General features: G+C 35.4%; 1 protein-coding gene, 1 long non-coding RNA gene and 1 other non-coding gene across 4 annotated transcripts; 1 reads left to right on the top strand and 2 right to left on the bottom strand.

Moving 5' to 3' along the window:
• Window positions 1–47,396: 47,396 nt before the first annotated feature.
• On the bottom strand, window positions 47,397–58,861 carry NFKBIZ (NFKB inhibitor zeta). 2 transcript variants are annotated; one of them, XM_051985216.1, is made up of 12 exons: window positions 58,036–58,861; window positions 55,239–55,378; window positions 54,556–54,586; window positions 54,345–54,454; window positions 53,431–54,254; window positions 52,328–52,433; window positions 51,750–51,896; window positions 51,413–51,476; window positions 50,503–50,672; window positions 49,775–49,885; window positions 49,472–49,639; window positions 47,397–48,951 (listed from the first exon to the last, which is right to left on the bottom strand). In XM_051985216.1, exons 1-12 carry the CDS (start codon window positions 58,337–58,339, stop codon window positions 48,898–48,900), a joined length of 2,229 nt encoding a protein of 742 aa, XP_051841176.1. In that variant the 5' UTR covers window positions 58,340–58,861; the 3' UTR covers window positions 47,397–48,897. The 2 variants fall into 2 exon arrangements, with proteins under 2 accessions (XP_051841176.1, XP_051841177.1); XM_051985217.1 differs by having other exon boundaries at window positions 54,345–54,451.
• Window positions 55,545–55,679, bottom strand: LOC127558513 (small nucleolar RNA SNORA2/SNORA34 family). The gene has a single exon (XR_007952892.1). It is a non-coding gene; the product is annotated as a small nucleolar RNA SNORA2/SNORA34 family (small nucleolar RNA).
• LOC127554022 (uncharacterized) lies at window positions 58,272–59,359 on the top strand. The gene is made up of 2 exons (XR_007951874.1): window positions 58,272–58,368; window positions 58,855–59,359. It is a non-coding gene; the product is annotated as an uncharacterized LOC127554022 (long non-coding RNA).
• Window positions 59,360–72,089: the final 12,730 nt, after the last annotated feature.

Raw genomic sequence — 72,089 nt, 5'->3', positions numbered from 1 at the left:
AAATAGTATAAAATAATACCACAAAACCCTAATTATTGGCAATCAGGCTTTCCAGTATCCTCAAGCTTTTAGAATAGCACTGGATAAGAACCATAACTGACAGACATATTGGACAAGACTTTGCATGTGTTTCAATGAATCTGTCATCTTTTATGAATGAACATTCCCTCCAATGATACCTATTGTAATTCATTTATAATTTCCCAATTTGCTTGACTCTTTTCAATGAGTCTTTATAAATTCTCCAACATGATTTAGTGTTCAGTGAAGAGAATTTTCTATATATTTCTTAACATTTATATGGATACCAGCATTATATTCAGGATGTCAATCCATTTTCCCTAACTCTAGCAAACAACCCACTTCCTTTTTTTTTCATAAACTTCTTTCATGATATCTTTTAAACTTCTGCTTGAACACAATTCATCATAGCTAAGATGCAGCAGACTTTTTACACTTACCATACATTCCTCCCTTGCCTTAATTTTTGTTCCCAAGAGATTGTGATATCCCATGATTTGTAGCTTTCTAACATCACCTAATGGATGATTATCTTTAGGAAAGAGGCTTTTATTTTAGTGAGAAGTTTGATGTCTTTGAAAGCAGTCCTAGCTTCCCAAATGCAATCTAGCCCTCTATCTTCTTATTACTAGATTTCAGGCCCAGATCATTGTCTATCTGCATTATCTGTCCCAGAGAACTACACTAATAGAAGACTAACTCAACTGATTGGTCAAGCAACTTCATATCACATCCAGGACAACAGAAAAGCAAAGTAGGCTGATTATATAATTACATAACTACATAAAAGAGATTTTTTACTCAGGTACCCTTTAGATTATATCTTGGTTTTTCTAATTCTGAGATCCTATGATTCTTCAATTGTGAGTCCTGTGTGAAATGTTAGACCAAAATCCTTTGAATTTGTGATCCTCCCTTAAAGGCATCATGATATTCTAGGGCATGATGTAAACAAAATATTTTCTCTTCATAGGAACATACAAAAGAGTTCCTCTTTTGTAGGAATGCCCTTTTCTATTTTGCACTGGTCATCCACCATCTTTATTGGTGAAGGAGCCTCAGAGCCATATTTTCCATAAATATTGGATCTGGGATATGCAGAAGGCCTTGAATGTGTCAAAGATGAAATGTGCAGCTGACATAATTTATTGTTTGCATCCCAACCTGGACTCCTTGTGTGTTCTTGAGAGCTGAGAAGCTACAAGAGAAGCACCAGCCTGCAACAGACTGATAAAACTGCTTGTGCAAATGGGAGCCTTGCAGATAAGCAGGCCATAGGAGACTACTCCTTTTTCCTTCTTCTATTGCTCCCTTCCTTCTCCCATGCTACTTCCCTTTGGTAAAGGATTGCCCTCCATTCCTCCCATTAGTCCTCCCCCTTTTGCAACCCATAAATATTCAAATTTCTACCTGTAATTGTACATGGCATTATCATCATTGCAGCTAGCATTTATATACTTTAAAAGTTTGCAAAACACTGCACATTTCTTACATCATTTCATCTTCTCAACAACTGTGACGGCTGTGATGCATTAACATTCTCACACATTTCCATGATTGTGATAAATCCTTTTCCTGAGAGTACATTTCTTTATTGCTGCTTCCAACAAGTTTTTTGATCCTAACATGGCCATAGAAGTCATGTGCCTAGATCTAAGTCTTTGAGGCTCTATCAAATTTTTTTTTCATCTTCTTCACTTTTTAGTCAATTATGTGATTTTAAAGATATGGTCACTTGTAGACTATCATTTGCAAAAACACTGCCTGCTTCCTTCTCATTTTTATAAAGAATGCCTTAACACATATGTTGAATTTTTTATTACCTTAGATATATTTAATTTATTACTCACATATAGGAAAGAAGGATATTTTTGATTTAGCTTGCTAAATCATAATGTTCACTTTTCAGTATCATAAATCAATTTTACAAAATTTTTATTAAAATTCAACTAGTAAATGTCTATCTTTCCTGATATCGGCAAATTAGTCAGAAAGTTTCACATTTTTACATTTTTTACAAATGGGTTCAAAATCCACTAAAACTCTTCTTTTGAAAGACTCAAGTATTCTCTTGTTTCTGTTTCTATGTTATTGATGTATGGGAGTTTTATAGGTGATACACTCACACCATTTTTGGCAACAAAATCTTGGTTTACTAAAAAAAAAAAAAAAAAAAAAAAAAAAAAGAAAATTGAGGCATTGTGTTAAGAAAATTTGGGGATACTTTAAGTGGAATAGGCCATTCCTAATTGGAGTTGTTCAAGCAAACTTCAAATATCAGGTTTCTTATATTGTTGAATGAATGATGAAAAATTTCAGCTTTATATTCTAGAAAAATATGGATCCTTAGAGCCCAGCATAGAACTAACACCAAAGGGGAAATTCATAAGAATTCTACAAAGAGAGGAAAAAAGACTCCCAGCACCACAATTTGTCATATACTCTGATGCTATAAGTGTTCCTTACTCATGTGCCACAGTAAAATTGATTTTAGATCAATCACAAAAAAAAAAAAAAAAAGGGTTCATATGCACCAAAATATTTACAACAAAATTTTTGTAGTTACAAATAACTGGCCATAAAATAAGATGTCCATCAGTTACAAATAGTTAAACAAATTGTGGTGCATGAATGAAATGGAATATTACTGGGGTGTAAGAAATTATGAAAAAGATGAATACAGAATAGTGTGGGAAGACTTGTTATGAATTGGGATACAAAGTGAACTAAAACAGAATCAGGAAAACAATATATATAATGACTTCCAACAGTCTAAACAACTACAACAAAACAATTGAAATACTGGATACTTTGAAATCATAAGGATCAAGTTTGTCAATAAAGAAAAGATGTGAAACCTGCTTCTTTGTAGACAGAACATAGCATATAATACCTTTGCCCCGCCACCTTTTTTTTTTTCTATTCCTTATTATAAGTTTTCCTCTGGGAAGAAATGTAAAAGGACATGGAAAAACCTTAGGTAACATAAATGATATTTAAAATAAAAAATCAAAATTCATTTGTAAATAAATGTTTGAATGATTCAGTTTTTTCACCTTTTAGCAATCATTATTGATGCCAATACTAGCTTTCAAGTTATTCTCAAACTTTTCTCATTTGACTTCTCCCTTTCCTTGCCCATTATCCTTAATAACTTGCTTTCCTGTTGATGATCCTTCTAACTCCCTAGTTTCTTGACCTCCTAAACTCTTGTGTCCTCTAATTCCGAATTAGAATAGTCAAAATCTTCCACTTTAACATCACTCAAAACTGTTCAATCTCCATCATCTTGAACTCTGAAGTTCCCCTTCCTGACCACATCTTCAGTCAGTTCACCTACCCCAATCCCTCATTCCTATTCAAATTGATTTTTATCCTCATTATTATCATCATCTGCTCTTTCAGCCACATTGTATAATCCCTAACCTGCTTTCCTAAACTGTGTAGTTCCCAAGATCAGTGCTTAAAAATATTTTCCACTACTAGCCTGGAATGAATACTGCCTAAAACTCATCTACTGTTCAGTAAAGCCTTTAATCAATTTTACTTGATTCCTTATCATATTTCTTCAAAATACCATTACAAACTTTTTTTTTTTGCTTTAAGTCCTCAGCTTCCTCCGATTTCACCACACCAGATTCTCTAATGGTGGTCTTGCCTTCTCTCCAAAGAGAAGAGAGATGCCATTAGAGAGGATCTCCCTTGATTCCTTTCTTCCATCTCTCAAAATGTACCCTTTATTTCATTCTTTTAATCTCACATAAAGTAGCCTAACATTTTCACCTCTGATATTTATTCTATCTTTTCTTGTCTCTTTCTGGAACTTGTTCCATCTATCATATCTTTTCTTTCAAGTATCTTCAGCCTCTTCCTTTAATTATTCCTTCTTCCCTGCTAAAGATCATGTTCAAGTCTCTTCTATCTTACTTTAGATCTTTACTTTAAATCTTACTTTAGATCTCATCAATATGGCTATTCCTTTGGTTTTATGGATATCAGTGAAGCAGTTGGGCTATTCTTCTGTTATTCCTTACATATGTCACATGATTGATTTGCCTTCTTTTCCAATCATTCACTTATTTCTGATAACTCTTATACTACTTCTTCAGTATCATCAGTTTACCTCAATAATCATTTTGGGTTATCTCCCGTGTGAATTCCTAGAGATTATGGTATTCCAAGATTTTCAATCATAGAGTAATTTTTGGAGTACATTTCTCTGACAGTTTTATTAAGTAGTAACTTTTTACTTTAGTAGTTGGAGTCTTTGGGTTTATTGAATAATAGGTACCATGTTTCTTTGCTTTTATTTATTGTGTATCTAATCTAATATACTGACTGACCACCTTATTAGCCAGTTGTTTCAATGATTACTACTCCAATTTAGAACTGATCTCAAAGGTTATTAAACTGTACATTGGACTTAGTAATTATTATATTATGTTATATCAGATCATATCATATTTTGGAGGCTTACAAACCCAAAGAGAGCAAAAAAAAAAAAAAAAAAGAGGAAAAGAATCTAGGTGTACAAAAATATTTATAACAATTCTTTTTGTTTTGGAAAAAATTGGAAACTGAAGGAATACCCACCAAATAGGAAATAGCTAGACTAAATATGACATTTAAATGTAATGGAATAGTATTGTATATATTTTTCTTTTTTTATGCTGAGGCAATTGGAGTTAAGTGACTTGACCAGGGTCACACAGGTAGGAGGTGTTAAGTGTTTGAGATCACATTTGAACTCAGGTCCTCCTTACTTCAGGGCTGGTGCTTCATCCACTGTGCCACCTAGCTGCCCCCATCATATTGTATAATTAAAAAATAATGCAAGGGACAGTTTCAGAGAAAGCTGAGAAGAATTTGATGAAATAATGTAGAGTGAAGTGAGCAAAACAGTTTATACAATGACAATAACAAATAACTTTCAATAATTTAAAATCACTGTCCCTCTGTGGTTCATAGCACTAATCATGAAATATGCTGCCAACCTTCTGACAGAAAGGTGATAAATTCAGGGTGCAAAATAAGACATTATTTTTAGATCTGACCAACACAAAAATGTATTTTTCTTACCTATGCATATTTGTTATAAGGATTTCATTTCTTTTTTTTAACTGAGAGGAGAGATGAGAGGAAGAGAAAACAAATGTTAATTTTTTTTTAAATAAAATAAATTTTATTTTAAAAAAACAACTGTTTTTGAGGGATTCAAAGTCACTAGCAAATGAGACATGATTGATCTTTGAAAGATCATAATCTCAGACATACACAGGAGGATGAACCTTGTCTTCATTATCAATAAAAGAAAGAATAATGGAGTTTGAAAGCTCTAGGCCAATGAGATTGATATGTAGAAAAGTTCTAAAACATGTTATTAAAGAGAAAACTGTATACATAGAAAGAGAAGTAGTAGTCACTAAGCAACAACCATAAGTTTGTCAAGAATAGGTTATGTTAGACTAACAACATTTCCTTTTTTTGATATCATTACTAGATTGATAGATTAAGATAATCCCATAGGTAAATTTTTTCTTTATTTTAGCTGTGTGTGTGTGTGTGTGTGTGTGTGTGTGTGTGTATATATATATAAAGAGAATAAAGTTAAGTGTTGTTGGAGTGTTGATAAAACTTTCCTGACCATTATCTAATACTTAGCAGAAAATGATCCCTAAAGAAATAGTTATCTGATAAATGTTATTGCTATGACCTCAAAAGCAAAGTCCAAATTACAACTTTCATAGTTTACTCAAGGATATTGTACAGCCAACTAAATCTCATATGAGCAGCAAATACAGAAACACAAATGCTACCATGGTCCCCTAAGGCTTTCAAGTAATGGGTTTGCTTCTTGGAGGCTGTAGAGTTCCTGGTTCTATGCTAGCCATTGACATGCCAATACAAACGTTAACATCCTGGCCAATGTACGTATGATGGAATTTTTAAACTGTCTTTCCTGGATTTATGGCTGAACTTTGGATAATTCAACCTTGGAATCCATTCAGCACCATTAGCAATGCAGATTGCTGTAGCCTGAATGACAAAGACCTATACTAAACAATTTCTAGCAATTAGCCTAAGCATAACATACATTCAGAAACCTTGGGAGGCAACAGTTATCTGAATAGATAACATATCCACTGCAAATGCTAATAATTTTCTGTGATTTACTTTAGGAGAAACTCACATTATCTTAGAGCAGAGAAGAAAAGCCTAGACAAACATCCAGCAAAAGTTACTAAGTGGGGGGGGGGGGGGGGGGAAGGCCATTGAGCTTAACAATATACAAAGAATGAGGATACAAGTGACCACACTTTAAAGAAAATTATTAACTCTAGACATGCAAATAAAAAAAAATTACAATAAATTATACTTAATAAAAATATACTTTAAAAAGTAGTCCCAAAACTAAAGGATGCAATTGTGCTTTCATTATACAATAAATGATAAATGGATCCAATTCTACTAGAAAGCTTGAATTATTAATTAGGTTTACTTCTAGAGGTAGAAATTCATATTGGTAGCCTCAAGAACCATGAGCAGTCTTAAATAAGACACTTTATGCTCATGGATAAAATGAGAGTGATCTAGCATTAATTAAAGGATCATCAAGGATGCTTCCCTTCTTGGAGATAAAAAAGAGAAATAGACTAGATAATAATATGACTAGATGACTTTACAACTTATTGAAAAACCCAAAATGTGCAAAACCCAACTTGGAGAATACTGTTTAGTAAAAGTATGTGTCTTAGCTCTCTTTAGCCCTGTTTTCTTTGACATTTTTATCAGTGATTTAGATGAAAACATAGACTGCAGGCTTAACAAATTTGAAGATAATACTAAGCTAGAAGGGATAGCTAATGGGCTCAATATGAAAATTAAGATATCAAGAGACTAGAACAATGGCCCAAATCAATAAGATGAATTTTAAAAGTGATAAACATGAAGCCCTGTACTTGTACAACTTGGTAAATACAAGTTGGGGGAAGTATTCAGGCTTAGATATAGTTTGTCTTTAAAAAGATCTCCAAATATTCACAAGCTTCAGACTTAGGAAATCCTAATGAGGAATTCCAGTGAGTCTCGCTTCTGCCTTTGTGTAAATTTGTTTGCTGAGAACTTTGAGATGCACTCCTAGCTATCTGACAAATTTCAGGGAGCATTAGGAGAATTGGCCATCTTCTTGGTATCTTAATTAATGAACATCCTTTATGATAGGCCTGTGTTTAACTCGGAAACCTGGCCGGTTCCTGGACTAAACATAATCCTCCTAAAGGAATAAACAAATGGACTTCTTGCAATACAGCATCCTTATACCTGAGGAGGGCTGTTTTGTCTCAAGGGTCATGTATAAACCAAGAATATTTAGTGTAGTGCCTTATTTTTCTCAGGCTCTAACAACCACTTAGTGGAAAGAGTCTTTGAGAACTCAGGAAGTTTGGTATCACCTGCCTAACAAAGTCTCAAGACTCTGGATAGCTGTGACCCTGGTTCTCCCAGCTGTTGGAATTCAGATATTGACTCTTCCTCATACTGGTGATATGTTCCTGATAATTAAAATTGTCAAAAGTAATTGAGTTGCTCCAAGAAGATAGTTGATTTCCTTTCACTGGAAGTTGTCGAGAAAAGCTATGCATTTATTTGGAGGAAATTTTGTAGAAAATATTCTTGGTCAGGTGCTTTGGACTAAGTAACCTCTGAGGTTTTCTACAACTCTTAAATTCTATCATTCTGCTCTTTCCTGGGTTCTGCTTAAACTTCTCTGGACAATTCCTTAACTTTCCTCTCTGGTTCTTCTTCCTACTTCTAATACTCATAGTGTAGGCATTTCCCCAAATTGTGCTCTCAGCCAGCTTTTCTCATTTCTTTTTTCTTTCTCCTTTAGCAATCAATCCCATCTACCTAATTGACTTAAACTATCACCTCTAAACAAATGTCTCTCAAATTTCTATCTCCAACCCAAAACTGAAATCCTGACCTTCTAGCTGCCTATAAGATCTAGAGGTCCCACTCAAATTGAGTCAAATTCAATAAGGCTAAAACTAGAATCACCTTCCTGAAAAATATCTCAGCCTTTCCCAAAAAAACTTTCCCTCTCCTGTTACCAATACTATCACACTTAAAACTTTGGAGTCATTCTTGACATTTCTTTCTTCCTCAAAAACCATACATAGGACCTAGTTTGTTGGGGTCTTACATTTCAGGCTAAAGAGTATATTTTATTTGTTAAGCAAAATCTGAAGATTCTTTGTTTGTTTTATCAATGTATATTTCTATATTTACTTTGACAGCTGTAGAAAATGGATGAGAAAGAAGAAAAATGGGAAACACAAGTGAACCAGTTTGGAGCCATTACAAAAGTTCAGGTAAAAATTGTCAAATCCTTTTGCTTCTGTCTTCAAAATATTCTCTCCTATCTGTCCCCACCTTTCACTTTCATCCATTCACATCTGAATTTTTGTAATATAATCCTAATTGTTTCATGGGACTCCAGTTTCTCTCCTATCCCATCCATTTTATGCACAGTTGCTGAAGTCATGTTCCAAATGTAGAGCACTTCAAAAATGAAAAAATAAAAACAAAACAAAATAAAAAACTTCAAGGCTTTCCCTAAAAATGAAAATTCCTTAGTCTGACCTAAAAGGGCCATGTGAATTGACTCCAATTTCTTTGTACAGCCTTATATCATGGCATTCCCTTTTGCTCACTTTATTATCCAGCCAAATTATTCTGTTTTCTATTCCTTAATTTTAATCTTCATGCTTCTAGATCTGTGATTTTATTTATGTTGCTCTTCTCCCCCATACCTGGAATAGATGTCTTTCTTGCCTCTTAACAACCTTCTCCTTCTGTCAAAGCCTATGCTGTAGCCATCTCCTATTTTAATGTTTCCAGACTCTCTTGCTCTCTTTCCCCCAGACAGATTTAATCCCTTTTGTCTTGATTTTAACACAACCATTTGACCTGTCCCATTTATGTCATGATTTTCTTTTTTTAACAAACTATTTTTTCTCAATTACAAGTAAAAATAATTTTAACTTTTTTTTTTTGTATTGTGAATTCCAAATTCCCTCTTTTTCTCATTCCCCTTCTCCTCCTTGAGAAGGCAAGCACTTTCAGATAAATTATATGTGTGAAGTCATGAAAACCATATTTCCATGTTAGTCATGCTGAAAAAGAGAACACAGAAAAAAAAAGGAAAATTTTAAAAAGCTTTAAAATATACTTCAATCTGCATTCAGACTCCACTAGTTTATCCTCTGGAGGTAGATAGAATTTTTTTATCCTAAATCCTTTGGAATTGTCTTGTTTCGTTGTATTGCTGAGAATAGCTAAGTTATTCACAGTTAATCACCACATAATATTGTTACTATGTACAATGATCCCTTAGCTCTACTCACTTCATTTTTCATCACTGCATGTAAGTCTTTGCAGGTTTTTCTGAAAGCATCCTACTTGTTATTTTTTAAAGCATAGAAATATTTCATCATAATATATATCACAGCTTGTTCAGTCATTTCCCATTTGATAGACATCCCCTCAATTTCCAATTGTTTATTGCCACAAAAAGAGCTGCTATAAATATTTTTGTACCTATAAGATCTTTGCCTTTTTTTTAAAAAAATCTCAAAAAAAGAAAAAATAAATAAAATAATCTTTTTGGGATACAGACCTAGTAGAGTATTGCTGAGTCAAAGGGTATGCACAGATTTTTAGCCCTTTGAACAAAATTCTAATTTGCTCTTCAAAATAGTAGGATTAGTTCACAACTCCACTAGGAGTGCCTTAGAGTTCCAATTTTTTCTACATCCTCTCCACCTTTGTTGTTTCCTTTTCTGTCATATTAGCCAATCTGATAGATATGAGATGGCACCTCAGAGTTGTTTTAATTAATATTTCTTACATCATCATTTTCTACTTATTTGCATACTTATCTTCTCACCTAAAGGCAGGAATTATGTCACTTTTTTTTATCTCCATCCCCAGAATCTAGTATAGTGTCTTGAACACAAATATTTGTTAAATTGAATTGTGACAATAATTCACAGTTAAAACAGCTTGCTAAAATATAAAAAGTTCTTTCTTCAGCAATCCTCTAAGGCAGGTAATGCTAGTATCATAATCTCCAAGGTTTTTTATATGAAGAAATTGAGCCTCAGAAAGTAACTTGCACTGAAATTTGAACCTAGGTTTCTTTACTCCAATTAAATTAAAGAATTAAAAGATGTGATAATGAGTTCTCAAAGTTAGGAAATTTTATTCCCTGAACTGGTTTAGTTTGATCAGCTATTCTGAATTGTTTTAATGGGGTCCTGCCCAAAATGACATCCTGAGAGCTACCTCACACTATAAGCCAGGCCAGGAGTACAAGGGAAAAACCAAGTCCCAAGCATTTTCTCTCTCCTATGAAAACTTCTTATCCCTCTCATAGGTGACCCTGAAAATATGGGGGTGGGGAGATTTATATTCTTTTCCCCTCTCCATCTGCCAGGATTCTTGGGCGTTTCCCCCACCACCCTGCCTTCCAAGAACAAACAGGCCCAAACTCTTTGTGAAAGATCTGCCCTACCCACTCATGCCTTAGGGGTGTAATGTCTCTTCTGTACCAGCTACACTGGGGCAATCTCATCTGCCATTCTTTGCCAGGGAGATAGATGTACTAGCATGACCTGTGAAAAATCAATGGATTCCTATAGGGCAGCATTGGGATATTGTTTTTTCCCACAGACAATAGAAGGAGTGAAGGAGAATACAAAATCAATATTAAAATTGTTGAGTTCTAGGAAAATGAAGATATGATTTCATCCAGTTTTGGGGTTTTTATTTCATTATTCTCATCTCACTTGGCTGAGATTCCTTCTGGACTGAGAAAGACGAGTATCTCAAGAATAAGAGCTAAGAAAGAAACTATGAAAAAGTCACAACTTGAAAAATATTTTTCTTTTTTGTCAGCAGAAAGGAAAGATGTAAATAGCTAATGTTTCAGTGATAATAGCTGGAGAAGAGGTCTGAAGAGGAATATGAAGTAAAAGGGAAGAGCCTGTTACTGCTCTCTTCTCCTGACCTTCCTCAGTAGAGCAGAGATATCTCAGAGAAATGGATCCTGACAAGAATACAAGTGGTGTGCATGCCATCTTCAATTCTATAATTTTACATATATATATATATATATATATATATATATATATATATACATATATATATAATTCTATAATTAATCATGGCATTTGCCTCAGTAATAACTACACCAGTGTGGGTGCTTCCTCCATTGATGTAGTTCCTACTAAAGTTTATGAATTACTGTGCCCCCAAAACATCAATATCAATGAATACCTTCAAATTTCTGCTAAGCTGGTCCTCAAATCTAATATTGTTCTCTAAAATGTATTGTTCTCTGGAAGCAGGTTTCTTGGGGGGCTTCTGGAAGTAGTTTTCATTTTAGTTCAGTGTAATCACCCCAAATGCAGCCAGGAGTTTTAAGTCCAAATCCTTTATTTTCTCCTTCAAAGTCTTGTCTCTTTTCCTGGGGCTCTGTTAGTTCATCTCTCAACTTGGTTCAGAGAGCTTAAGCTGCCTTCTTTGGTTTGTGAATCTCCTCAACTGAATCCTGGCTGAAGCTCAGAGCTTCTAGTGGGCTTCTGTTCTAGTGGGCTTGTCTTTTAATGGGCTTGTCCTCCTTGGCTTTGACAGCTCCTCCTTATATATGCTCTCCTAAAGATGTGAATCTTGTGGAATTATAGTAAGTACTAAGTACATGTAAATTAGAGAATCATTTTCTCATCAATTCCACTGACTTAGTACCTTGTAAGAATCCTAACACTCAAACAATAAACAAATAATTCCCATTGGGACCCCTATACAAAACTTTTCCATTTTGGAAAGATCTGCTAAAGTTTATGTCTTAATGGATTTTGAAAACCTTAAGACTTGGGTAAGTTATTTAATCTCAATGGGCCTCAGTTGGCTTGTCTATTAAAATAGGAATGAAAATTACATTACAATTCACATTTTGTTTGTATTGTCTCATTTGATCTTCACAATGATACTGTGAGATTGGTGGTATCAGATGTTTATGTCCATTTTATAGATGAAGCACTCAGCTAGTAAGTGACTTTGGTAGGATTCTTACTCTGTTCCTCTTTACTCCAAGTTCAATACCCATCCACTATGCTTGGCACTACCCATTGCACAGTGTTGTGAGGGGACCCAATTATAAAACACCACTTAAATGTAAATTATTTTTAAGAAGTATTATAGTCTTTATAATATTGGAAAGCAACATAAGAAAGAAGGGTTATGTTGGGGAAGAAATAGTAGACTCCACTTTGGCACAGATTAGCAAAAATGAACCATCTACATTTCAAAAGGTGGTATCAATCCTAATTGTTGAACATGTAAAAGGGAGCTCTACTTATGTCTTGACTGGTCTTCCTTATTCCTTTTTCTTGCAACATAGATTATTGGCACTATAATCACCCCTCAGCTGGTCAGAATCTTCACTACCCTGGAAACCTGCTCTCTAATAATAATAATTGTTGCTCAGTCATGTCCAACTCTTTGTAACTCAGTAGACTATATAGCACATCAGTACTGTCAATGGAGTTTCCTTTTCAAAGATACTAGAGTGGCTTGCCATTTCCTTCTACAAGGGATATTAAGGGACTTGCCCAGGATCACATCACAATCAGTATCTGAGGTTAGATTTGAATTCAAAGACTTCCTCACACCAGACCCAGAATTCTATCCACAGAGCTACAGTCTACCTCTAATAATAATAATAATAATAATAATAATAATAATAATAATAGCTAACCTTTAAATTGCCTAAGGCACTATGCTAAACACTTCACAAATATTATTTCATTTAATCCTCACAACAATCCTGGAGATAGGTTAATACCATAATATTAGCATATTATGTCCATTATGCAGATGAGAAAACTATGCCCAAAAATTAAGTGACTTGCCCAGAGTCACAAAACTATTAAATGTCTGATACTGTATTTGAATTCAGGTCTTCCTGAATCTGAGCCAAGCACTCTATCCACTGAGCCACCTAGTTTTCCCTTATCCAGGGAATGTGTTGATAAATGTTTAATAATTGGGTTCTGGAGAGGAAAATCAAGTGCACATACACTTTTAATTTTAATCCACATTATTAACAAACATACCAAATCTACACCATCAACAAAACAATAAATTCAGCCCTGATTTGCAATGGTTGCTGATTTCCAAGATGTACATACCCATACTGAAAACTAAACAAATCCCTCTCAGATGGCTTTAGCACCCTTACCCTTATCTCCCCTCCTTCATCTTATCAAAATAAATCAGAAGACAAGGATGACTACAAATAAATCTGTACTAGGGGCTTTAGGGAATAAAGATGAGGTTGGGAAAAGGGAAGAACTGAAATACAAAATGTTGACCAAGTCAAAGAGAACAGCAGACAGAACTTGGCAAGAGAGAATTAAAGGGAATCAAGGCTATGAGCAACTCAACTTTATATGTACTATGGAGTACTCCAGCCTCCCTCACTATGAGTTTTCTGCCTAAATCCTCTCAGCTGTGACTCATCCTCACCTGAGGGTAGGGAGAGTCAAATCAGATCCAGGTGTTGGACTTTAGCCTCTTCATATGTTTTATGAGTAGGTGCCTCATGCTTACAATTAACACAGTCCAGTTCTGCAGAAATCTCCTATTCTATCTCTTCCTCCACACTTGGTGCACAAAAATGATGGTTTTCAGGCAAGGAATAAGAAATGGGGATCAAAATGGCTTATATGAAAGGTGACTAATGAAACAGAGATGACTTATTTAGATTAATAATTTCATCAGTTTACATGAGAATCATTGAGATGGATTCTTCAGGACTCAGCAGCTAGAATGACATATGGATGAGCTAATTATTCTTTTGGGATTTTACTGTCAGTTAAAAAAAGTCACCATTGTATAATTCAGTGACACTGTTCTCTACTGATTCTCTCCATATTTTATGAATTTTATGAATTGAAACTCAATCTCTTTCTTTTCCTTGTTCCAGTCCCTCTTTGTTAGCATTTCCCAGAGCTGCACCAACTTTCTTCTCTTTCTGTTCTCCCTCTCTCTTTTGGCAATATTATTATGTTTTAGGGCAACATTATACTTCTGTGTCTTCAGAAATGTGTCTCTGGGAAGGATTTTAGACTAGGAGAGGACATAGAAACACAGGCTATCCTAACTTCAACTATCTGATTCAACCAGTCTCATTTTATGACAAGCACAGATACTGATTATGATATTCTGGCAAAAACTTAAAAACCAGCTTTCCAAAAAGATACAACACACTTTTTTTGTTGTTCTTTTATTTTCATTTAGAATGTTATTATATTTGTTTTTTTAATAACTTTTTATTGATAGAACGCATGCCAGGGTAATTTTTTACAGCATTATCCCTTGCATTCACTTCTGTTCCAATTTTTCCCCTCCCTCCCTCCACCCCTTCCCCCAGATGGCAAGAGTCCTTTACATGTTGAATGGGTTGCAGTATATCCTAGATACAATATATGTGTGCAGAACCAAACAGTTTTCTTGTTGCACAGGGAGAATTGAATTCAGAAGGTATAAATAACCCGGGAGGAAAAACATAAATGCAAGCAGTTTATATTCATTTCCAGTGTTCTTTCTCTGGGTGTAGCTGCTTCTGTCCATCTTTGATCAATTAAGGCTCTCTTTATCAAAGAGGTCCACTTCCATCAGAATACATCCTCAAACAGTATCGTTGTTGAGGTATATAATGATCTCCTGGTTCTGCTCATTTCACTCAGCATCAGTTCATGTAAGTCTCACCAGTCATCTCTGTATTCATCCTGCTGGTCATTCCTTACAGAACAATAATATTCCATAACATTCATATACCACAATTTACTCAACCATTCTCCAATTGATGGACATCCATTCATTTTCCAGCTTCTAGCCACTACAAACTGGGCTGCCACAAACATTTTGGCACATACAGGTCCCTTTCCTTTCTTTAGTATCTCTTTGGGGTATAAGACCAGTAGAAACACTGCTGGATCAAAGGGCATGCACAGTTTGATAACTTTTTGAGCATAGTTCCAAATGATACAACACACTTTTAAGTTTAATTTTAATTATTAAAATTTTCCTCATCACTTTCTTGAGTCTAGACAATCAAGGAAAAAAAAAACTATTCAGGCAAGCCCTGATTTACAGCAATTTCTGAGACATAAATACTCACAATGAACATTTAATAATTGCTCCCAAACAAAGCTAGTCTCAGCACATCCCTGCTTAAACTCCTCTCAAACCCGATTCTATGTAATGATGGGATTGCCTGTTTCCCTAGCAAGTAACTACTACAGACTTAAAGGAGTTTCTTTTCCCATATCAACCAACTTAAAGGAGTTTCTTTTCCCATATCAACCAACCATCAATTAACAAGTATATATTAAACTTCTTGGTGACATGTGATGTTCTGTATATTGGTAATAACAAAGACAAAAATGAAACAATCCCTGGGGCAATGCATACATAATGGGGAAGTGGGAGAAAGAACAAGAAGAAGGGAGGAAAGGATAACAACCACAGACTTTGGGTAAAACTGAATAATACCCTTGCAGAAGAGTCAGCATATAAACAGATGGAATGAGAATGCTGGTCTTAAATTTGCTGCTAACTTTGTTTCCATTGAAGATGCCAAACTAACCCTAAGTCCAGTGTTATAGGGCCAGCACTAAAATGTGGCAATTTGAGGAAATTTGAAGTGGCCTAATTTTCATTTCTTTTATATTTTTCCATAAAACCATGAAAATTTTTCTGGCATATCTCTAGAAAATAAATCGCTGACAGGATAAAACTATTTGATTTTTTTCCCAAAGTTTCACTTAGAAATCATACATCATGTATTTAGGATTACAAAATACCTATAATGATGTTAAATTAGTTTTTCCTTGGCCAAAGCACTTCACTTTTCTGATGTTCAGTTTTTTCATTTGCAACATGAGGGAATTAATTTATATTATTCTCACTCACACTATTATTCCCTATGAGGTATAACTATAAAGTAATGAGATATTATTTTTAAAGCTTTTTATTTTCAAAACATATGCATAGTTTTCAACATTTACCCTTACAAAACTTTGTGTTCTAAATTTTTTTCTCCTGTCTTTCTCCTCACCCTTCCCTTAGAGGGCAAATAATCCAATATATGTTAAGCATGTGCAATCGTTCTACATATATTTCCACAATTATGCTGCACAAGAAAAATCAGATCAAAAAGACAAGGGGGAGAGGGGGAGGGAAATGAGAAAGAAAACAAAATACAAGCAAACAACAAGCAATAAAAAGTGAAAATACTATGCTATGATCCAGTCAGTTTCCATAGTCTTCCCTCTGGGTACAGATGGCTCTGAAATAATATTTTTAATAAAACTTATCCAATTGCTTCAAAGTAGTTCCCTTGGTAAGCACTTATTATAGCCATTTCTGAAAAAATATTTCTGGAATCTTAGAGCTGTCTTTAGAACCAATCAATTTACAAGCCATACAAAGCCACACTTAGTCTTAGTACTTCTTAGTCAGGCCTTGGGTTTTACCAAAAGAGGAACATTCGGCTTGATCACCATTTTACTGGCCAAATTTGTCTCTGAAATGCTGTTGACTCTTTCCAAAAACCAAGTTGCTCCTTAAAGTACAAAGATTAAAAATATTCAAAAGAAGGTGGCAATAAGATCAGATAATTCTGGTTTCAAAAAGACTTCAATCAATGGCCACACCATTAGAGTAAGTGTGGAGTCACCCAAAGTGACTGCCTTGATGGAAACAATACTCATGTGGAGGTGTAAACTTTAGTATGTTATTAAAAAAAGAAAGAAAGAAAACAATACTCATGCAATGCCCTCAGCACACCTTGCTGATAGATACTCTGTTTACCTGAGTCTGCACGCCTGGTTGAAAGGGTGTGTGTATATGTTAAACAGGGATAAAAGTATAACTCAACTTGTCAGAAAAATAGGAGTTGAAACCTAGAACTGTCATTAACTTTTGTTTTGCAACTCTCACCCTCTAATTCTACTTGAGATAAAATACTCTATCCCATTCATTATTCTTCCATTAATAAAAAATATTAGAGTATTTACACATAACTCATCACTCCTTAAATCTAAATAAAAATGTTCTCTCAGCACAATACAAAAACATATTAATAAAAAAAGATATCATTTTCCACTCAATTTCTCAGTACTCTAGTATATATAAACACCCAGACACACATACACACACATATATGTGATATATGTTACATATATGTGTGTACTTCCAGTATACATAGATATACATATATACACATGTATGTACTCTCAACATATATATATTTATGCCTTCAACATTTATAAAACCTTAATTTATAACTTAACTAAAATAAGATGAAGAAGGTACAACCCCATGTGCTTTGGAAGAGAGATGCAGATTCTAGATTTATAGACTATACATCCCTAAAAATCAAGAGTTGTGATCTCTCTATTGTTGATATCCTTTCATGTTATGGAGAATCCCAAATACTCACTAAGTTAACTAAAGTAAATGTATTGATTTGAAAAGAGAAAATTGTTAAAATCTAGAATATTCTTCAACAAAATGACTACTTCATTTTATTTAACGGTTTATTCATTTATTTAAGGTTTACCCTTTTGGGGGGAGAGGGGGCGCTCTGCTGTCTTCCCAGAACCTGTCCTTGTGCTTTGAAAATAATGTTACCGAGGAGGGGGAAAGTTGGAAGAGAAGGTTTTGCAAGAGTCAATGTTGAAAAATTACCCATGCATATGTTTTGTAAATAAAAAGCTATAATAAAAAAAAAGAAAGAAAGAAAGAAAATAATGTTACCTTCGAGTTAAAGAAACTGGTTTTAAAGCCTACTTGGTGAAAAACCTGGAGACAGTTTCTTAAGTATTCTGGACCTCAACTTCCTCACCTCCAAATTGGAGGAAGAAGGGATATGGGAGGTGGATTAAAAGATTTCCAAACTATCTTCCAGCTCTGAATCTATGACACTAAGTCACATAGTAATCTGAAAATTAGGAAATATTATAATTTATGTTATGTACTTAACAGAAAGAGGACAGACTGGCTATGAAAACAAACTTGGCCTGGCAGAAGTTGGTTACTTATTTGAAAACCTGCTCTCTACAAGGTATATGCAATCTCCATTTTTCTTTCCCACAAAATATATCATGGTAGTCCTCAGTTCCTCAATGGAAAGAACAATGGATTTGGATTGAGGAGACCTGGGTTAGAATACTTACTAAAAGTTCATTTGTAGGCAAATCACTTGACCTCTCTGAAACACAGCTCTTTCATTTGTAAAACTGGTCCAATAAACTGTGTCTGTTCTACCTCATAATGCTACCTTTGCAAAGCACTTTCAAAACTATAAGTTGCTATATAGAATATAAACTTAAGGGTCAGTTAACCTAGACTTAAGTCTCAATTCTGTATGAAGTTGCTACTATGAGACCTCAACCCCTTTTCATAGTTTTTTGGGTTTCATTGGTGCCTTGAAGATTAAAATACTAACCTATCATATAAGAAAATTAAAAGGGGTATTGTAGTATAGTGGAAAGAAGTCTAGAGTTGGAGGATCTGCATTCAAATCCTCACTACTATTTACAACTTAAGTGATTTTGGACTTCATTTTCTTTGTATTAAGATGAAAAGATTAGACCAAGTTCCCCTTCTGATCTAATGATTTCCTAGAGATCATTTAGAAATCCATGTTTTAATTTCACAAATGAGGAAACTGAGGCCCCAAGTAACTTACCAACATTGCACACCTAGTAAGTGTGTATAAGAAGGATTCAAACCTGTCCTCTGATCCCAAACCCAGTGCTCTTGCCACTTACCCAATAATTAGTATCTCTAAAATCTTTTGAAATTTTCAAACAAAAAATTTAAATGTTTTTTGCTCCTAGTAAAGCTTTTAATCTCCTTTTCAATAACAATTTATTTACTAAATTTGGGATAAATGTGCTTCAAGTTCCCCCACAACTACAACAAGGAACTAAAAGTAACGTGACATTTCTTTTTTCAACATTTGGGTTTTTTTTTTTTGTTTGTAGCCAATAGATCAGCAAAGTACCAAAATAGCTTTCAGCTACTCTCACTTACATGATTTCCTGAGAGAGTGTGGAATGAATTCATTATTATTCAAATCACAATTAATTTTAGTAACTGGAATATCCTCTTTTATATTTTCTTAACTTCAGTTTCCTAATTCTACTTATACTTTAGTCCTTACAGACTCCATAAAGTCTTTTCCTGGCTAATATAAATAGATGACATTTGAAAGGACAGTATTTGTTCTTATTTGAAGTTTTTTTAAATCGCTGAAAATATAAGATTTGTTTTTAGGAGCTGACATAATAAATAATACTAATGGAATAATAGCAGATTAAAGCATAAAACTTTATGAATCAATCAATCACTCAAAAAACGGTTAAGCACTTGCAATGTTCCAGGTCTATTTTTTTAAATTAGATAGAAAAAAGAAACTGGGGAATAGAGTGGATATTCCCAATTCTACTTCTCCCTTTGTGAAAGTTATCCACTCTATTCCTCAGTTGTCTTTTTTCTATCTAATTCAATTCAATACATATTAAAGCCCTACTTGTCTAATGGGCTCTGTTGCCTATGGAGCTACAAAGTACAGCACTAGGATTCAATGAAAAAAATATTGGCTTTGCAATCAGAAGACCTGACTTCAAACCTTAGCTTTGCCTAATACTAGTTTTAGGACATGGAGAAAGATACAACTGTTATGAACCTCTGTTTCCTCATCTGTAAAATAGGGACAGGATTACTTACACCATCTCTTTCTTGTACTATCTTACTTGTTATCTGGAAAGTCCTTTATAGACCTTAAAGTGAAACACTCATAAATTAAAATTAATCAGTAAACATTTATTGAACACCTACTATGCTCCAGGCATCATGGTAAATTCTGGGGATATCAAAATGTTGAGGACCACACCTAAGTGTGAAGGGGCTGGTAGATTCTCTGAAAGCCCCCATAGCTGTGAATCATAACACATTTGAATGAATTACGGATGCAGATGCTGCTTGTGAATTGGAAATAAAATAAATTGGAGGCGAGAGAGGAGAGAGATCAGAGAATGCAACTGCTTCTCAGTCTCCTTGTACTGTTATCAACCTTTCACATGAAGGGATCTATTCTGCTCTCAGAATTAGATCCCCAGCAGCCATTAGCAGGTTGCTCCATAACACCAAAAAAAAAAAAAAAAAAAAAAAAAAAAGGCAAAAGGTAGCCCTTGTCCTCAAGTAGCCTAAATATTTTGAGCCAGAGAAAGAGAAAAGACAAGTATACAAATTCAAAAAAATTATGAGGTTGGAGGAGAAAGACAAGAGTAAAGGGAAGTAGAGGGGGGGGGTCAATAATAATAATAATAATACTTTACCTCCCACTAATGTAGAGAGACTTAACTAAAATAAACTTAGTAAAAATGAAACTGAGCAAAGATTTGTTTCTGCAGATTAGAATAGACTGTATCCTTTGGAAAACATTTGCCAAAGAAGCAAACATTTTCTTTGGAGAGCAGAGTTTAAACTGTTTAAAGAAGACATCCATTAAAATATTTATTTGACCACACTAACACCTGCTAAAGTAGAGAGAGCCAGTGTGATTTCTGCAAACTATTGAGTTTGTTTGAATACTAACAATTTGTCTGTAAGCCATTCCTTTAAACTGGTTTTCAGATTCACTTTACCATGGGGCCTATCATTCCTTGTATGGTCAATCCTGTTTTATAAGGAATACTAGTCTACACTATTAATACTAATACGTAGTCTCAAATTCTCTTTTGTTCACTTATTTTCTAAAGGACATTCTTGTTCCCAGCTACACAACTTGAATAGCCCCTAGGTAACAGTGAATGAATGGCAGAGAATCCCATTGTCTTGCTACTTCAAGCTCTCTCTTGGTGCTCACTTTATCCAGAGATCTGGCCTAGAGATATCTTAGTCTCAGTGGCTTTATTTGGGTCTTAAAAAAATAAAGAAACAGCAATATATATATAACTCCTTTAAAAGGGATCTTCCCAAAATATAGATAAAAGAACAGAAGTTGTTCATCTTTTTTTTTTTTTTTTAATGTCATGGTCCTATTTGGCTATGTAATGAATCTACAAACCATTTCTCAGGATGACATTGGTAAATACATAAAATGAAATACATGGGTTTGCAAAGTAGACTAATTATATGAAAATGTAGTTATTAAAAAAAAGTTAGACCATATTCATGGGCCCCAGTTAAGGATTTGTAGTAGAGATTATTGGTGATTTGCAAATAATTATAAACTGTTCTGAAGTAGGTCAAATTGAAATGTGTCTTTGAGGCCTTTTAAAGGGATATATCCTGCTGCATGTATTCTACTATATGTCTACTCCAAAGTTGAGTGCACATGCTCACAGAGAGAGAGACACAGACAGAAAGTGAGACAGAGACAGACAGGGTCAGACAGTCAAACAGAGTAAAGAGAGACAGAGAGAGGCAGATATAGAGACAGAGAGACAGAGACAGAGACAGAGAGTGAGAAACACATTTTTAAATAGCTACAAAATGAATTGGGAATCAGAGTGGCTCTCATATCACTGGTATAGGAAACTCCTTACCAATGTAAACAGGCACCTTCTCTGAAAACTAAGAATCTCAATGGAGGGTCTTAAGAGAATTGAAAAATTGTAGCAGGTTCCCACAGGCAGAATTTAAATTCAGGTCAATCTACCAGGACACTACATAATAGGTAGTAAGGCATTAGGAAGAAGGATAAATACAGATGAGGGCAAAGAGATATTTTATCCTACCAAAGAAATTCCCATATGATAAACTTTGCTTTAGGATTATGGCAAAATATAGAGGCTCCTTCATTCATTCCAAGGAGAAATTACAATTTACTGATTTATCGTCATCTTTGAACATCAATTAGTCCATTGATGAGATCTCTGTCTCTCTCTGTCTCTGTCTCTCTGTCTCTCTTTGTGTCTCTCTGCCTGTGTGTGTATCTCTCTGTATGTCTCCCTCCCTTTCTCTGTCTTTCTCTGTCTCTCGCTCTCTGTCTCTCTCTCTCTGTCTCTGTCTCTGTCTCTCTCTCTCTGTCTCTGTCTCTGTCTCTCTCTCTCTCTCTCTCTGTCTCTCTCTCTCTCTCTCTCTGTCTCTCTCTCTCTCTCTTTCTCTCTCTCTCTCTCTTTCTTTCTCTCTCTCTCTCTGTCTGTCTCTCTCTCTCCCTTAAGTTTGAACTTTGCTTACACAAGTTGACTAGATATCAGTCCCCTCAATTATAGAGGAGGGTGTATACCATTCCATTTTCTTGTTATCTATTTCCCAGACCAAAATAAATGTATTAGCTCACAGGTGGAAGCCTACAATACTCTTCCCTTAAAGGCATATTAGCCTAGGAAGCTTAGTCATTTGGTGGCGTTTGAATTTAAAAATCATGTGCCTAGACCAGAAATATTTAAAGGAACATAGGGATCAAATTCTAGTCTGGAATCCTGTTCTCTCAGAGAAGAGAATGGTCCCTTCTGCCTCCCTTCAAGTAGGCTTCAACAAAATCTCCCTTAGAAAGGGGTGGGTAAACAAAATTTCAAAGATATTTAATTCAGTAATTCAATGCTAAACATTTATTAAGCACCCACTATATGCTAGGCACTGTGTTAAGCTCTGGAAACATCAAAAAAGAGGCAAAAGACAGTTCTTATTCTCATTCTTCCCTCCCCATGAGCTGCTTTTAGACAACGTAAGTGGACATAAGCACCTTACATAGATAATACATGTGCAATTAGAATTCATTTGTTTTAAAAGAACTAAATTTCAATGTGCTTTGGGTTGGAACAAATATCAAAAACCTTCTAGTTCAAACTCCTCATTGACAGATGTGGAAAATGAGAGGTCACAATAAGTTACTGTCAGAACTGGTACAAGAACCCAGAATGCTTAATCTCTAGTCCTATATGAAATATTATCAACTACACCAATCTCTAAAAATTAGTATGCAAAAGATCAAAGGCAGCATGACTAGTGTCATAAACATAATACTAGATTTAGCGTTAGAAGATTCAAGTTTGAAGCCAGGCTATGTTAATACCTATATGATCCTAGATAAGCCATTTATCTTCTTCACGACACAATTTTCTCATTTGTAAAACGAGGGATTTGAACTAAATGATCTTTAAGGTCTTTTCAATTCTCAACTCTATATTGTAGCTCCATGAAGTCTTTAAGTGTTTATTAAGCACCTACTATGTACCTTGCCCTGTACAAAGAAATATTTATTCAAAAATAAAGATACTAAAGTCTGCAAAAAATTCCCCAAAGTTTGGCAATATGTAATAGTGTAACTGAGAAATTTTATAGAATGTTATAAATTTTTTTGGTGTTCCCCATTGATGAGGTTTAGATTCGGAGTACCCAAATGAAATTAGGGTCTCTGGTGGTCAGGGAGTTAATAAGGTCTAGTGGCGGCGCAAGGGTAAGGAGTTTTGGGAAACTCCCTTCTAGCGGCGCAAGATCCTCTATAAAGGAATTTACAGACCCGAAAACCTAGATTGATAAAAGAGGTTTATTATGGGGATTAGAAGCAAGGTTAAAGTCTGGTTAAGGAAATAGGTGAAGGTAAAGAGAAGAGGGCACTGGAAACAGTATTCTAGTGGGCAGAGACCCTTGGCATGCCAAGTGTAGGGCTGGCATGTTAGGAACCTCTGCAAATAGAGGGTTTTAGTTTGACTCTTTTATAATAGGGGGTTTGAGCTACACGCTGAAGGGGTCTCGTGGGTGCAATCCCAGGTTGGCTCCTCACTGGGTTTCAGCTAGGGCTAGAATTTGAATTGAATTCAATGGGTTTCGGGACTGAGCAGACCCCAGATAACAAAGATGAAACTGTTTGAGCTTGGGGTAGAGTTCCCTCACTGAGGCAGAGTTGAAGGAGGTTTTCTCCTTTAAGGATTTTCAGAATTTTAGGGTTCCCTCTTCAATATGACCTACAGAGTACCTGGAAAATGATTGCACACAAGGTCTTATTATACATTTCATTCATTCATTCATTTCACAAGCTATATTTCTAGATACTCTACTGGGTACTGAGCCTAGAAGATAAAAAAAATTAAATATTACTTTCATTCAAGGAACTTACATTGTAATGGGGTTATGAGTGGACCAATATATGTGTACATAGATAAATTAATATAGAATATTACAACATCATTTTCTGGTCTTAGGGGAAAGATGCTAATAATTGGGAAGATTAGGAAAGGTCTCAAGTAGGAAGGAAGTAAAGCTTGATTCAGGCTATACACTAATATTTCACATCTCTAAAGTGCTTTATCACATGTAGAAGACAAATTTCCTTACAATACTTTAGCAAGGGAGAGAATACAGTCATTCTCTTTGCTATTTTGTATTTGAAAAACCAAAGTTTGTTGATAAAGAAACTGAGGTTCTTAATCTTTTTTTATGTCATTGATCCCTTTGACGGTCTGGTGAATCTATGGAACCTTCTCAGAATAGTTAGCCACAATCACACAAGTGGCAACTATCAGACCGAGGCTTCAAATCCAAGTGTCCTGATTGCATCATAGAATAATGAATATCCCCACAGTGTGTCTCATGAAGTTTGTGTATAATAGAAACTCCTTCTTTGCTTCCTTTTAATAGATTTGGGTTTTAAAAAGCCTTCAGGAACACAAAATTGAACAAGTCAAAGTATCTTCAAGAACTTCCACCATGATAGAGATAAAAAACCAAATATATAAAGTGTATATATGTGTTGTGTGTGTATATTGGAAGAAGGAGGAAAGATGAAACCATCATGTAACTCAAACACACCCAAACAAGGCTGATACTGCGCATATAATCATTATTACATTCTGAGCACAAGGACTCAGTGATGAATGTGCAGTTCACTGAACATTTAAATAACCCATATAGAAGCATGAGGAAGTAATTCTAATTGAATGACTATTCATACCCTTTTGTAAAACTTAACCTTTCCTGGGGAGGGGGAAAAGGGGCAAAGGAGTTTCCCATTTATATATGTTCTCCATGCAAAAGATCTGTTCTGCTTCCAAAAATCTAGTAACAGATAAGGTTTAAACCTATTAACTAATAAAAGACACCTAATCAGAGCAGTAGATAGAGTATGGGGTTTGGAGTCAAGAAGATCTAAGTTCAAAGCCTGCTTCAGACACCAACTATATGACCCTGAACAAGCAGTTTAACTTCTCTGGAGATAATAATAGCCTCTATCTCTTAAAGTTGTTGTGGGGATCAATTAAGTAAAATCAGTTTTTAAAATCTACATATAAAGAGACAACAAATGTCCAACAAATATCCATAGGGGAGCTTTATATAGCCACAAATAGCTTATGAAAAAAATTTTCAAGTCTAAAGTTTCACCTTATAACCATCATGTTGATAATAATGACAGAAAATAAAAATGGTCAATATTGGAACAACTGTGGGAAAACATTCACACTAATGCATCATTGGCAGAATTGTGAATTCATCCCACCATATTGGAAATGAATTTGGAATTATATTAGCAAAGTCAAACTCTCTTACCAAGCAATATCACTCCAAAACATATCTATCTCTTGGCATTCAAAGACAGAGGGAAAGATCCCATATGTTCACAAATATCTATAACACTTTTTTTTAAATAGCAAAGAAAGAATTTGGGTGCCTAACAAATGGGAAAGAGCTAAATAAATTGTGGTATGTAAATATAATAGAATATTTTAGCATGACAAAAATGACAAATATGAAGAATTTAAGAAGCCAGGAGAACTTCACAACTATTACTGTGAAGTAAGCAGATATGGTTCCAAGAATTTACACAATGTCACAGAAATATAAAAGAAATAATAGAATAATTGCAGATTTCTGAACTGTGATTGGTGCAGTGACTACTTGTGATTTCAAAGGACTGATAGTGAAATAGCAATGTTTCTTCTCAGCAAAGAGAAAATACACTATAAATGTGGAATAGGGAATGTTATGTCAAACATAATAACAATAATAGTAATGATGATGCAGTTAATATTTACAAAGCATTATATGGTTTGTAAAGTGTTTTACAAACATTAGCTCATTTTATCTTCACAATAACTCTGTAAGGTAGGAGCTATTATTATTCCATTTTACATTTGAGGAAATTGAAACAGACAGAAGTTAAGTGATTTGCCCAGTTTATAGACGTCTCCATTTGAATTTGAACTTCCTAACTCCATCTAGTACTCTAAACATGTTTTAAGTATGAAATGGGACATATCTTGTTGATTAGAGTCAGGTGTTGGATTCGTTTTTCTTATCTGTATGTTTGTTTTAAGGGAGGTTTGAGAGAGATATATGAATCAATGTAACTCTTTTTTTAAAGGCATATTCCTGCCCAGGAACCTTTAACTCCAAAAGGTCTTAATGTTCAAAGTTAAAGGAATTCCCTCAGAAGAAATTCTCCCTAATACTTCTCCCCTTTATTCCAGCTTCTCATCGACAAGAGAAAAAATTCTTTCTCCAAAGCTATTGCTCTAGCTCTATAGAAAGGTAAGAAAGCAACCTATCTTCCTTAAGGGCAAGAATGTTTCATTTTTTTCATCATATACTCCAAACCCAGCATAGTAACTTACATGTAGCAAATACATAAATTAATTCTAACTAATAAATGTTGAATCAAATTCTCATTTTCTTCCGACCAGACACATCTAGAATTGACTAACAAAAACCACAATAGTATAACAGTAGCATTCTCATAAGGAATAAAATCTCTAAAACCAAAAATTATTTGCAATAGGAAGGACCAAACATTCACTTGTCAAGCATCTTATGACTAAGAGCCCTGGGCTAAAAGTGCAGTGAGATATCTTTGTAATAAAGGTAAAATATAAACAGTTCTAGTATCCTTGTACAAGGGTATACTAGTAAATATTTAACAACCAGCTCTCCAAAGGGAAAAAAGTACACATGGCACACTTTTAAGTTTAATTTGCATTACTAACATTTTCTCCATCACTTTGTTAAGTTCAGTCAATAAAAGTAGCATTCACCCATTTCTAAGGTACATATGCTAACACTGGAAATTTAATAATCTTTCTTAAACTAGTAGAGGCTGGCTCCTGCACATCCCCATCCTTATTGAACCCAGTGCTTTATAGATAGTCCTTTCTCTTCTCCATCAATGGAAAGGAAGTTTAGTTAATACAAATTAACTAACTACTACTGGGAATTACATATCTGCTGTTAGAATCCCCTGTCTTTCCCTTCTTTATTTCTAATAGTTGCCATGACATTATTGTAAACAAACAAATGGTGAGTAAGCTTCACAGATCATAGGATATAGAACAAGAAGAAACATTACCAATTATCTACTCTAATCCAAACTCTTTATTTTATGTATGAGGAAATTGATACCAGAGGTTAATTGACTTGGTCAAAGTTGGACACAAGGATGAAAAGCCAAGATATGAACCAAAATCTTCTGAATCCAGATCTGAAGCCCTTTCTATCCTACTACCACCTAATTGAAATGACAGCAACTCATCTAATTAGTTGACACACAGATTCACACTTGTAGCATCAGCAAAGGCTCATAAAATATTTCCAATAGATACAGCTAGGTAGCACCAGCCCTGAAGACAGGAGGACCTGAGTTCAAATCTGGCCTCAGACATTTAACACTTATTAGCTATGTGATCCTGAGCAAGTCGCTGAACCCCAATTGCCTCAGCAAAAATAATAATAATAACACTTCCAAAAATGTTTAAGAGTATGGCCAACAATCAACTAATCAAGAAAATGCATAAGGCAGTATACCTAGTCATATATACATGTTTAGATGTAATTTGCTTCTATTCAAGATCCTACTTACAGGATAGCAACACAGCAATGAAAGAAATTAGGATGTGACCTTCTGTTGCCTCCTTCTTTCAAACCCAGAGAAATCAGACCCAAAATTTAGAGTCCATCTAGAGTATCAAATGAAGTCAACCAAATGTTCTGTCTGATCATAGGATATGGACAATACCAAGTCATTTAACTTTTCAGTGCCTTTCAGGGAATTCTCTAAGACTTTAAGTTACAGAGCAGATGTGTGGATCTACAGTGTTAAGAGTAGGACTCTAGTACAAAAGTATGCTAGTAAATATTTAACAACCAGCTCTCAAAAAAAAAACTTTATGCATGACATACTTTTAAGTTTAATTTGCATTATTAACATTTTCTCCATCACTTTCTTAAGTTCAAATAAGCAATAAAACTATAAATTAAGCCCCAGTTTCTAGCATCAATTTCCAAGGTACAAATGCTAACACTGAAAATTTAATAATCCACTTTCCTGAACCAGTAGGGATTGACTCCAGCGCACCCCTGTCCTTATTGAACACAATACTTTGCAGATAATCCTTTCTTTTTTCTATCAATGGAGAGGAAGTTTAATATTAGCTAGTTACCAATGGGAACTTCATATCTGCTGTTCCCATTACCTGTCTTTCTCTTCTTTATTTCTAATGGTTGCCTGTCTCATTGGGAGTTCCCTGCATCAATACAACCACAGGTCTAAATGCCCTTAGGGGCATAGTGGATAGGGTGCTGAGCCTCGCTTCAAGAAGATCTGTGTTTAATCACTTACTGTTGGCGTGACTCCCAGCCAACTCACTTAATTTTTGCCCCCTTCAATTCAGATTAAATGAGATAATATTTGTAAGTGCTTATCACATAGTAAGTGCTATATGAGTATCTTCTTTCCACTTTAGTTTCCTCAACCATCAAGTTGGATTAATAATAGGTTTATTGTGAGGATCAAATGAAATATTTGCAAATGTGCTGAAGACAGCACATCTTTAGTAGAAGCTTATTTCTTTGAACCAGAAAGGAGGAGGAAAATAAAAGATGTTTTCTACTCCTTAAAGTAAACAATAGAGACATGAAAATACTAAGCATTTTAGTGGTAGCCTCTTGTATTTCTAATATTTTGTAGTTCTCTAATGGAGTTACCATGTCGTTTTAGCCTTAATTTTCTAATGAGTATTGTAGTCATCTATGGACTAGAAAGAATAAGGACAAGTAGTTAGTAGAAACTTAAACTAAAGATAAGTGAATAGGTAATAAAAGTACACAGTACTTTATTAAAGACTTCAAATCAGGAGCTCCAGAAGATCCACAGCCAGTGGAATAATATTCAGCTGATTGAACAGAAAAGTCCATTAAGATAGTTCACCTTGGACAGAAACTGAAAAACACAAAATCACAAAATCTCAGAACTGAAAGGGACTGCAGAAACTGGCCAATATATAACTAAACAATGAGAGTCTACATGTTATACATAATGTGTGGTCAATCAATCAGTCTCTCAGCAAGCAAGCATTTATTATATGCCTGGAATAAGGAAAACTATTCTTCATGAGTTCAAATCTGGCTTCAGATATTTATTAGCTACATGATCTTGGTCAAGTCACTTAACCCTCTTACTTCAGTTCTTCAATCTGTAAAATGAGCTGGAGCAAGAAATGACAAACCATTCCAGTATTTTTGCCAAGAAAATCCCAAATTAAGTCACAAAGAGTTGGATATGACTGAATTGTTTGAACAATAACATATCAGGCCCTGCCTTAATTATATCATAGGAGGATTGATGAAGGATCTAAAGATATTTAGCCTAGAGAAAAGAAGGATGAAGGTAAACATAATCGTTGTTCTCAAGTATCTGAAGTGTTCAGATGTGTTCTTTTAGAGCCCAGAAGACAGAACTAGAAGGAACGAGTGGAAGCTGAGAAAAAGCAAATATAAGCTTGATATCAGGAAAACTTCCTGACAATTAGAGCCATTCAAAAATGCAAGAGGTTGCTTCAACACTTGGTAAATCCCACCTCCTAGAAGATTATCAAGCAGAGCTGGATTATCCAGTTGCTGGATATGTTATAGTACTCAATTGCGCCTGAGGTCTTTTCCAGCTCTTAAATTCTGTGATCCTATGAGTAATGAAGTGGTAAATGGTGAGACTAAGTAATTTGTATCACATTACCAGTGATGACTTAAGCTGAATAACTTGTTAAAAGATATTATCCAGATGATAAGGCATAAGGAAAAAGAGATGAGAAGATCATAGCATAAGATCAAGGGATAACACGAGGATAGTTTAAAGCCAACAGCTCTCATGGAATGTTAGAACTAAGGAAAAGGTTTCCAACACTTCGGATGAGTCTCCAATGGATATTACATGAAAAAACTTGAATAAGAGTTGCAAAGAATGAAAAGAAGGCATAGATGGGTTATAAACTGTACTGTTGGACAAGGTATCCTCATTAAGGAAATTATGAGGTACTAAAGTCACTAGAAAGTGGACCAGAAGAATTCTCTAATGGAATAAACATAAATGTCAGCAAAGCATTTGACAAAAGCTCTCATTTTCCCCTTTTAAATAAGTTAGCTAAATAGAGTTGATGTAAACTCCAAACTGACATACCCAAACTAAGTTGACTATCATATGTGTTGATGTCAAAATGAAGAAAGGACTCCAGTGAAGTGACCCAGGGATCCAACATCTGCCTTGTTCTGTTCCACACTTATATCAACAAATCAAATAAAATCATAGAGGATATATTTTTCAAAACTGTTAATGATAGGAAGGAGAGATCCAACACAGAATGATGTAGTTCACATCCACAATGATTTTCTTTTTTTTTTTTTTTAACTTTTTATTGACATAACCCATGCCAGGGTAATTTTTTACAGCATTATTCCTTGCTCACTTCTGTTCCAATTTTTCCCCTCTCTCCCTCTACCCCCTCCCCCAGATGGCAAGCAGTCCTTTATATGTTAAATAGGTTACAGTATATCCTAGATACAATATATGTGTGCAGAACCTAACAGTTTTCTTGTTGCACAGGGAGAATTGGATTCAGAAGGTATAAATAACCCGGGAAGAAAAACAGAAATGCAAGCACTTTGTATTCATTTCCCAGTGTTCTTTCTTTGAGTGTAGCTGCTTCTGTCCATCCTTGATCAATTGAAACCGAATTAGCTCTCTTTATCGAAGAGATCCACTTCCATCAGAATACATCTTCAAACAGTATCATTGTTGAGGTATATAATGATCTCCTGGTTCTGCTCATTTCACTTAGCATCAGTTCATGTAAGTCTCGCCAGTCCTCTCTGTATTCATCCTGCTGGTCATTTCTTACAGAACAATAATATTCTATAACATTCATATACCACAATTTATTCAACCATTCTCCAATTGATGGGCATCCATTCATTTTCCAGCTTCTAGCCACTACAAACAGGGCTGCCACAAACATTTTGGCACATACAGGTCCCTTTCCCTTCTTTAATATCTCTTGGAGTATAAGCCCAGAAGAAACACTGCTGGATCAAAGGGTATGCACAGTTCATCCACAAAGATTTTCAACAGGCTAGAATAATGAGCAGAATTGAATAAGATTAAATTTAACAGGGATAAATATAAAGTTCTCTATTTTAATTTTTTATTTATTTTAATTTATGGAATAAAACAAGCATTTGTACAAAATAGTACAATAAAAAAGATGATTGTACATGCAAATCTACTACATACAACTTGGTTATTCCTTTGAAATATACAGCAAAATTACAATGTAAATTTTTTCTTTCTCTTTTCTTCTTTTCCCCATGCTAAAGATGGCTACCATTAGAAACAAATAAGTATGAATAGATGAGAGATAGATATATAGATATGCAAAATTGTTTTATAAATACTTTGATTTATTTTATTTTTTCTCTGGGTTTTTATGCCTTTTCATATTTCTTTGAATTTTCAGTTCTTTCCTCACATGTCCTTTATAGTTAATTTTAGCATTTATAATGAACAAAATAACTTATTTGTTCAAAGCTAAACTAAACTAGCAACAATATCACTGTTACTGTATATGGTGTTCTCTTGGCTCTCCTCATTTAGCTCTTCATTATTTTGTGCAAGTCTTTCCATGTCTTTATAAGATCATCAAGCTCATCATTTCCTATAGTACAGTAGTATTCCATCACAATCTTATACAACAACTTGTTCAACTATTCCCCAATTGATGGGCATTCCTGCAATTTCCAATTCTTTGCCACTATAAAGAGAGCTACTATAAACATTCTAGAATCCAGAGCTTCTCAAGTAGAGATATCTTTGGGTCAAAGGATATAAGTAGTTTAGTAACTCTTTGGGCAATAGTTTAATAATTTCCGATTGCTCTCCATTTTAATTTATTTTTTTTTCTCAATAGTATTTTATTTCTCCAAATATATATAATGATAGTTTTCAGCATTCATTTTTGTAGAATTTTTGCTCCAAATTTTTTTTCTCTCTCTCCCTAATCTCCTCCCTCCCCAAGACAGCAAATGACCTGATATATATTATACATGTGCAATATTTTTAAACATGTTTCCATGTTGTGATCAAAAAATAGACAAGAAAGCAAAAAACAAAGGTGAAAATATTATGCTTTGATCTACATTGAGTTTCCATAATTGTCTCTCTGAATGTGGGTGATATTTTCCATTCCAAGTCTATTGGAATTGTCTTGGATCAATACATTGCTAAGAAGAGCTAAGTCTATCACAATTAATCATCACATAATCTTGTTGATACTGTATACAATGTCATCCTGGTTCTGCTTACTTCACTCAGCATCAGTTCATGTAAGTTTTTCCAGGCTTTTCTGAAATCAGCCTACTCATTATTTCTTATAAAACAATAATATTCCATTATATTCATATACCAAAACTTATTCAGCCATTCTCCAATTGATGGGCATCCACTCAATTTCTAACTCTTTGCCACTACAAAAAGAGCTATTGCAAACATTTTTGCACATGTGGTCCTTTTCCCTCTTTTATGCTCTTTTTGGTATATAGACCCAGTAGTGATTCTGCTGAATCAAAAGCCATGCACAATTTTATAGCCCTATAAGCATAGATCCAAATTGCTCTCCAGAATGGTTGGATCATTTCACACTCTACCAACAATGCAATGTCCCAGTTTTCCCACATCTCCTCCAACATCTACCCTTTTCTTTTCCTGTCATCTTAGCCAATACTGATAGATATGAACTGATACCTCAGAGATAGTTTAATTTGTATTTCTCTAGTCAATAGTGATTTAGAGCATTTTTTTCATATGACCATAAACAGCTTTAATTTCTTCATCTGAAAATTGCCTGCTCATATCTTTTGTCCATTTATTATTTCAGGAAGAACTTGTATTCTTAAATTTGACTCAGTTCTCTCTATATTTTAGAAATATATTTATTAGACATTTTAAATTATTTTACATTTTAAATCTTATTTTAATTTAATTTAAATTTAAATTTGAAATTAAATTTAAAAAATTAGCCTTTATTAGACATTCTGGCTGTAAAAATTGTTTCCCAGCTTTTTTGTTCTCTTCTAATCTTGGTTTTTTTGGTTTTGTTTGCATAAAAAAAAATTTAATTTAATATAATCAAAATTATCCACTTTGCATTTCATAATTTTCTCTAGTTCTTCTTTGGCCATAATTTCTTTCCTTCTCCAAAGATCTGACAGGTAGAGTATCCCTTACTTTTCTAATTTGCTTACAGGATCACCCTTTATGTCTAAATCATGAACCCATTTCAACCTCATCTTGGTATAAGGTGAGAGATGTTGGTCTAGTTTCTATCATACTATTTTCCAATTTTCCCAGAAATTTTTGTCAAATAGTATGCACTTTAATTTTTAAAAACTACTTATCTTGCAGCCTATTTTACTTGAATTTTTAAAAATTAATTTCACAAATACAGGATCAAATAAAAATTCTTCCATTTCTTTAAAGCACTTCACAATCTGACCCCTTCCTATCTTTTACTTTACTGATCATGTCCTCTATGATCCTGCAATGCTGGCTTTATTGCCTTTTCCTGGACACAACCTTCTCTCCTGACACTCTTTCTAGGCTCTTTGCCTTTTCCTTGGCTGTGTCTATGCCTGGGACACCCTCTCTTTCTCTTCACCTTCCTTTCCTGGCTTCTTTCTTGTCTTAGCTCAATTCATCCAACTTTCTTGACCACCCATTGATAGAGCCTGGTTTCTGAAATTACCTCCCTTTTACTTTACAAATATCTTGCATATACATAATTGTTTGTATGTCATCTCTCTCTGATAAAATGAGAGTAGGAACTCTCATTTTGTTTGGGCAAATCCCAAACTACTACTAGTCCAGCTGTTTTTCCATACCTTTTGTAAGGAAAGTGTAGAAAATTGGCAAATGTAGAAAAATAATAGTACTAAGGCTTACATCATAAAGAATTAAGAAATAACATATGACCCTTTCCTAATCCGAAATCTGAATCTAAACCTAATCAATCTTCCTTGAAGAGATGATAGTTCCAAGAAAGAACCCTAAGAGACATAGAATCGTTTATGTGAACAAATTAAGAGTGGAAATGTCTTTGCTTGATACAATTATCAGAAAGTGTCTTTTCATTTACCTTTGACTAGATTGAAATTCTAGAATAAAGAGGGAGTGATTGTCTTCCAGAAAGCTATTTTCTCTAAGGGTGAGAGCATTGTTACACTTCTATTTGATAAATTAAAAATGTTTTTAAAAAACAAAAATTAAATTTAAACTGTATGCTTTTTGTTTCATTTAGCAGTGGGATTTTGTCTTTTGTTTTAAGGACTGTTATGAAATGTAATGAGAACTTGCTTGAGGGAGAGAGAATTCCAATTATCTGTGAAACTTTGCCCATTCAGGTCTCTCCAGTTAGGAATGCTTATATAATTGTTTCTGACAGTTTTTGGCTAAAATACCAAGGACAGATTTTTTTTCCACATTAACAATTAGCGGTATTCCTCCCAAACTTGGTATGGCCTGCCTTAGGAACTAGCACTTTCCCTTTGCTATATAGATCTTCAAGCAAAGAATGGGTTAGAGTTTAAAGAGACCCCAAAGATCAAATCAATTCCTCACTTTACAGATGAGAAGACTGAAGATCAGAAAATTAAAGGACTCACTCAAGATCAGACACTAAGAAATGTCTTATATAGAATTTGAACCCAAATTTTCTTGACTTCAAGTTCAGGGCTCAATCCACAGCATCAAAAATCTCAAACTTTTTGGTCTTAGGACCCCTTTAAATTCTTAAAAATTATTGAGTAACCTTTCAAAGAGCTTTCATTTCTGTGCATTATTTCTATTGATATTTACCATATGAGAAGTGAATGTACCATGCTGTCTACTTTCTGACAGAGGAAGTTAGACTCAGAGGTTAGACTGATATTTTGTTTGGATGAGGCTAATGGAGGAATTTCTTTTGCTTGACTATACATGTTTATAACATATTGTGATACGGGAGTCACTGCCAGTGGCTGCTGGAAGACTAACTCAGATCTGTAGAATGAAGCTCTTCATGTGAGAGGAGGAGGAGGCTGACACAAGCAGACTGAGAGAGAGTTTGCATTCTCTGACCTCTCTCCTCTCCCCTCTGCCTCCAGTTTATTTCATTCCCAATCCACAAGGAACATCTGTGTCAACAAAGGCTGCTTTGCAACTCTTTCAGATGTTATGATTCACAGCTGTGGAGGTTCTCGGAGAATTGACCTGCCCCTTCACTTAGGGATGGTCCTTAATAGTAACAATATTTTTTTTTTCTTTTAGTGGAGGGGTGACAAAGTGGAGAACAGTTTTTCATTAATTTAAAAAAAAATTTTGAGTTGATTTTCAAAAAAAGAAATAATGCATCTTTGTATTATTATTAAACAGTTTTTACCTCAAGAAAGTCCTGAAAGAGTCTCCAGGACCCCCAGGAGTCCTTGAACCACACTTTTAGAATGATTCCATTACATCACATTATTAGCTGTCAGCTATATTGCAGAAGAAATTCGTATTTAGGGAAATGTAAACTAGATAACTCCCAGTGTATTATGTATGAATAAGTGACAAAATGCTTAAAGGCAATATTTGAATCTTTTAAAAGCTCAGAGAAATTAAGTGATTTTGAATAACTGACTAGAAGATACTTCAAAAGTCACAACCTAAAGCCTTCCGTGAACTGATACAAAGTAAAGTGAGCAGAACCAGGAGAATGTTATACACAATAATAGCAATATTGTATAATGATCAACTGTGAATTATATCAATTATACTTAGCAATACAATGATCCAAAACAATCCCAAAGCACTCATGATGAAAAATATTATCCACATTCAGAACAAGAACTGAGAGTCTGAAGCAGATTGAATTTGTTCATGGTTTGGTTTTTTTTAATCTGTGTTTTCTTTCATAACATGACTAATATGGAAATATGTTCTGCATGATAGCACATGTATAACCTATATCAAATTGCTTGCCATCTTAAGGAAGGAGAAGGTTGAAAAGGAGAGAGAGAGAATTTGGAACTCAAATTAAAAAAAAAAAAAAAAAGAATGTTAAAAATTGTTTTACATGTAACTGGGGGAATTTTTTTTTTTAAGCCTTCATTTTACATTTGAGGAAACTGAAATCCATAGAGTTAAAGGATTTGCTCAAGATCACTTGTCTAATAAGGTTCAGAGCCAAAATTTGGACGCAAATCATGGGATCATTTATCTAAAGCTGGAAAGGACCTCAGAGGTTATCCCGTCTAACTTCTTTTTAGATGTGAGGAAACAGTCCCAGAGAGAGACCGACTTAGCCTCAAGGTTATACAAGGTTACTAGTCTGTTGTCCAGCTGTAGAACCAATATCTCAACCCAAGTTCTTGACTCTAAGGTTAGAGTACTTTCCTCCATACCTGTCTTTTTGGTCAGTGTCCAGTCTAATACTAGAACCACATTCCCTAATCCCCAATCCAACATTTTATCATGATATCACACTGCCTCCTGTAAGCAATTCCATTAGATAACAATCACAACAACAAAAAGTAGAAACAAATGGAGAATCTATTGTGCCAACAAAAAAAATTCATTGAATTTTCTAAGATTCCTATTGCAGGTTTTTAGCATATACAAAGCTGGTCATGGTCATTAAAAATATATGTAACCTTTAGAGGGAAACTTAAGATTTAAGAAATATACATGCTAAATATTTTCCTAGTTAACCAATTTAGTCTCTTGTAAATATTTCTTGCCAAATTCTCTACATAAAAGAGTCATTTTTCACCTCCATCTTATAAAGAGGCATTTTTAGTTTTGTAAAACAATGAGTGTTCTCTATGAATCACAGTATATCGACTGACATACACATAATTATATAAAAAATTTCATAAGAAGGTTTGATAAAGGGAAAAAAGACTAGTAAAGACTTGATCCAGCATGTTCATTTTTTTACTGCTTTTGAATTAGGGATTTTAGTTCCAATATCTAAATATAATGCTCTATCCCATACATTGTATGTGAAAACCAAGTTTTAAACTAAACTAAAAAACTAAATTTTTTCTGTTGCACGTCTCAAATATTAGCTCCTAAATATGTAATATTTTAAATTTCAAATACCATACTTAATATCTAAATATTTTGATAAAATAATAAATGAAACATAAAATATTTAAAATATATGCCACAATATGTAATAATCATTAGATAAAATAATACCTAATATCTGAATTAGCTAATGCCATCATACCTACTATATAAATAAATATTTAGGTAAAATATTCTCAACAAAATAATAAAGTAATATTAATATCTAAAATTTCTAATATTATAGATATATAATAATAGCTAAATAAATTTGTACATAAAATAAGATATAAAATGTTTGTTACTATATACCTAATAATATCTAAATGAATATTTAGATAAAATAATACAATATTATAAAAGCCAAATGGCAGAGTTGACATGCCAAGGAATCACTTGGCAGCTAGATATTTCAGGGCAGCTAGATGTCTCAGTAGATAGAATCCCATGCTTGAAGACAGGAAGACTCAGTTTTATGAGTTTTAATCTGACCTCAAATACTTACTAACTGTGTGACCGTGGGCAAGTCACCCAACCTGTTTGCCTCAGTTTCCTCATCAGTAAAATGAGCAGAAGAAGGAAAGGACAAACTACTATCTTTGGCCAGAAAACCCCCAAATCAACTCAGCACTCTTGCATTTCAGGCGTCAATATCCCAAGGAGCAAGGAGTAATCTTCTGTATCCTTGCCAAGGAAATCTGAGATGAGAATTTATTCAGAAGAAATTCTGTCTTTGAACATGAAGTTGGTGGAACACATGCTATAATAGTAACTGAGCTAAGCTTTAAGTTTACTCCATTCTCCCAGAGACCAAAGTGTTGGTGGGGAGAGCATGCTCCCAAGATGTTGGGGGAAAATGTGAGTACTTTTGTTCTTTCTATATCTTTTAAGAATATATCAGTTCATAAAAGCTCATCATCAATTGAAACTGAAGGGCTAGTTATAGGCCTCTAACAATAAGGTGAACACAGCTGATGAGGGATCAAGCTATCAGTAGAGAAGAGAAATAAATTTGAATCCCCACAGGATTATCCCCTAAATACAGTGGTTCTCAAACTTTTGTTTTCAATATCTTTATCCTATTAAAAACGATTGAGGATCTCTCAAAAGAGTTTTTGTTTATCTGGATTATATTTATAGACATTTACATATTGGAAATAAAAACTATTTTTGAATTTATAGACCCTCTAAAAGGGTTTCAGAGATCCCCAGGATTCTCTGGACCATACTTTGAGAACTACTACTAGAACTAAGAGGGACAAATATATTTTGCTTGGCCCTGAGAAAATGAGACCAGGGTGTCGTGCTGCAAAACTTAAGGCTCTGATCACAATACTATCCTCTTCAATCTCACTGTTTAAAACTTGGTTTTCACATACAATTTGTGGTCAGTCCTTTATATACTCAAGTATGGTATAAGCCCTCAACTATTTTTCTCCAACCTACTTTTCCAGCTTTCTCTCACTGTTCACCTTCATATCACCTATACTGTGGACTCTCCAAAAATAAGTGAAGTAAGTTTCAAATTCTGCTAGCATGTGTAATCTAGCATTGTTCTTACATCTTTAATATAGTCTATCTTGTATTATAGCTATTCGTATGTCTTATTTCCCTTGCTAGACTATTTGTTTGAAGGCAAAGATGAGCCCTCATTTATTTTTGTCTCATCCTCAGCATTTAGCTCAGGGTATAACCCTTGGTAAATGTTTAATAAATATTTGCTGAGGATTGTTTTACATTCCAAATGTGCCTTTTTAAGGAGGCTGCAGAAGATCAATACCTATATCCCCTTGATTTAATCATAGAATTTCACAATGGAAAGTCATGCAATCTATTTTGAACCTGAACAAGAACCCCCGTTGTGATATCCACAACTGGTCATATAACTTCCATGTGGAAAATTCCAGTGCTGGACAAGTCAATACCTTAGAAAAAGACTTTGGGGTTATTTCCACATATTTTTAATTAGGATTTTACTTCATTTTTTTCCTTTTCTTTGTATAGTATCTACTTTAGGAGTATTCTGCAGATTCCCACCAACATTGGCAGATCATATCTTCAGAGGGTGGCTGATTACTTCTCCTACAAGGGTTTAGGATAATTGGGGCCAACATCAATCATCTTGACTTTTGTCTTGCCACTGGATTGAATGACTCTTGAGGAAGAAGGGAGGACAACGATTTTAAATCACCCTCATGATGGTGATCATCTCCTCTTGGAGAAGGAGAGGTGGATAATGACAATATCTAGAATAATTATGAGGAGCTGGGGAAAGATAGAGGATTTCTAGTACTGTTACACTTAAGTCCCATTTTCTATGCTCCCAACTAATTATCAATTAGCCAGTCAGGGTTAATTAGTTTGTGATTAAAAGTATTTACTAAATTGTTGAAACAAAACAATCTTCCCTGCTAATTTTCCTACAATTACTCATAGTTTTGTTGGGGAAAGTGGGCTCAATCTAAAAGGAAACATGGGGCAAAAGGGTTACAACCCCTAATCACAGTATATACTTTTCTCCCTTTTGTGGAGCCTCATGAAATAACCCTTAGGTATAGCTCTTTTCTGAGCTCTTTCTATTATTCACAACCGCATATTTCTACATCCTAAAAAACTCAAGCTCCCTGAAGCCACCACAGAAGGATGCATTATTTATTGCTGGTCTGATCACTCTGTGGACATGTCCATAAGTGGGGGAAGGGGCACTATGATACTCATTCTAGGCTCATTCCCCCTTTCTCATCCCTGCTTCACTGCCCATTGGTGTGGGTGCAAGGAGAGTATGCCTTCTCAAAACCCTCCTGAACCTGGACCACTTCAGTACTGGAATCTCTTTCAATCTTAATTTATGTACCTTATGATTTTACCCAGTGTCTCAAAGCACTTCACATCATCCAAATTAAGGGCTTTTTAGCGATTAGTTTATATCTTTGATTGAGTGATCAGATTCCATAACTCAAAGCAGCATTCTTATCTGATAAACATTCTGACTCTATAGACTTTTCTGCCTCCTTGCAACAACCTTCTTACTCTGGAAATGCCTCTGCCCTGTGGTCCCCTCCTCTGATTGCTGAGTTCCTACTCAGCATCATCATTTCAAAAAGTATCCAATCTATCCATGGATAGTCTTAGATCCATTGCTGACTTTTCCCCAATTTCCTTCTGTTGCAAGTGTTTTCTTTCTCACATTAGAAAAGAAGCTCTTTGTAGAAAGACATCTTTTTTTTTTTTTTTGCTTTTATTTGTATTCCCATATTTTGCAAAGTGCCTGGTACATAGTTAGTGATTAATAAATAATTTACATTAGTGATTAATAAATAAGTATTAATAAATAATAAATTACATAAATAATTAAATTACAATCAGAAGAATGAACATATCATTGGCTACAATAACTGGGTTTGAGAGGTATGCAATAGCACTCTTTTTAGCAAACAAACAATATATAGAATAGTTTAAAATATCTGAATCTCTTACGTGTAGAGAAGAAACAATTTTTTACTGTATCAATTATACATTTAAGCTTAAGACTTAAAAATACAGATCCAATCCAGGCAAGATAACCAATCAACTGTACAGAACTTTATCATTCACTTGGAGTATGATAAAGGAGTTTAAGTCCCTTCCAATTATGAGAATCTTTGAAATATAATAGAGTAGAAGAATTATATGATCTCAGAAATATAAAATTACTTTATCAATCACTATAGTATGAAAAGATGTACTTTTAAATCTATGACTATACAAAGTAAAAGATAGTTGGAGAATGGGTTCTATTAGTTATGGACATCTTGGAGAAGTATGAAATTAAACTGGTTTTTTAAATGTTTTATTAAAAAATTAACATCAAATATAAACATATCCAACTATGCTTAGTAAATGTTTAGTAACTTTACATTTATATTAATTGATTTTGAGGCACAAAATATAGTCATTTTTCAATCACTTCCTCCAGTTCCTTATTTGACTTCTTTGTCCATTTCACTCTTATTTACTTTTATCCTTGGGATAGAGAACAGTATTAATTCCATTCTTCTGTTGTTGCATTTTCTGCTTGGCTTTATTTTATTTAGCCCTTTCTTTGCATACCTTTTTCCTATCTACCTTAATTGTATTAAAATTTCATTATATTAATGTTCCACAATGTATTTAACTACCACCCACTGCCCCCATGGAAGATTTAGATTTTTTTATAATGATGTATGATACTATTATGAAAATGTTTTTTTCAGGTAGCTTTTTTTGTCATCTGTTAATACTTTCTGGGTATTCAAAACATCAAATTTAGGGATCAAAGGGTATTATTCTGTTTTTCACATTCCCCAGATTTGTTATGATATGTAGTCAAAGAGAAGGGTCAAGGAAGTCATATCCATAGTAGATATTTAACAAATAATTGAAGCTCAATGAATGTTAAAGAAAGATGAGGAAATGCTATTATCCTTAACACTTTTCTTACAACCATGGGAAGGGAAATCCCTCCACCAACACATTTTAATTTGCTTATGACTTAATAGATAAACCCTTGGCAGTTGTATAAGATACATATAAGTGCAGAGAGTCATATGGCTAAGTGTCAGAGGCAGAATTTAAACTCCCATTTGTCTCAGTTCCTCATCTTTAAAATGAGCTGGAGAAAGAAATGGCAAACTACTCCAGTATCTTTGCCAAGAAAACCCAAATAGGATCACAAAGACTTGTATATGACTGAAACAACTCAACAAAAAAATCTGCCTCCCTTCTAGGCCAATATTCTGGCTTTAATGTGAATAATATTATCCCTATTTCCCAGATAAGCTAATTAAGGCTCACAGAGGCTAAGGGGAAAAAATACTATGTATAAGATCCAGGATCCAAACTCTGGCTTCCTAAGAGATGTAGAGGACTTTTCCCTCTACACCATGATGCTTCTGATCTACATAAAACATAGAGAAAATTATGTCCCAGTTACAAAAGTGTCTCAGTTGAGAAAAGTGCTCAGGATGATGCAGTTTAGAATCCTAAAAATTTCATGAAAGAGATGCTATTTGATCTGGATTCTGAAGGACTTAGGCAGGATGATAAAAGAGAGAGAGAACATGATTAAAAGAGTGACTTGTCTGAAGGAAAGAAGAATGTCTGCCTCAGTGGAGTGGAAAATGTGTGCTCAGAGAAAATGGAAGATAATTATGTTGGGTGAGATAGTACAGAACCTTGAAAGTCAAGCAGGTATATTATTTCTTTTTTTAAATAGCTCTCTGGGAGAGGAGAAGAAACAAATACAATGGGGAATTTTCGCTCTACTTGAAGATCAGTGACAGGAAATCCACTGCCTCCCCTTGAACACTTTTAGTATTCTACCTTAGGACCATGACTTTATCTTCAGATATTTTGTGAGGTACAAAAGTAAAGCCACTTAACCAAAATACCAACTTTGTCACATTTATAAATATCTAGATTTGCCAGGATATCAAGCACCAGGTTAGGAAACTGACATTAAACTAGAGGAATTCTGAACTCATAAAGTCATAAAAATCAAGTCAAATCACTATGAGAATTTTATTAAAAGATTCTATCTCTTATATTTTAGTAGGAACAAGACTGTAATATTATTACTTAACAAACAGTGCTAATCGAAAAGATATCAATCAAAGAATGCTTCTACAAAGAATGCAATATTCTCTAAAGATATATAGGAGCAAGTAACCTCTCAGTGACTCAGTAGTTCACAGAAAAATATAAAATCTTCTTTTCTAAGAAATGTTTCTTCAAAAGCAGTGGCATGCCTACTATTATATCAGTAGATTCAGAAAAAACTTTTGATAAAATATATATTTTTTCATGCTGAAAGCCCTGGAAAACATAAAAGAACCTTTTTTAATATGATTTTTTAAAATATCTAAAACCAAAAACTAGAATGAGAAAACACTAGCATATATCCACACTGTGCATTCAAGATATACAATGGAGAAACACCAAAAACTTTCCCAATAAAAGAAGTAAAGCTAACATACCTTCTCTCTGTACTATTATCTGATATAGTTCTAGAAATATTAGCAATTACAAGAAGAAAAAAAAATTAAAATCATAATAAATACAGTCAAGGAGGGCACAAACTGTCCTTATTTAATGATAGCATGATGCTTCACTTCCTTAGGAATCACCAAAGAAAACATCTTCAATAAAGTAGCAAGTAACTAAATGAACCCACAAAAATTAGTAGCATGTACTTAAAGCAATATCAAAATACAGAAAGGAATCATAGCAAGAGAAATGCTATTCAAAATATTACAAAAAGTATTTAGGATTCAGTTTACTAAAGTAAACTCAATTCCTGTAGAGATAGAATAATAAAATATTCAAAGTATAAAGAAAAACAAATTGGTGAAATATGGGCCATGTTAATATAAAAGAAAATGAGACAAAAGTTAATTTGTAGATTTTTGTTATAGCACTCAAATTATCTAAGAGAGCTAGACCCTAGTCCCCTCCCCCCCAAAAAAGTAATGAAATTAATTAGAAAGAACAACAATTTGGAACATCAAGGGAATGATAAGAAAAAGATGGGAAATGAGGAGGGCAGCTTATAAAACAATTAAGATATTGTAAAACAGGAACCATCAAGCCTTTTCAGGATTGGTTGAAAAAGTAGAAAGATAGAGCAATGAAATAGACTAGATAAGGAAGAATAAAAAATAATTAAACTTCATAATCCATTGTTTGATAAACTTGAAATATAAAATATAGAGAGAACTCCATATTTACTTTTTTTTTAAACTTTTTATTTTCAAAACATATGCATGGATAATTTTTCAACACTGATCCTTGCATAGCCTTGTGTTTCATACTTTTCCCTCCTCCCCACTCCCTCACCTAGATGGCAAGCACAATATATGTTAAACATGTTAAAACATATGTTAAATCCAATATGTGCAAACTTATTTATACAATCTTTTTGCTGCACAAGAAAAATCAGATCAAAAAGGAAACTAAATGAGTAAGAAAACAAATGGAAAGCGGACAACAACAAAAAGAGTGAAAATGCTATGTTATGGTCCACACTCAGTTCCCCAGTCCTCTCTCTGGGTACAGATGATTCTCTTTGTCACAAGATCACTGGAACTGGCCTGAATCATCTCATTGTTAGAAAGAGTCACAAAGAACTCCATATTTAATGAGATTTGTTGGGAAAACTATAAAGTAACCTGGATACACGTATCTTTACCAACATTTTAGATCATGTGCCACAATAAATTTAAAACGGTTGTTCTTTGTTTTTAAATAGGACTAGAATGGTAGGACTAGATTAAGATCAAGGTACAACATGTCCAACTGTGGTTGATCAGATCAATATAAGTCTGGACGTCTCCACCACAGATTAGTCACAATTAGTTCACATGAACATGAGGTGGGGATAGCTCTAAATTTACATTTCTTTTGAGCTACAGTAATTCTGATTCCTTCATGAGTACAGTGCTTTCTTTGATGTAGACATGCCATATTGGGTGATACTGCCCCAATGCCATGTCTCACAATCTATTCCAAAGTTCTTCAGAGAGATCTTGAAAGTATCTTTGGGTTGCTTCTTCTGATCTCCACATGAATATTTGCCTTGTATAAGTTCCCCATAAAATAGTATTTTAGGCAAACATACTTCTGATACCTGAGTAACAAGGCCTTTCTACAGTAGAATTTCAATGCTTGGCAGTTCAGCTAGGAAAAGGACAGAGTGTCTAGTATTTTATCTTGCCAGGTGATCTTCAGAATTTCCTAAGACAATTCAAACAGAAGCTGGCATGGTACTGATATATTGTCCAGTTTTCACAGGCTTACATTGAGTTAAGCACAATGGCTTTTTAGACCTTCAGTTTGATAGGCAGCCTAATACTTCTCTTACACATTTTCCTTCAGAGCCTCCCAAATATTGAGCTATAACAGTGTATATATCAATCTCATCACCTGTGTGTACATCCCTGGCAAATATACTGCCAAGGTAAGTAAAGTTATCCACAGCATTCAAACAAATGGTATATCGAATCATACTCAAAAGGGACATGTGAAATGAATATTAAAGATCATACTATTTAAAAAATTAGAAGACCAGATAAAGTACTTTTTACAGCTATGACTACGAGTGAATTATTAAACCAAACAAGGAACAGAAGCAAAATCATTTTAAATTGAAATCGAAAAACTTTTTGTTATGGGTTTAAAACAGTGAATGAGAATTGTAGGTTTCTGTCAAAAGAGTTAACTATTCCCTCCATTTCACTCCCACTATAAACCCCAAAATTCTTCTCTTCAGGTCCTATTCTGTCTAGTTGAGTCTTTAACTCACCCTTTGGGGGGACAGGTTCCAATGAATCTGCCCTACAAACGGAAAGAAAAATGCCTTGAAGCTTCTTTGAAAAAAACCATTCCCTTACCAAGTCTTCTTCCAAATCCATTGCTAGTTCATTTGAACTCATGATAGTCCAGATTCACTTGATTTATTTATTTATTTTTGCCTGATTTTGGGGGAGTTACAATAAAATCTTTTGGGTTGGTTTCAATTCCTGGTCTTTGGAAACCAAGGGATTTTGTTTCTCTCTCTCTCTCTCTCTCTCTCTGTGTGTATGTGTAACATATTCAGCTGCCCTTTACAACCAAAATACCTACAAATTTATGATTTATGATCCCTCATCCACATTTCCTACCCATTGCAAAATTTTAGCTTTTCAAATCTTCTTTATAAAAATGAAAAGAAACAGTCATCATAATCAGACAGTTCTTAGAGCAGCTAGTAGGTGATGGGACACTGATTACCAATGTCCACTATGTGAAAACACAATTAAGCAATTAAGAAAATTGGGAAAGACTGGGAAAGAAAAAACAACACAACTTATGCAAGATATGCAATAACAGAACTATGTAAGATCACAATCCACTTGCCAGTAGATAAACTGACAAAAGATATGGACAAAGTTTTTTAAAGAATTGCAAACAATTAACAGTAATAAAAAAATGTTCCAAATTATTGATAGGTGGCATTCAGACATGTCCTATTCTATGTGACCTCAATTGATGTTTTCTTAAGAAAGATATTGGCGTTAGTTTGCCATTTTCTTCTCTAGCTCATTTTTACAAAAATGGAACTGAGACAAACAGGATTCTGACTTGTTCAGGATAACGTAGCTAATAAATGTTTGTGGGCAGATTTGAACTCAGGTCCTTCTGACTCCTGCACTCAGGGAAGATTTGATAGCACAGAGTGCAGAAGAATCACCTTTTCATTTTGAACTGTTTGTAAGAGACACATTTTGCCTCTACGTGTCGACAGTGTTTTAGTTCAATGAACTGATTCAACATTTATTACAGGCCTACTGTATACTGGGAACTATTCTGAACTTCTTGCCCAGAGTCACACAGCTGGTACATGTCTGAAGCCAAATTTGAACTCATGAAGATGAATCTTTTTAACTCCAGGTCTGCGACTCTTACCTACTGCACCACTCAGCTACCCTGAACATTAGCAATGCTGTAAGAGATTCTCACTAAGTTTTGGTAATCAGTATGGGAAAAAAAACAATATTATTGCCTTAAAAAAGTAAGAGCCTGGATCAGTGTGATTTAATTGTCATAAGGATCTCATGAATGAGAAAACTCAGTTTCTGTATTATAGGATCACTGACTTGCTTAAAATGGGTTTGCCAGAGACAGGACTTAAATGCCTGTCATCCTGGTTTCAAAGCCAGCTCCCTAAACAATATGCCATGCTACCTGTTATTGGCTCAATTGCATATCCTTTTAGTCTAGGTATAATGGATGTGTATCAATTCATCCTATTCTTTACTCCAACCTCAATTCTCAGCATCCCTCAACTACCCCCAAAAAAATTACAGTAATCAAAAAATCTAAAAAATATCCAAAACTCATCAAGATCTTATCTTGCTGGATTTAAGACACTTTAATATGAAAACTTCCAAAACACAGACTGCTTGCCATATACATTTAGCATCTGACAGTCAATAAGGGGCAGACATAATAGTGACAATAATTTAATATTTCATTTTCTCCAACAATGTCGATGATATGTTTAAATAGCAAATCTAATAGAAATCTTTGCTATCCCTCTGGACAAGAGAAGAAAACATTTGAAGGAAGCAGAATAACTGAATTAATAATTTTATTTAAATTCATACAAAGCTATTCAAAGTATACTTAACTATATGTATCACAACTACATTCATTGACACCAAATGTTTACAATTAATTTTTGTCTACAAGACATACTTGGTCAAACAATGTGATCAAACCAAAAGTTATCTTTTTAAAGGGATTTAGGTTAGTCACAAAGATCCGTCACATGTGATGTTTCCCATCATTTAAGAAAATTTTTTTAAATTTTTTTTTAAAGGAATCAAATCCATTAGAAAGAATTAGTGTGCAATCATAGCTGTACAAGTTAAATTCCCCACCGTGGAGATCAGGCAGTGTTAACAGAGTATATTAACAATTAACTGAAAAATAAAATAGGAAGCTTTTCACTATACAATATATATAAATCATGACTATACATTATCATGAATACACTTAATTAAGGAGAGAAAAAAATTGGGTTGACTAACATTATTTTGATGCTGACTTTTTGCCATTCTTATGAGATGAGGAAAAAAAATCTTGGAGGAAAGAAATGCTTTCCTCAAGAGTATGGTCTTATAAGCAGAATTATTAGAAGCTCAGTGAATGAGAGCAGCATTATCACATTCAAAATGATGGTTTATCTTCCATCAAAATGATCCAATTACTCTAGTTTCTTTACAGAAACTTGCTGGTTCAAAAACAAAAGCTTCTTTAGATATGTATCAGAGCTAATAAATTACTTTTAAAAATCTTTATTCACTTAAAAATGGGGGTAGTCATTTGTCTAGCAGCATATGTACATTTAATATAGTTTTGAACAAAAAGAGCAAATATATACACTGCAAATTTCAACGACCTTTTTGTGTTTGTATCATTCATAATAAGGCTAAACACCTATGTTAATGTTAACATGGTACCACACATTTTTTTTTTTTGGTTCCTCCTCCTCCCAAAATTGTTTGTGATCTACTTTTAAACTGGCACCAACAAACCGATAAATGCCTCATAAAGCAAATTAAAAGTTCTCCTAGTCAATTTAACCACTAAAAAATATAAGTCCAAGTGTTTAACTCCCAGCCACCTGGGAATGTAAAATTCCAATATGTTAAGAGGAAATAATTTTTAAAAATTTTTCTCTTTTAACATAACCCACTATATAATAGTGAACTAAATGCCTTTGTTTCACAGAAACAACTTTCATTTGCCATTTACAAGGCAAATGGTCTATTTACAGATACTTCAGGACTGCCTAACTGACAGTGAGTGTTGACTATAGACTTTCAGGTCACATGGAGCTAATATGGTGGTGCTCTCTGCTGAACAGATTTCCCCTTCAGGATCCGTCTTATCTGGGAGGGAAAAAAAAAAAAAGTATCATCAGATCTCTCTCTTTTGAGGAGGTGAGGCAACTAAGTGACTAGCATTCCTTCCTCATATAACTTGTCTGAGCTATGAAGAATTTAAGCTATAAATTATAAGTGTCCTAAATAAACCTTTTCTCATCTTTTATATAAGATGATCTTCTCTGGCTGTCCCTCCTCCATTCCAACTCCTGACTTCCCCTGGCTTCCTTTAAGTGCCAACTAAAAAAAATCACACCTTCTACAGTAAGCCTTTCCCAAACCTGTTAATTTTAGTACTTTCCCTCTTTTAATTATTTCCCATTTATACCATAAATAGCTTGCTTTGCACAATACGTGCTTGCTTGCTGTCTCCAGCAAAACCTATATAAATTTCTGAGGGCAGTCTTTTGCCTTTTTTTATATCACCAGAGCTTAGCACAGTGTCTTGGACATAGTAGATACACAATACATGTTTATTAAATATAAATTAAAGGTCTAAACTTATTCCTTCCCATTTTGCCATTACCTGTTCTCCAACGGGGCCATCTGGAACCAAATGTACTGGCTGTTCATTCTCTAGGTTCCTTGTACTTGGATCAGCTCCCTTCCTCATCAGTAGACGGACGGCATCTAACTGGGTCACTCGATACTGCAGGCTGGCAGCTACATGGAGGGCAGTGTTACCATTATAAGCCTGAGGAAGAAGAAATGAAATAATATGCATCTATCAGTGAGAGGGACTTTTCCCCAGAGCCAAAAGCCCAAAGGCTTTGGAGTCAGGTTTATTCCTATTTGCCAGCTCTCTGCTAAGGAATCTTTAGAAAGTTACCTTAGCATTCACAAAAGATAGGCAACTGGGCAGCTCCAAAAAGAGGCGAATCAGCTCTAGATTAGCTTCTTCTGCTGCTAAATGAAGTGCAGTTCGACCACTTTTACGATCCTAATCAAAGGAAAGAGTGGAAAAACATCAACAGATTTATTCTGTGAGCCAATTTCTAAAAAACACAAACATAAACCAGGAACCTAACAGTCATTATTCAGAAGAATCCCTTCTATGAAAAATGCAACCTTCCCTGGTGAATGACAAAGAAAGACTAAATTTCCATCTGAATTTCAAGAGAAAGTGGGTTTTTTTCTTCCTTCCCATTAAAAATAATGTAATTCAGAACTAAGCTATTTAGGAGGGGAAAGGAAAGAGAGAAGTATGGTAAGGTTAAGAGTTAAAAAAATGTCATGAGGTATTTGTCTACAATTAAAGATGCTTTGCTATCTTTCCAGTTATTACACACTACTAAATGGAACATTTCATAAAACTTTAGGGAAAAACTCATGAAGTTTTGAGTGTCATACCTAACCACCTTTTTTCTCTATGTCAGAAGCCAAAGGATTGCAGATTTCACAGTAGGAAAAGAATGTAAGGAGGCCATTAAATCAAACTTCCCACCCCTAATTATAAATGAAGTAACTAAAATCCATAGAAGTCAATAGTCTTGCCCACCTCCTGTGCATTTCACCAGGCTACCTGCCTCCAACCCAAGGCACCTTCTATAACCTTACCTTAGCTTCCACAGTGGCTCCCATCTGGATTAGGCATTTGATCGTGTCAACCAGACTTTTGTTCTTCAAGAGAAGCTCTTGGACTTCAGGTGAGTGATGCTGCTGGTTTCTCTGGAGTTCATGAACTACAGCATTGTGAGCCACCACTGCACAGTGCAGAGCAGTCAGACCTAAAGCAAGAAATCACAAAATCATGAAGCAGCGATTCATCTGATTCCAAAGTCTGGAAACTCTCCAGGTATTCATGGTAATTAATGATATAAGCCTGGGTTTTAAGGGAATACAAAATTAGAATGAGTCAAACTGTCCAGCCCTGTCATTTTCCCAGAGTCAGAACTGATTCTACAAATTATTTATAAAACTCAATTTCCTCATCTAGAAAATAATTCAATTAGTTCTACTGTCTATAATGCCTTCTAATAAGTCTCTTTAAAAAAAAAAAAAAGCATTCTGTTGTAATTCAGTGATTTCACTTGTGCCCAACTCTCCATGACTCCATTTGGGGGGTTTTCTTTGCAGAAATACTAGATTGGTTTGCCATTTCCTTCTTCATCTCATTTTACAGATGAGGAACTATGGCAAACAGGGTCAATTAACTTTGCCAGATACTAGTTAAAGCTAGTGCCTGAGGTGGATTTGAACTCATGAAAATGAATTTTCCTGACTCCAAACCTAGTGCTCTAATCTACTAGTATGTGCCACCCATCTGCCCAAAGACTAACAAACCCTGCTTAAACCTTAATAAACTGCAGTTATTGTTACTGTACCTGGCATTCTATAAAAAAAAGATTAGTCTTTCCACATCCTATATTATGTAATATTTAATAAGCAGAGGACTTGCCTAAGATTAGTTCCATAAGCTCTGGTCAGCCTTTAACTAGCAAGCTTGCAAATTTTAAATTACACTCACCATCATAGTTGGTGGCTTCCAGATCTATAAACTGATTGCTACAGATGGCCCCCTTCTGAATTGCCTGCAAAATTTTTTTAAAAATAGAAACAAATATTTAATAGTAGGCTTTGAAAGGTGGGGAAAAAGTACAATTAAGTACATGCTGAACACTCAACTTAACTTCCCAGGTCAACCAAATGACAAGAGTCTGGTCAAGTCTAAAACTTAACTTCCCAGGTCAACCAAATGACAAGAGTCTGGTCAAGTCTAAAAGAGGTCCCCCAGGGAGAGAAGAAACTAATACTAGTGCTTCTACCATTCAGAGCAGAGTGTCTAGTTCTGATAGTTTCCTTACTTGAAGGACTTGTGAGTGGCCCTTTTCAGCACAGACGTGCAGTGGTGTTCTTCCCCAGCAGTCCGTAGTGTTCACCTGGGCCCCCAAGTTGACAAGATCTTGCACAATGAGATGCTGATTGGCAGCAACTGCTACCTGAAAGGCACTCTGTAGTCAGAGAGGGAAAAAAAATGTCAATGTTTGTTTTTCTCATGCAATTACTTTAACAGGAAATATGGCTTGAAATAAGAGGCCTCTCCCCACCTGTCCAAAAAAAAAAAAAACCCTACTAACAAGCTCCTGGGGGCAGGAATGATTGCATTTTTGTCATTGTATTTCACGTACAGTAGGTGTTTAGCAGGTGTTTGCTGATTAATAAACAATGTGTATAAAGACAAGGAAGTACTAGTTTTACTGCTCTACAGCTTCTCTTTAGCCTAATTAAGTCTTAGCAATTATTCAAAACCTAGGCTAATGTCCTTGCTGGGTCCTGGGTATATAAAGTAAATGCTCAGAGACCATGTTCTGCATTTAAACCCAAAGATCTCCCCCCCACCAGGAGCCCAATGTCTTTTTCAGACACCTGGCAAGAACCTCACCTGGCCATTGTGTTCTTTAATATCTAACATCTGAAGAGCACTCATCTTCCTTGCAAGAACATAAGACAGGGCCCTTCGTCCCTGGGCAACTGCAATGTGAAGCAACCTGGAGAATAGGCAGAGAAAAAAAAAGAGAATAAATTTCTTTAGGTCCTCATCTTTCTGCCCCCTTACTTTGTAATGGACAGACACAACTTATCTAAAGCACAGTATATATGCATAATCCCTTCAGAAATTTTACTAATACCCGACTAAAGCAAATAATCCATGGGACACACAATCTGTTTGCTTTTTTGCTTTTTAGATAAAGTCTGTGCTAGCCTTTTAAATATATAACAATCCACAGAACACACCAATATTGTAATTATTTTAAAGAAGGTCATATGATCTTCAAGGGCAACTATCTCTCCAGTGGCAGTTTTACTTTAAGATTATTGGGAGCTAAATGAAGCAGGTTGTGGTCCCTTTAAGAAACGGCATTTCCTATTGCTCTGTAATCCCTAGATAAGATCTTTCCAGGAAGCCAGGGACTTTGATTCAATTACAAATCCTAGTCAAAAAGCACAGCTTTGAATTCCAATAGAGAATCTGGGCTGTCTCAGCCCCCACTATCTCTGACTTACTTGGGCTGTCCCAGCCCCAACTGGTTCTGCTCTGCTCTGGCTGTCCCAACCCCCCACCAAGACCCAATATAATAGCTTCCATCTTCGAAGGTCTTTTGCAGATGGACCTTGGTAGCTCCTTGGTAGCTCCCTTTACTGCCAGGACCTTCTCTGCACTGAGAACTGCATTCTCAGTGCAAAACTCCATTTTCCATAGATCTACCACTACAAAAGTCAGTCTCTGGGTAAACTGATTTCTATCTAACAATAAACTTTTATTTTGCAATTAGTATTCTGGAATGAGTGAATTCTTTCACTCCTAAAACCTGTAGCCGATTTAAAGGGATTCTTAATAACTTTCTTATAGCCACTAATCTCTAGACCACTCAAACAGCATCCTATTACAGCAAATACATTTAAAGAAGTCTGGGCTTCCTATTCCAAATTATTATATTTAGTCATTATTGCCAAAACTAATTATGTAAAATAAGCTATACTCACGTATCTCCATCTGCATCCTTGGAAAGAAAGTGGTCCTGGGAAAGATTAGCCAGTTTGTTTTCTTCCTGTTCTACCTGCCACTGAAAAAAGGACTTTCCTAACTGTGTAGTGTTCATTGAATTTCCAGCCACATTCTGGAGTGGCATGGAAACATTTAAAGGTGTTAAACCTAGATCCTGCCCACTCAGGACATCACAGGCATTGCTCGGCCCCAGGTTAAAATTCTGGATGTTAATCTCATTTGAGTGTCTATGCTGCTGTTGTTGCTGCTGCTGTTGTTGCTGCTGTTGTTGCTGCTGCTGCTGAGCACTGGGTGAAGTCTGAATGGGAAGAGCAATATTCTCCGGTTCCCCAGGACTATTTAGGAGAGATGCAAAGCTTTGGCTTGAGCAGAACAGCATTTCTTGCCCATCAAATAAGTTTGGTTCATAGTTAGGAGAAGGTTTTCCAGCATATGGACTACATTCTGGGACCGAAATGTGACTATAGGGCTGTTGCAAATCCTGGTTCTGTGGTGAAGAAAACTGATATATCTGAGATTGATCCATCATTTGTGGAGAACTGCTCACTTGGAATGATTGGTATTTCTGTGGTGGATTGAGAGTCTGCCCTCCATGGAAATCCTGATACTGCTCTCTAGGGGAGTTCTGATTGAGAACCACTGGACTCATCCAGCTAAACTGGACTGTATTCAAAGAAACAGGATTGGATTCATTTTTAATATTCATAATGTTCTGAAGCAGATCAGAATTGTTGCTCTGTTTAGGTTCATTAATATGAACATCTTCCATGCTATCCACAGGAGTTGGAGTTTGAGGTGGTGTCTGGAAAAAAGAAAATTATCATATCTGAAACTGGTCCAAAGTATACAGCTAATAGGTAACTTGTTTCACAGATGATATGAAATAACTTACCAAAAACTGCGTGTGCAAAGATACAGCTGGCCTTTTGCAAGCTGATCCATCAGGACCAGCATCAATCCCCTTTCTTTTTCCACTATGTGCCAATATGTTCTTCAGCTCTGCTGAAAAAGAATTCTGAATCAGTCATTTTAAAATTTCTTCGATATAGGCAAAGTTTTTTGCTCTTAAGACCTTTCCAGACTATATTACTAAAATTTCTTACCAGTAAATGGCTCTGTTGTCACACTTTGTGCCTACAAGGAGAAAGAAAAACGCATTTAATTTTCCCTGCTTTAAGTTTTAAAGAAATATTAGTGTAAACATTTTTTCTCCACCAATGTAAATAAGAATCTTGTTTATGATGTCTTTTTTTCCTATGGCCAAAACAGACATCACATTAGGGACAACTTGGTAAGAAGCCTTTCTCTACTTAGTTCAGATCAGTTGTTGAAAGACAGAAGCCTTTACTTTTCAAATGTGGTAATAGGAGCTTGCATCTCATCTCCACAACACAAAGACATCTAATGAAAGCTCTTTTAAATACGTTCAGTATTTATACATATATAGAATACATTTATACAGATACGGAAATATCACTTCTCAGTACAAATAATTAATCCAGTGCTAGAGTTTACAACTATCAATTCATTAACATTCATCTTCTACTGCTTTCTATCCCCTTACAACTTCATCCCTCGTCTTCATCTTAGTCTCAATTCAAGTTTAAATGAATATGGTTCAATCACTTTAGTTTCCAATTTTTAAAGTGCTGCTAATTCACCACTACCTCAATATTATCCCTCCCCTTCCATGAAAATTCCCTCTCACATCCTATTAAATGAATCCAGTTAGAAACACTATAAGTACAGAATCTATGTGAAAAAATAACAATATCCTAGGCATCACCTTGAAATCCTCCACAGCTGGTGCAGAAGACTTCTGCTTATTATTTCTTATATGCAACAGGAGTTCCTTCACTGAATTTCTCACACGAACGCCTTGAAAGGGTCCTCTCTGTTGTCTTCCACCAGCCATATGGTGCTCACCTATCCATGGAAAAAAAAGAAAGAAAAACCATATTTGAATGTATTAAAAAAAATCTAAATAACCTCTAAAGTTATTATGCAATAACATCTAAGGGAAACTGTAACCAATAGATCAAGACCTACTGGTAAACCATTTTTTCCTTTTCCTTTTCTTTCTTTTTTTGGTAATTGTCTCTTCCAACTGAATTGGCCATTCCCACTACAAATTTAGAAAAGCCAACAGACCATGGGGAGACATTCTTCTGGGCTCCTGTTTGAAACCAACAGTTACAGCAAACCATTGGCCTTGATTCAGGGCCTGACTACTGATTTATCTTAAAGCCATTGCTGTTAAGCCCCTTGATGTAAATATTCCCTGGCTTTAAATACTCAACAACCACCCATACCTACTACCTATGTGACCCTGGATAAACTGTTCTAAATAAACTTCTAAGTCTCAGTTTCCTCATCCATAAAATGGAGATGATAATAGCTGTCTACCTCAGTGTTTTTGTAAAGATCAAATGAGTGTCATATGTATTGTGTATGTGTGTGTAAATATACAGTGTGCATAAATGTGTATAATACTCACATAAAATATACACATCTATATGTGTGTGCATGTACTCTGCAAGCCTTAAAGCTTCATATAAATGTTAGCTGTTATTGTTACTCCTGACTCCATACTCACTATCAAGTACAACACACACACACATAATCTCAAAGCTTTGAGGAAATTAAAAATGGCTCTTCCCTCACAAAAAAGATGGTGGCAACCTTTGATCTAAGCTGTTTAAACCAGGATATAAACCAGGTCTGCCTCTCAAATTCTAATCTTCTATAAAACAAGAAAAAATTTGTTATCCCCTTATCACAAGAGCCTGCTATCAGGATTAAAGCAATTTTATTAGTTGTTACCCTCTGGGTTCTTCAAACTAAGGTTTTTATGTTCTCCTGGAGATTAATGTCAGGCATTTCCCCCCTACAAGGCCGATAAAAACAGAATTTTTCCAGTGATCGCAATTTACAAAAAATTTACATTTGTGCACTAATATTTAAAGAAAAAAAAAAACTCTTGAGGATTTCCCCTCCTAAAAAAATTTTCAGAACCATCTGTTGGTCTTCCTAGTAAAAAGGAAATAAGTTGTTGTTTTGGAACTTGAGCCAAAACTTGACAATGTTAGAAACAGAGATGAGTTCAGCGTTCCACTTATGACCACTTGTGTCATAACCTCTTAGATCTGTTGTTCATTAAATAAACAAGCAAAAAAGCCAGGAAGTGGAACGTTTTAGGCACTTGATTTGAAGAGGGGAAAAAAGGAAAGACAAAAACAGAGGATGGTGGGTAAATAAAGTTCATGAGATTGTTTTTTTAAGCTTTGAAACCACACAAGAGGTTACATACAAAATCTGACATGAAAAGTTTTAGGGATTAAGGCATACCAAGGCATGGTAGTAGTCAAAATTGGAAGGAAAAGAAAAAATGTGGTTTAAAGCATTTTTGTGATTACATAACTGAAAAAGGAAAAAGGAACTAGCAATCCAGACCATAGTCAAGGAAAAAACTCTTAATTCCAAAACCCAAATATTTATATTCTTCCTATCAGTATTGCCTAGTTGAGTAATAGAACTGGATTTGAAGATATTGGGGTAAGAGGGGAAGACACAACTATCTTAATTTGTACACTGGCTCTTGCACATTCCAAAGTGGTCCTCAATTTCTTCATCTATAAAATGAGGACTAGATAATCTCCAAGATACTCTTATGATCTAACCCCTCCAATCCTATTAGTTGGCATTTAATGAGTAGCCATAATTTATTAAAGTAAGTCAACTGAGTGATTTTTAAAATTTCACAAAAAATTATAAAGCCAGCAATTTCAATAAACCCAGTAGGAAAGGGGGGAAACACCCAAAATAAGTTTCTTAAAAACCAGCAATTTTCAGAGTTACATACAATAAGAATGATATTACATCTTAATTTCTCCTAGAAAAAACAACTGCTATCCCTCCCGACCTCCTTCCTCAAAACAACAAAACCAGTTTCATTAAGAAAACAAAAAGAAAACCAAACTGGTTTATTATCATGGGACGGCAGGTTGAGGTAAACATTGTAGATCTAATTCATAATTAAAAGAGAACTGTTTACATCATTGTAAATCGCTCTATTACTAAGTAACTATAAGTATCAATTTAACTGACAGTACCAGAATTCAAGCTAGAATACCCCAAATTTGTCATGATCACATCACAAATTTATATGCAGTACACTACATTCCTTTATAATCTTGCTCTATATGGTTTTGTGCTTTATAGTTTTCTAAACATTGTACTTATGTATTTTTATGAAAACTCAGAAAAATATAAGACCTTCATAGGCACAAACCATTCCAGTAAAATTCCTGATCCTCTCTTATGCTCTCCTCGCGGCAATCGAAATACTGAAAAATACAACTAAGTGGGCTCCGTTAGCTTGGCCAGTCACTTCCCCGATACTGGGCTCAGTTTCCCCAAGTCAGTCGGACCTAAAGATTTATGAAGGCCGCGCCAAGCACATCCCCCCACACACACTCACACCCCCGTGTTCGCCTAGTCTCGGAGCCACGATCTCCCTCCCCCAGACGCCCCGCAGGGAGGGGGTGCAGTCCCAAGGTCACGGGATCGGGGACGCAGGCTACCTGGCACGCGATCTGCGCGGGGACCCCCTCTGGTCCGAGACTCTCCCGGGGCGCTGCAGGAGGAGGCCGAGGACACCGAGGAAGAGGAAGAAAAATCGGAGGAGTCGGAGCCTGGGGAGCCTGGCGTCGAATGGCCAGACGACGAGAAGCTGGCATCGCTCGCCCCCATGGCAGCAGACGGGGGCGAACCTCCGTAGAAATAGGCCAGGTTGAGGGGACTGGTCATGAGACCACCCTCTCCGGCCGCGCCGTCCAACAGGCCTTCCCCGCCGCGGCCGTCCTCCTGAAGCTTGTCCACGATCATGCTCGCGGGCAGACCACGCGTCGCTCCCGGTGGGTGCCCCTACTAGCCACTTTCCCACGCACTACCCCCCTCCCCCGGCACCAGTGAGACTGCAGGCACGGTTTTGAGCTGCGCTGGGGTCACGCACGCAGTTTCGATGAGGAGCGCACTGGGACTGAGTAACTGGGCTGGGCGCGCCCGCGAATTCCCCGGTATATAGGCGGGCGGAGGGCCGGAGCAGTGGGTGAGGGGCGGCCGGGCTAGCCCAGACGAGTCTGCCCATTGGGCGGCCGCGCGGGACGACAGCCCGGTGGCTCCTCCTCCGGATGCACAGTAGGTTTCCCGTAAAATGTACAGGATGAGGCAATGTTGCCCTCCGCCCTCATCTGTCCTTTCCCCCTCCCTGACCCGCCCCTTCGGGGTCCCGCCCAGCCCAGCTCCTCTTCGCGGGAGTAGGAATCCAACTCCAAGCCGAAGTTGCCTTTGACCTCCACCTGCCGCTCCCTGCCCCCACTTACTCTCTTCTCTGTTCCTAGGCTCCAGATGCGCTCCCCTGCCGACCTGGCACGAACTCCCCAAACTGGAACTGGGTAGGGCAGTTTGCAGTGGCGACGGCTGAGACAGCCAACTCGACTTTCTCTCCTGCTGTCTGGCGGCCCTTGCTAAGGGAAGTCAAGCCCACAAAGCTGTCCGCGCCACTCCACCTCTCCCTGCAGCCTTAGGAGCCCTGAGCAAGTCCGGCCCTCCCTTCTGCCAGGTCGGCCAGGAACTCATTCCGGGGAACATCCATTAAGCTTCTGCTCTGTGCGGGGTTCCGCGTCGCCCGGGCTGGGAATGTGCTGAACCCTCTTTACCTCTGACTCTTAGTTTTATTGATTTCCCAAGTTTCAGTTCAACTCCCATCTTTAACAGGACCCATTTTCTCAGTACCCCACCCGCACTCCCCATGCTAGGGCCTTCCTCACTGAGATTAGCTCGCCTACTCCCCACCCTGGATTATCCATTTACTATTCTATAAATACTGTATTTATTTAATTGTTATTGACTCTCCCATTAGAAAGCGAATTTCTTGGGGTCGGGGATTTTTTTTTTTTAATTTTCTTTTTAATCCCCAACGCTCAGCCCAGTGTTTGACATTCTTCCCGATTTAACAAATGCTTTTTTTGTTCGATTGATTGATTGTATTAACAATGTCCCTACAATGGACGAGTTAACCTACCAAGACACATACACAAATCCATCCGATATCTGTGAAGTGTGACAACGACAAATGACACGTTCTAGGGGGACCGGAAAAGACTGTCGTGGACAATATGGCATCTGAACTGGGTCATAGTTAAAAGAAGAGAAAAAATTTCAGTACCTGGTAGTGAAGAGCTAATGTCCTCGGGCCATTAGAAACAGCCTAGACGAATTCGTGGAGGGAAAGGGGGACCGAATAAGATGGGGAGGGGGGCACCGATAGAAGCAGACTGAGATGTGCAGTGATTAAAATAAACAATAATTCCAAATAAAGACTGAAAAGACAGGTTGATACTGGATCATGGAGCTGCAATAGGAGGATGAAGAGTTTACATTTGATCCTAAAAAGGATGGAGAGTCAATGGTAGTTGCCTTTTTTTTTTTTTTTTTTTTTTTTTAATTAGGAGGAAGGGGTTGACTTAGTCTCAACAGCTAGTACAATAGTTGAAGGCTGAGGTGATAAAGGCACACTAGGAGATTGTAGTCCTAATAAATGAGTAGAGGAAAGATGTGAAAACAGAATCAACAGGATTTAACAATTGACAGGATGAAGTTTCTGGAAGACAATAGAATAAGCATTTTTATACCTCCCTAGTATGTGTCAGGCACTGTGCTAAGCACTTTATGTAATTTGAGATGAGGTGGGAGTGGAGAGAGAGATAGGAGAGTTGAAAAGAAAACTTAAAAGTTCTGCTCCTGGATGACTAAAATATGGGAGATAAACAGATCAGGGGAGGCAGGATGATCAGTTCAAGTTTTTTATCTACTAAACTTGAGATCCTGAAGAACATTGCATAGAACTCCAGCCATGTGGAAATTCAGATTATAAATTCCTAGAGGAAAGGGACAGTTTTTATATTTGTCTTTATAAACCTACTGACCAGCACAATAACTTGAAAATAGTAGTAAATTTTTACTGTATTAGAATGAAAAAGAAATACCATTTTCATTGAAGAAATCACTGAAGTCTTGGTGAGCAGATGAGATTATCAAGGGAGAGAGGACCGAAAGAAAGACAGGCAGAGGGAGGGAAGAAGTAGAACAGAGACAGACTGGAAAAAATGAGAATATATAGAGCAGGGGTTCTGAAACTTTTTTGTGAACTGGATTCCTTTAGCAGTCTGGTGAAGTCTTTGAACCCCTTCTCTTAATGATGTTTTTAATGACTAACCCAAATCCCCAAAGTTTATTGTTATAGGACTCTCCTTATTGGTGGAGATGAATGGCCAAGTACCTGTGTGAAGGATAAAGTGGAAGTATAGGTGGTGAGAGTAGGAACAGCAGAGTGCGTCTCTTCAGTCTCTTGATGCTCATTGGGCTTGACAGCTACAGGAAAGCAAGAAGGCAGGAAGGGAAGGAGAAAGGAGAGAAAGGAAGGGGGAGGGAAAGGAAGGGAAAGAAAGGAAGGAGGAACAAAAAAAAAAAAAAAGTATTTATTCAGTACTTACCATGTGCCAAGCACTGGGGATAGATACAATAGCAAAAAGAAAGATATTCTCTGCCCTCAAAGAGCTATATTCTTAGAAGACACACAAAAAGTCAATCAAGGATTTATTAAGCTCCTAAACTCTAACTGTATGAGCATTGTGCCAAAAGACTTTACAAATTATATAGAAAGAAAATGAAAGTATTATGGGAAGAGCATAGTTTTGAAATCTAGAAAGTTAGGAGCAAGCCTGGGAGGAGAATGAAAATAATCAAGCCCGGACCCTTCCACAAAATGAAGGCTCTATGAGAAACTCAACAAGGGGAGAAAAGGGAGGGAGTAGAGAGATTAACAGATTTTACAGTGAGATGGATACTCTAGGGTGATGTTGTGATAGTTTTCCTGGAGAGGTGGATGGTTTTCCACTGCAGAAAGAAAGGAACAGAATTAGGAGGAGAATAAAATTCTGCTATTTAGAGAGTGGAAGGAGAAAGATAAATCAGCTTTGTAGGCAGAGGAGGATTATCCAAGAGATAGGATGAGGCCCACAATTTCATAGTAACCAAAAGGCAGAAGAGTATCCAGAAATATTCATCACTGTAAAATGTTGGTCAGGAATACAGAGGCCATCATAATAGCCACTCCAGATGATTAAGAGCAGCTTCAGTAAAGTAGGTCAGCAGTCAGATTGCAAGAGCCTGAAGACTAAATCAGTGAATGATAAACTGACAGCAATCATTTGTAAACTATGAAGTATTCTGAAAAAAAGTCCTGTATTTGAATAAGCTATTTCTGGGTTTGAATCCCAGTTTTCACATGAGCTAAGGTTTATTAGCATGAAGAAGTCATTCCACCCTACTCAATTTTTACATCTACAAAATGAGGATAAGTCATTTCACCCTACTCAGTTTTTACATCTACAAAATGAGGATAAATATATTTGCACCACAAGTCTCAAAGTTATTGTGAGAAAAATCCCATGTCTCAGGATTTGGAGCTACAAAAGATCCTCATTCAAGTTGGGAAGTGTCTCTTAAAAGAATAAAAGATAATTTTTGCAAGGTAAATATAGGCTATCCCAAGAGTCCTAGAGCACTTTCAAGCCTTAAAAGTTTAAAATTATACTAAGACTTTTGGGACATCTGTATTTCCTCATTTCTCATGTCCTTCATCATATTGCTTTTGATTGTTCCCTTCATTCTTCCCTCCCCCTATTCTTGTTCATCTTGGTAAAAATCTGAAACAGATGCATGCAAAATACATGTAGTATTACATAATCTTACTAAGCTACTTCACTATAAATTTCAATAATATTCCTTCAATGTACATATTTTATATTCACATATTGTTAGCCTAGGAAACAAAACAAATTAAAAATCCAGAAAGAAGCCAAATAAGACATTTAGTACTTTCATTTTTTAATTGTTTTACCTATTAACACATTGTATTTCATAGAATAGACCAACTCAGTAGTTAGTTAGGCTAACCTATTCCTGAACATGAATTCCATCTATCCCCTATAAGGGATCATCTGACTTCTCCTCAAAGACTTCCAATTATAGGAAGTTTTCTATCTCCCAAGAACAGACCATTCCACTGTTACTACAATTCTAATTATCAGCAAATTTTTCCTTATGTTAAATCCGAATTTCTCTCTTCAGCCATTGTTCTTATTCCTGTCCTCTGGGGCCAAGGAGGATATGTTTATTCCTCCTCCCTCCAATGAGGTTCCTTCATCTACAGGACAAAAGCTGAGCCATCCAAAGATACGTTTGATATTCAAAATTAAGTATTCCTCAAAAATAAAGTTTCCCCCCCAAAATACTACTTGGTTGTAGTATATGTGGAATTCGACAAAAAAAAAAAAAAAAAACACGAAGAATGTAATTAAAGAAAACCTCAAATTTTTGGCATAAACAGTCAAATATACAATAACAAAAAGATACTTTTAGTCAGAACATTCTATTCAAAGTTCTTTGAACAATTATTTATGAATGTTAACTGATATTGATTCAGCAAAGAAAAGTGAATTAGTAAAGTATCTGACATCATAATTTATGTCATGGTTAGCAAAAGATATTTGTACCTTATAAAAGCTAAGTCATCTGTTTCTTTGGCAGTGATGATAGTCATTAGCCCAAACAAGAGACTGAATAAAAGCTTTTGAAGTCTTTTATTGCCTGCTCTTTGCTGCAGCAAAACATGAATGCCAACTGGTGGCCAGAGTTAGTAGTACAGCTTTCCAGTATATTTTTCCAATCTAGTTCTTTCCTTCATGAATAAATTTTGAAACCATTTAGTATCTCCATTATATAACTGAATTAACAATAGGTCGGCTATATCAGAACATTCATTTTGGGTTGGGTTGTTATTATAAAGTTAAGGGGTGCATTCTTACTCAGACATACAAAGGTATAACACTATATACAGGCATTTCTCACTTTACATAAAATTAACATTATACAAATTTAACTTTGTGTAAAGAATTCTGAAAGAATACTCCAAAAATTTTAAAAGTCTATAGATTAATTGAGGATAATATTGTTTGCTATGGTCAGATATACAAGGGAAAAAAGAGACATTGTCCAAAAATTTCTTCATAGTTTCATTAAAAAAGGTATATAGGCCTGTGATAAAAGCTAGATGCAGTGGATGAGCAAGGGGCAGCACACCTATGTTAACTTTACTATACAGTATTCTGTACACTATCATTAACTTTGTCTCTCATTTCATATCTGTTTATTACCATGGTATAGTGTTTAATATATCTTCATTTTAGTACATTTTATGACTTGCATAAAGGTATTGTTTTGTTCATTCCATTGACATAGAGGCTAAATAAAGTGAACCAATAGGGATAAATTTGCATTATATAAAAATCACTTTACATAGAAATCTAAGGAAAGGTCTATTTACATAAAGCAAGAACTATCTATCTGTAGTTTGGTTTATTTGGTACTAACTATGATATAATTACTTTTCAGGAGTTCATGAAAATGTCTCAATAGCCCTTCTTTTTAGGAGAGGGTATGAAGAAGATCCAAACAAGGGAAGATTGCTCATTTTATAAGCTCAATTTGCTAGATAGTTTTTCTAAAATCCATTAAATTCCAAGGAGGTAAGTTCTGTGCATGAAGAAATGTTCTTTTTTCCTCATTAGGTTCCATGGCTACATGATCCAAATAAACTATATATCTGGTTCAGTCCAAGAAGTGGTGCTGCTACTTTTACTTCATGGTTGCTTCACAATATTCCATCTTGCCTATACAGCAATAAATTAATCCTAGAATCTCAGAGTTGAAAGAACGTTAGAGATCAATTAGCCTAATCTATTCTTGAACATGAATCCCATCTACAGTATAAACTATAAGGGATCATCTGGCTTCTTGTCTAAGACCTCTAGTGACAAAGAACTCTCCATCTCCCAAAAGGCAGTCCATCCCACTGTTCTAATTGTCAGAGAATTTTTTCTTATGTTAAATCTAAATTTGTCTCTTTGCACCCATTGCTCTTAGTTCTGCCTTCTGAGGCCATGGAGATATGTCTATTCCTTCTCACATGTGAGATCCTTTCATGTATGGGAAGAAAGCTGTCACATTCCCACTAAATCTGTTATTCAGTTTAAACATCTCCATTTCATTCAATCAATATTGCAACTTGGTACAATAGAAAATGTTTTGGATCTGATGTCAGAGGATTTAGATTGATTTTTCGGCTGTGGCACATCCTACCTATGTTGTTCACCAAATCGCTGAATTCTCAGGGCCTTGGTTAATTCATCTATTAAAGGAAAATGTTTGATTAGATAACCACATTCCATCTAAACTATCTAAATCAATGGTCCCTTTATCTCAAAGACCTCTTAGTCACACTCCTCTGGACACTCATTAGCTTGTTAGCATTAACTCTTTGCCAAGCATTTTGTTAAAATCAAGGCATACAGGGAAAGGCAAAGACAATCTCTGCTCCCAAAGATCTCACAGTTTAATGGGGGAAACAACATACAAAGGTACAAATATATATATATGGAACATATTGGAGATCATCAATCTCCAAAGACAAAAGATACTAAAATAAAGAAATACCAGGAAAGGGTTCCTGTAGAAGACGGAATTTAAGTTGAAACTTGAAGGAAACTAAGAGGTAGCAATGAGGAGGGAAAAAAATTCCAGTCATGAGGGACAGCCAGAGAGAACACCTGGAGTTGAGAAATAATGATGTGTCCTGTATATGGAATAGCCAGGAGGCCAGTGTCACTGAAGTAAAGAGGATGTGGAAGAGGAGCACAAGAGATGAGAAGGCTTGGGGCGAGGCAAGGAGAAGAGGAGCCTTATCCTAATGAGCAAATATTTAGAGTTTACTGGGAAATGTTCTAAATAAAAAAAAAAAATCTATCTTCTATGACTAGTTCTTTTTTTTGTATATTTCCTGAGCTTGTATATAAAGCAGTGTAGCAAACCCTTTACTCTTCATTTGGATGCTTCCTGTTAGTTTACAAAAAAATGAACATTGGGCATAATAGTGTTCATTGGGTCCAAGAGACATAATCTCACCTTTGTGTGTATTCCTTCCATTAATTCAGATTACAGCCCCCTTCTTGTGTCCTCCCCACCCATGGGAAAACAAGTAGATAATGTATTGGGCCTGAGTCAAGAAGCCCTAGTTTCAAATTCTACCTTTTATATTTACTAGCTGTGTAGATATGGACCCTCAGTTTCCCTATCTATAAAATAGGCATGATATCATTTACCTCATAGTTATTGGGAAGCTCTTTGAGATGATATAGTAAAAGATTTTGAAAGTTTTTAGATACTATATAAAAGTGGTTATTATAGTTATATGGCCTTAGGGCAATCAAGAAGCCTCCTTGAGCCTCAATTTCTTTTTCTTTAAGACGGGGATAATAATTATACTAAAGTATCTCATAGAGCTATTTTGAAAAAATCAATGAAATCATGTATATAAAAGCATTTGGTAATTGGAAAGGGCCATAGAGATATCAACTTTTACTATTATTGTTACCTGTACTAAGAAAGTAAAGGTTAAGTTTGTCTTCAGTATCACATCTTTCCTGAGTTTTCCATTTTTATCTTATACACCCACACCCACATACAACAAACACACACACACAAACACCCCTTGCTACTCACTACAACCTTCCACCCTGCCAGCACCCGCTGATGTTCAGCAACTCTATGTGAGTAAAAAAGGCTTAGAGAACAAATGACTCCATATAGTTCTTATGTAAATAAAGCATCATTCTGCTACTTGGATGCTTCATGGAATCCATACTCATGTTTCCTTGTTTACTCATTGTTTCCTAGCCCCATGATTGGCTAACTAGTTACAACTCCTAATGCTCTCTGTACTTTGTTCCTGGTTTTTCATATTCCACTGAATGTACTAGTCCCTGATCAAAAATCATGCCTAATGTTTGGTGAACATTACTTGCCTTGGGATCATACAGATTATAGAGAAAAAGGCTACTTTAGAAAGCATAGAATCCAATCTTCTCATATGACATATAAAAAAACTAAAGCATAGAAAGATTTGATGACTAACCTAGAGCTAGAAGGGATCTGAGACAGGATTTAAGTTCAGATCTTTCTGACTCCAAGTCTACCTGATGCTCCATTCATTGCTCCATCTTATTCCTTTTTGGTATTTCTTACATTTCTCTTCTCATTCAGACTCAAACTCTAGATGTCCTTTAGATCTTGACATTATAGTTATTACTATGCTTTTTCTGTATTACCTTCCTTACATATCAACTCTATTTTCCTTTTTGTTGTCCCTACTTACCAATATGATGGTGGGAATTATATTTTTCTTCCTAGAGCTGCCAGTAAAGAAAGCTAATTATCTGACACAATTGCAGAAGTTCAGCCTGAAATGTCAGCCTATTTGAGTTTTCAAGGGAAAAAATCCAAACTATCAGTCATATGAAAAAATTTCCATCATTAATCATTAGAGAAAGTGAAATTAAAACAAATCCAGAGTTCTACCTCATACCATCAGATTAATAAAAATGATTTTTTTTTAAAAAAAGTGATAAATGTTGGAGTAACTGTAGAAAAGCAAGCATAGTCTGCATTATTGGCAGTGCCGTAATTGGTTTAGCTATTCTACAAAGCAATATGGAACAAAAGTCATTAAAATTTTCCTTGACTTAGATATACCAAGACCAAGACTATACTCCAAAGGAAAATGATCCATATGAACAAAAATATTTATAGCAACAATTTTTGTGACTAAAAAAACTGGAAAATAAGATAGTGTCCATTAATTGGGAAATAGAATACTGTTGTGCCATAAGAAATGATGAAACAGATGATTTCAGATAAACTTGAGAAGAGTGGTGTAAAGTAATAAGGTAAGCAGAACTAATTTATACTATAACAACATTTAATAGAGCTAAGAACTTTGGCCATTGCAGTGACCAATTTGATTCCAGAGAACTGAAGAATTGGAGTTCTCACCATCTGACATGTGATGGATTCAAGAGAAAGTAAGAGACATTTTTGGATATGGATATGGAAATTTCTTTTGCTTGGCTATGTGTTTTTGCTACAAGAAGCTTTGTTTTTCCTTTTCCGTTTTTATTCAGTTGTGGGAAGAGGCAGGTAGAAGAAAAATTAATAATTAATTAACAAAAAGAATAAAGTATTTGTGTTTTCAGATAGCTTACTCAATGACCTTCAATTTGACAATTTTTGTCAATTGACAATTGACAATCTTGACTTAATTGACAATCAAGTAAATCTCCCAGAGAAAGTTTCAGGGTGCCTACATGCTATCAGGGAATGGAGTGACTGCGAATGAATCACAGGATTCCTGATATCACACTAGCTAACAATTTCCTACTCCTTCTGAATACAACTCCATTACCTGCACTTGTATTAGCAAACTATAATTTTTTGGTTTTGGTATATGGGATTACTAATAAAGATACTTCTTCTACCAATACAAATCTGCAGCTACTCTGCAATTTAATTAGAAAATCCCCTGGGGACAAGGATCACCATAGAGTCAAAACCAGGTTCCAACAAAGATAGGAGCTGAATGTAGTTTTCTGCCTTCCAAGACCAATGCTATAAGCACTAATAATTGAGATTAAAAAACATTTTAAAATAACTTGTATCTTCTCTTAGATATCATTTTAAACTCTCAGTCTTGGGTTTAGACCTCCTCTCTTAACTAAGGAGAAAATTTTTAATTAGGAAAACAAACTAATTTGTCTTGAATACATTTAATAATGATGTTCATTTATAAGTACTGGGTACGTGCATGTATTCAATCATGTCCAACTCTTCCTGACCCCATTTGGGATTTTCCTGGCAAAAATACTGGAATGGCTTGTCACTTCCTTCTTCAACTCATTTTACAGATGAACAAACTGAGACAGAGTTAAATGATTTGTCCAAGGTCACTCAGCTAGTAAGTGCACACTTAGCTACATACAGATACTCACATAGAATAGGTACCTAAAAGTTTTTATTGGTTGATTGAGATAAAATATACATATACATCTCAGTATGTGCATTTATACATACATAGCAATTTATGCTTCTCGAAGTACTTCCACATGGTATTATTATTTTTTTTTTTACATAAGCTCCAGTCACCAGCAATAAGATAAAAATTAGTCCAATGGAATAAGATGCACTCCCTTCAGCTCATCACTCCTTTATCTTGAGGCAATTAGTATAGTCTGGTTATTTATATTTAAAATAAAATCACAATATTTTAGAGATTATGAGATTTCTTTTTCCAGACAATTTATTCACTGACAGCAAGTGACTCTACCTGTCTAAAACTGTTTCCTCATCTTTAAAGAGGGAAGTTGGACAAGGATAACAGATTCAGTGCTGGGAGTAATTTTGGACATTATCTAATCCAACACCTTCATTTTACAAATGAGGAAATGGGGCCCAGAAAGGAAAAGAAAATTACCCAATATCACACAAGCAGTTAAGTAGCAGAGTAGGGACTAAAAGTCGGCAATTCCTCTGATTGCAAATCCAATCACTATTCACATTACAATACTTGAGAAGATCTCTAAGCTTACATTCCAAACAATCATTCTATAATATAATCATGCAAAGATATTTACTTTAGTTTTCAGTTATTTTAGAAGTGGATTACCTACTTCATAACTGATTCTGGAGTCAGAGGAGCTAGTTTCAATTCCATCTATGACACTGCCTCATGGGCTAGAGTAAGTCACTTAACTGCCATTGGCCTCCATTGCTTATCGGTAAAAATGAGGAGAGTGAACTAGATGTATTCTGAGGTTCCTACCATTTCTTTTTTTTTTAATTAATTAATTAATTATTTTTTAAATAATTTTTTATTGATAGAACACATGCCAGGGTAATTTTTTTATAGCATTATCCCTTGCATTCACTTCTGTTCCGATTTTTCCCCTCTCTCCCTCCACCCCCTCCCCCAGATGGCAAGCAGTCCTTTACATGTTGAATAGGTTACAGTATATCCTAGATACAATATATGTGTGCAGAACCGAACAGTTTTCTTGTTGCACAGGGAGAACTGAATTCAGAAGGTAGGTTCCTACCATTTCTTTATCTATAAGCCTATGATGAGTCAGGTAACTGGTAAAGAGAACTGACAATTGTAATGTTGTGGGGGTTTTTTGGGGGGAGTGGGAGAAGAATCTCTCTTGGGGGATAGGAGGATGTACAATTTTCTTGCACTAGGCTGTCTCTGCTAAAGCCACATTGCATTCCTTCTCTGAAATCTTCCTTAAATATTTCATGATTGCTAGTCAGGTGCCATTTCCTGACCACTCCCAGCCTCACCCTAACTCTGACATCAGAAATAGAAAAGCAATCAGCCTGAGACACTTCCCCTCCCTATACAACACTGGGACTTACCTGTTCCACAGCTGACCCAGAGGCTGGCTGCTCTGGTCTGCCCTGGAGTGTCTACATGAGTGGGTGAACTTTGTACCCATGCAGAGCCAGTGTTCTGAGTTACAATGCTGCCCTAATTTGGGAGGTATCATCTCCAAATGTAAGGTTTGGCAAGCCTCCCTAGTAGTGCAGGTGAAGTTCAAGTCATCTTCCATGCATATGGTAGAAATAACCAGAGATTGGAAGCTGAGAAGTGCTGGATAAAACTGATGATGTTCACATTGCAAGGTAGGGGCCAAAGAAAGCTGAATGTATAACCTTTTCATACAATAGTCTAGACTAATACTATTTAACGCAAATAGAAAAAGAAAACCAAATATTGGGAGTAAAGCCATGATGGCAGAGAGAGATTAGTATTTTTCCGAAGCTCTCACAATACACCCTAACAACTTTTTAAAATGCATCTAACCAAAATCTATGCAGAAAAGTCAACAAAAAATTATAATCATTCACTTTTATATCCCAGAGCAGCTTAGGAAGACATAAATAAAGGTCTACTTAGGAAGACATAAATGAAAATCTACAGACACTATGATGGAAGCTATCCAAATATCTAGTATGGTGGAAATAGCACCAGCTATATGAGCTTTGGAAGTACAACAGTAGAGGTGGCAGTAGGAGACAGTAAAGGGACTGAACATCCTCTCATAAAGAGGTCCCAGGGGATATCTGTGTTAGCACTAGGTGAAGGATCAGACACCCTTTGAAGATTCGGTCACCCATTACCTAGATCCCAATTCCAGTTCAGAGAGAAACAGTTGCAGTCATGAGGGAGCATAGGCCCTACCCAGATAAGAACCAAAGAACAGACCAGGAGGATAATTGCAGACCTCTCTCCAGATCATACTTCTTTAAAAGCCCAAATCTTATAGGTCTCCAGACCCAGCTGTGAAAGCAACACCAGGACATAAAAAGCCAGATCAGTCATCTTCCCCAGGGATAAGCAGATTCCATCTCTAACATAAAGTCTAAAGAAACAGGCTAGGGGGGAAATGAGCAAACAACAACAAAATAGAATTGACCTAAAATTAAATTTAAAAAATGAAAATTTACTATGGCAACTTGGAAGCTCAAGACAAACTCAGAAGAGAATGACTTGAAAACATCTAAAAGCAAAGCTTGAAAGAAAAATGCAGATTAGACACAAGCTCAACAAAAATTCCTAGGAGAGCTAAAAGGAAGAATATGTTGCTATTTTTAAGAGCACAAAAATGATTTTAAAATCAAGTAAGAATACTAGAGAAAAGTAGTTAAAAGAGAAAAGAAAAAGAAATAAGCCTTATACAAGAAAATTGTGGGGAAAATAATTAATAAATTAGTAAAAAGAGGCACAAAAAATACTAAAGAAACTTGTTAAAAAGCAGAATTGGCCAAATGGTAACAAAGTTACACAACCTTACCAAAGAAAACAACTCCTTAAAAATTAGAATTGAAAGCTAATGACTCCATGAGACATTAAGAAATAATAATAAAAAAAAGCCAAAAAACTAAAAAAAATTTGAATAAATGTGAAATATCTCAGGAAAAAACAACTTACCTAGAAAATACACAGAGCAAAGGTCATTTTAAGAATTGTAAGGCAAAAAAACTCACAGAAAAGCAGAAATATTAAATATGTTTCTTTCAGAACATAATACAATTATTTGCAATTATTAAATTAAGTTAAATTCAATACAGGGCCTTGGAAACATGGATTAAAATAATCTAATCCTAATAACATCAAAAAACAAATCATAGAAACAATTAATAATTTAATTAAGGATAAAGACAAGAATGAAATGGCATACCAAAATTTGTGAGGGACAGTCAAAGCAATACTCAGGGGAAAACTTAGATGTATACATGTTTATATTAATCTAAGAGAAAAAGAACAGATCAATCAATTGAATATGCAACAATAACAACAACTACACCAAAAACTAGAAAAAAACAAACAAATAAATCTGAAGTCTCCAGTTAAATATCAGAATAAAAATCAAAGAAGAGATAAGAAATAGAGTACAGTGAAATAGATTCTACACAACATACAGAAATAAATGAGAATAGTAACCTAGTCTTTGATAAACCCAAAGATCCCAGTTATTGGGGGAAGAATTCATTATTTAACAAAAATGGATTTTTTTGGAAATCTGGAAAAATGGAAAGTGTTCTAACAATAAAATGGACATTT

This window comes from Antechinus flavipes, chromosome 3 (assembly GCF_016432865.1).
Source record: "Antechinus flavipes isolate AdamAnt ecotype Samford, QLD, Australia chromosome 3, AdamAnt_v2, whole genome shotgun sequence".
NCBI classification, from domain to species: Eukaryota; Metazoa; Chordata; class Mammalia; order Dasyuromorphia; family Dasyuridae; genus Antechinus; species Antechinus flavipes.
The sequence above is the reverse complement of the archived record's forward strand: the minus strand, read 5'-3'. Positions and strand labels throughout refer to the sequence as shown.

Bases quoted from the DNA above. Each gene is read 5' to 3' on its own strand.
- NFKBIZ (XM_051985216.1), bottom strand. From the start codon at position 58,339: ATGATCGTGGACAAGCTTCAGGAGGACGGCCGCGGCGGGGAAGGCCTG. The intron at 54,455-54,555 runs GTAAGAAATTTT...ATTCTTTTTCAG, and splicing joins GACAACAGAGCCATTTACTG to CAGAGCTGAAGAACATATTG. The intron at 51,897-52,327 runs GTGAGGTTCTTG...CTCTGACTACAG, and splicing joins TTAAAGAACACAATGGCCAG to AGTGCCTTTCAGGTAGCAGT.